General features: G+C 43.1%; 1 protein-coding gene across 1 annotated transcript; it reads right to left on the bottom strand.

The window, feature by feature from the left end:
• Positions 1 to 40,694: 40,694 nt before the first annotated feature.
• Positions 40,695 to 57,907, bottom strand: LOC115088686 (olfactory receptor 2A12-like). Its single transcript, XM_029596941.1, has 3 exons — positions 57,589 to 57,907; positions 56,666 to 57,115; positions 40,695 to 41,683 (listed from the first exon to the last, which is right to left on the bottom strand). Exons 1-3 carry the CDS (start codon positions 57,905 to 57,907, stop codon positions 40,695 to 40,697), a joined length of 1,758 nt encoding a protein of 585 aa, XP_029452801.1.
• Between the last annotated feature and the right edge of the window lie 7,676 nt (positions 57,908 to 65,583).

The following is a 65,583-nucleotide window of genomic DNA, read 5'->3' on the forward strand; positions in this document are numbered from 1 at the left end:
AGCAGGAAGCCTGTGAGAGAATCAGATGGACCATTAGATGCTAAATAGGGAGGACAAGGCCATAACAGAAAGACTAAATTAATTCTGTACTTTTGTCTTTTCTGAGGAAGACATAAGGGAGATATTCATGCTAAAAAAATGATATTTAAAGGAGATGATTCAGAGGAACTGAAACAAATCTCATGGAACTTGTAAGATGTCAGAAGGCAAAATAACAACAACAGAGTAGCAAATCACCTGGACTAGATAGCATACATCCCAGAGTGCTGAAAGAACTGAAAAATGAAATTGCAGATCTACTATTAGTAATTTGTTAACTCGTTAAAACTTGACTATGGTACCTGAAGAATTGGAGGATGGTCAACATAACTCCAGTATTTAAAAGGGGTTCCAGGGGTGATCCAGGAAACCTCAGAACAATGAATCTGATGTCAGTGACAGGCAAACTGGTAGAAACTATTATAAAGAAGAAAATTGGTGAACATAAAGGGGCAGATTTTTAATCTTACGCTCACGGGATACATTTGTGCGTGCTACCCGGCGCACACAAATGTACACCTGATTTTATAACATGTGCACACTGCTGCGTGCATGTTATAAAATCCGGGGTCGGTGCGCACAAGGGGGTGCACACTTGTGCACTTTGCGTGTGCCGATTCCTAGGGGAGGCCCGATGGCTTTCCCCGTTCCCTCCGAGGCCTCGGAGGAAACTTTCTTTTTGCTCCCCCCTCCCTTCCTCTCCCTTCCCTATCTAACCCACCCCCCTGCCCTACCTAAATCCTCCCCCTACTTTTATTGCAGGAGTTACGCCTGCCTCTTGCATAACTTGCATGTGCTGGCTGGCTGCCAGCGCACCAACCCCGGGCACAGCCGCTGTGCCAGAGGACTCAGGACCACCCCTGGATGGCCGCCCCACCCCTTTTTCAAAGCCCCGGGGTTTGTGCGCGCCGCTGAGCCTATACAAAATAGGCTCGGCACGTGCAGGGGTAACCCTTTGAAAATCTACCCCATAGATATTAATAGTTTAATGAGACAAAGCCAACATGGATTTAGCCAAGGGAAATCTTGCCTCACTAATCTTCTACATTTTATTCAAGGTGTGAATAAATATGCATAAAGTTCAGCCAATTGATATAGTGTATCTGCATTTTCAGAAAGTTTTAGATAAAGTACCTCATGAGAGACTGGATTAATTTAAAAATCACGGGATTGGAGGCAATTTCATATTGTGGACTGGGAACTGGCTAAAGGATAGAAAGCAGAGAGAAGGTCTAAATGGTCAGTTTTCTTAATGGAGAAAGGTTAATAATGGAGTGCACCAGAGATCTGTCCTGGGATCACTGCTTTTTAATATATTTATAAATAATCTGGAAATGGGAACAGCAAGTGAAGTGATCAGATCTGCAGATGACAAAAGTATTCAAAGTTGTTATATTTGCAAGATGACCATACAAAGCTGGGAGGCTTGGGTATGCAAATAGAAGATGAAATTTAATATGGACAAGTGCAAAGTGATGCACTCTAGGGACGAGCTACCCTAATTCTGTCTACATAATACCATGCTCCACATTTGGAGTCAGCACTCAGGAAAAGGATTTAGGCACCATTGGGGATAATGTGTTGAAATCCTCTGTTCAGTGTGTGGTGGCCAAGAAAGAAAATGTAATGCTTGAAATTATTAGGAAAGGAATGAAGAATAAAACAAATATCCACAGATCTATCCAGGGATGTTTATAACCTGCACAACCCACAGTTCTAGGTGGGCTACAGCAATACATTCACAATTTACCTATTTGGGTCCACAAGCAAACATTACAATCATCAACAGAACTTAAAAAAAAATCAAACACTAAGGGGGTAATTTTCAAAAGGAGGTATGTGCGTAAATGTAATTACTATTGTAACAATTTTCAAAAGCCATTTACTAGAGTAAAGTGCACTTAAGTGAGTAAATCCTATGGAGAATTCAATGGCATATACTGAAGCAATTTTCCAAAGCCCACTTAACTCGAGTTAAGTGCACTTAAGTGAGTAAATCCTATGGAGAATTCAATGGCATATACTGTAGCAATTTTCCAAAGCCCACTTAGTCGAGTTAAGTGCATTTACTCGAGTAAAATCCAGTTTTACATACATGAATGCTTTTTAAAATCAGGCTCTTTGTTGGTCAGCTAATTTGTAGTTGTTCTTTCAATTCCTCAGGTTCACCAATCAAACCCCAATGCCTGACTAATAAAAAAAAACACTTTACTTACTTTCTACAATGCAGATGTCAGCTCTCAGCAATTCTGGTTGGACGAGTGACCACAAATGTTCTTGCTCTGTTTCAGATAGTCACAATAAATTGAACTAAAGGAACATCCAGTAAGTTATTCCCAGCTGATCTTAGCATACGCATAGGTCTATTCAATCTTTAGCACCAAATGCAAATTGTGGCCTCTGCATTCAGTGCTTTGTAAATCAAGGTCAGATCTTACATTTTATGCACTATTGCATGGGAAGCCGTGACGGGTTCACGGAATCGGTGACACATGATCATTAGGGGTCTATGTACCAAACGTTTCATATTTGTAATAATACTCCATTCCAAACAGAACTTGTCCTAGTTTATTAAATATTTATTCTCAAAGTAGAATTAATATATATATGAAACTAAATCCCATCACCAAATTTCAGACGCTAGTTTGTTTATACTGATCCATGTACTCATTAAATGGTCAGCAAATCATTATATACTTATCTCATTGCACATGAAGAGATATTAACTTTCCTGCCATATCTCAAACTCTATCTATCTATGTAAAGCCCCTACTCTATCTATCTATGTAAAGCCATCTATGTTCTATGTAAAGCCCCTACTCTTTTTGGGCATTCCAAAGTTGTATGTAAACCGGAGTGATTTGTAGTTCCTACAAGAACTTCGGTCTATAAAAATTAAAAATAAATAAATAAAATATCTCAAGTTCTATTATGGCCATATCTCAAACTCTATCTATAAGCTCCATTCTGTCATAGTGGAGCCCATGTTTCCAAAGTTTTCACTGGTCTGGATTATAGTTTAGATGTACCTTGCTGTACTGTACCTTGTTTAATGTCCTTGATATATTGATTAATCAAGACGATTCATTGTTCTTTCACTGCTGAGGGGTAGTGCAAAATAGAGCTGACTGAACAAATGAAATGTTATTTCACACACATCTCTATATAAGAAGATCATTAATTGTAATTAACATATTAGCTGCTCTGGGCATTATTAAAGGGTGTTAATTTTCTACTTATCAGATGTGGCCAATAAATTACAATGGATCTTGTTTAGAAGAGTGTTGAAGAAGTGGATAGAAGTCTCCAGTGAATAACTGATATATCTCTAATTCATTGGTTTTGATTCTGTGTAATGGGAAAACAAAAACTTAGCATATCCCTAAAACAAAGGATATAACTTAGGGTGAGCTTGACCTAGCATTGGTCATCCATACGCATGAAACCACAGCAAACTAGTTCCATAGAAAATGTATTGTACGTCTTGTAACTCATTGTCATTAGCACCAAAGTACAGACATGTCAAAGTTCAAAAGTTTTCTAGAGTACAATCTTCTTTTTATTCTCATATGTTTCTATAAATAAATGAAGTAAAAGAAAATCTTAGGCAGGACAATGTACATTAGTTGTGTTGGTCAAGTAAGGTAGTGGGCAAAAGGAAACTAAGAAGTAAGATGGGAGAATTAGAATGTATAGCAGTGAATGATGACATAGACTTAATTGGCATCTCAGAGACATGGTGGAAAGAGGATAACCAATGGGACAGTGCTATACCGGGGTACAAATTATATCGCAATGACAGAGAGGAGCAGTCGGGAGGAGGTGTGGCGCTTTATGTCCGGGATGGCATAGAGTCCAACAGGATAAACATCCTGCATGAGACTAAATACAAAATTGAATCTTTATGGGTAGAAATCCCTTGTGTGTCAGGGAAGACTACAGTGATAGGGGTATACTACCGTCCACCTGGTCAAGATGGTGACATGGACAGTGAAATGCTAAGAGAAATTAGGGAAGCTAACCAAATTGGTAGTGCAGTAATAATGGGAGACTTCAATTACTCCAATATAGACTGGGTAAATGTATCATCGGGTCACACTAGAGAGATAACGTTCCTGGATGGAATAAATGATAGCTTTATGGAGCAATTGGTTCAGGAACCGACGAGAGAGGGAGCAATTTTAGATCTAATTCTCAGTGGAGCACAGGACTTGGTGAGAGAGGTAACGGTGGTGGGGCCGCTTGACAATAGTGATCATAATATGATCAAATTTGATTTAATGACTGGAAAAGGAACAGTGTGCAAATCCAAGGCTCTCGTGCCAAACTTTCAAAAGGGAAACTTGATAAAATGAGAAAAATTGTTAGAAAAAAACTGAAAGGAGCAGCTACAAAAGTAAAAAATGTCCAAGAGGTCATTGTTAAAAAATACCATTCTAGAAGCACAGTCCAGATGTATTCCACACATTAAGAAAGGTGGAAAGAAGGCAAAACAATTACCGGCATGGTTAAAAGGGGAGGTGAAAGAAGCTATTTTAGCCAAAAGATCTTCATTCAAAAATTGGAAGAAGGATCCAACAGAAGAAAATAGGATAAAGCATAAACATTGGCAAGTTAAATGTAAGACATTGATAAGACAGGCTAAGAGAGAATTTGAAAAGAAGTTGGCTGTAGAGGCAAAAACTCACAGTAAAAACGTTTTTAAATATATCCGAAGCAGAAAGCCTGTGAGGGAGTCAGTTGGACCGTTAGATGATCGAGGGGTTAAAGGGGCACTTAGAGAAGATAAGGCCATTGCGGAAAGATTAAATGATTTCTTTGCTTCGGTGTTTACTGAAGAGGATGTTGGGGAGGTACCCGTAATGGAGAAGGTTTTCATGGGTAATGATTCAGATGGACTGAATCAAATCACGGTGAACCTAGAAGATGTGGTAGGCCTGATTGACAAACTGAAGAGTAGTAAATCACCTGGACCGGATGGTATACACCCCAGAGTTCTGAAGGAACTAAAAAATGAAATTTCAGACCTATTAGTAAAAATTTGTAACTTATCATTAAAATCATCCATTGTACCTGAAGACTGGAGGATAGCAAATGTAACCCCAATATTTAAAAAGGGCTCCAGGGGAGATCCGGGAAACTACAGACCGGTTAGCCTGACTCAGTGCCAGGAAAAATAGTGGAAAGTGTTCTAAACGTCAAAATCACAGAACATATAGAAAGACATGGTTTAATGGAACAAAGTCAGCATGGCTTTACCCAGGGCAAGTCTTGCCTCACAAATCTGCTTCACTTTTTTGAAGGAGTTAATAAACATGTGGATAAAGGTGAACTGGTAGATATAGTATACTTGGATTTTCAGAAGGCGTTTGACAAAGTTCCTCATGAGAGGCTTCTAGGAAAAGTAAAAAGTCATGGGATAGGTGGCGATGTCCTTTCGTGGATTGCAAACTGGCTAAAAGACAGGAAACAGAGAGTAGGATTGAATGGGCAATTTTCTCAGTGGAAGGGAGTGGACAGTGGAGTGCCTCAGGGATCTGTATTGGGACCCTTACTGTTCAATATATTTATAAATGATCTGGAAAGAAATACGACGAGTGAGATAATCAAATTTGCAGATGACACAAAATTGTTCAGAGTAGTTAAATCACAAGCAGATTGTGATAAATTGCAGGAAGACCTTGTGAGACTGGAAAATTTGGCATCCAAATGGCAGATGAAATTTAATGTGGATAAGTGCAAGATGATGCATATAGGGAAAAATAACCCATGCTATAATTACACAATGTTGGGTTCCATATTAGGTGCTACAACCCAAGAAAGAGATCTAGGTGTCATAGTGGATAACACATTGAAATCGTCGGTGCAGTGTGCTGCGGCAGTCAAAAAAGCAAACAGAATGTTGGGAATTATTAGAAAAGGAATGATGAATAAAACGGAAAATGTCATAACGCCTCTGTATCGCTCCATGGTGAGACCGCACCTTGAATACTGTGTACAATTCTGGTCGCCGCATCTCAAAAAAGATATAATTGCGATGGAGAAGGTACAGAGAAGGGCTACCAAAATGATAAGGGGAATGGAACAACTCCCCTATGAGGAAAGACTAAAGAGGTTAGGACTTTTCAGCTTGGAGAAGAGACGACTGAGGGGGAATATGATAGAGGTGTTTAAAATCATGCGAGGTCTAGAACGGGTAGATGTGAATCGGTTATTTACTCTTTCGGATAGTAGAAAGACTAGGGGGCACTCCATGAAGTTAGCATGGGGCACATTTAAAACTAATCGGAGAAAGTTCTTTTTTACTCAATGCACAATTAAACTCTGGAATTTGTTGCCAGAGAATGTGGTTCGTGCAGTTAGTATAGCTGTGTTTAAAAAAGGATTGGATAAGTTCTTGGAGGAGAAGTCCATTACCTGCTATTAATTAAGTTGATTTAGAAAATAGCCACTGCTATTACTAGCAACGGTAACATGGAATAGACTTAGTTTTTGGGTACTTGCCAGGTTCTTATGGCCTGGATTGGCCACTGTTGGAAACAGGATGCTGGGCTTGATGGACCCTTGGTCTGACCCAGTATGGCATGTTCTTATGTTCTTAACTCCTTGCAGCCTAGACACAGAAATTATTTTCCAGTGACCATCATATAGCACAGGGTCCAAGATATTTGCCAGGTAACCCTTAGAGCAAGAGGCTTCTATATGCTAAACTGTAATCATCAGTCGCTTAGAAATATATAAACATGAGATTCATATAAAAAGATGAAGTACTTAGATAGGACTCCTCTGTGTTGGATGCCACTTGTTGTTGAAATAAGAAGGCAGTATGTTTATGCCAGATTTAAATGTCCCTTATCAGTTATTCATTGTGCCTGCTGTTGAATCGCCCGACTCTGCAGGGTTTCGGAGCCTTCTTCTTCTTCAGGGGTCCAGCCAGATTTTTTAAAGAAAACTTTGAGTGTGCCATATACTTCAGTATATTGTGCACAACATTACTGCATGCAGCTTAATTACTGTATGATGGATGAATAAGAGACTTTAAACACAGTCCATAGTCCAATTTGATAGGTGCAATTGATTAGTAAAATGAAGTCCAGTTGACAAAAGCGGGTTAAAACGCTTACCTGGATTTTATAAATGATCAGCGCTGCTATGCTGTGCTTCCAGTGCGATAACTTTGATAGCGTCTGACAAGGAGCGGTGCATGCTCTGTCATTTTATCTTTGAAAAACCAGCGAAACAGCGGGGTGCCTGGATCCCAGAAACTACCGATTTTATTTGAACTAGTGGAACTCAAGTATTGTAGTTGCACTATGTAATGAAGCAAGCCAGGTGAATTTATCATGCAGTCACCGGGCTCTGCTGTATTAATTCATGTTCTTTATAAAATGAAACTCGAGGAGGTGAGGACCCTTGGGATACCTAAAATGTGGAAAGCGAGGTAAAGTTTATAGTGTCAATGTCTGCCATTCAATCTTATCATTTAAGCCAGCAGGCTCCACTGTTTGTAATTTATATATCCAATAATTTTTGCTAAGATTTAAAACAGGGCACATTAATGCATATACTACGTAATCTGAGTTACAATTGGTACTATATTTTTGCATGACTGTATATCCTGTGATGGGATCTTTCCATGATGTTCCTACTATTGTAGAGCTGCAAAAATCACATTTCTTGCATGATGTGTGACTACCTTCAATTCTAAGGGGCTGGGGTGTGTCTGTTATTGCTGCTCTTACTATAGGTTGCTTGATGTTGGAACCCCTGGACTATGAGAACATGGGTAAAGCACTACAAATTTGATGAATCTGAAGGACATGCCAATTGTGCTGAATAATTTTTTTCAATTCTTTTGGTGAAATTTGTGTGTTTCAATACACAAACTAAACTAGGGCTCCTCGATCAGTTCTTGTTCGTCATCATAGAAAATACTGAGATCACACAGAAGAAATTAAGGCAGATATTATAGCACATAGAAGCCTCTTGCTCTAAGGGTTACCTGGTAAATATCTTGGACCCTGTGCTATATGATGGTCACTGGAAAATAATCTTTATGATTTGTCCCATAATCCACTGCTGGACTACTCAATCCGATTATATTTTTGTAGTGTTATTTTTCTCACAGAAAAAGGTTTGATTTATTTTGTATGGATGCCCAGCTATGTCAGCTTTATTCGACCTTGTATACACTCTTCCAGAAAAGGAAATATCTTTTCATTCTTCTTTTCCAGTCAGTAGCACACTTCAAATAGTTAGGGCTGAAGAATTAAAAACCACCTTATCATCCTGGTTTTAACACTTTTTGTAGAATCTGATTGTTGCTTTGACATCCTTATTTACAGTTCTATGTACCAAACTTGCACTATTTTTGGAGGTTATCTTGGGTAACCAAGGGCATATATGGTAAATTGGACTTTATTGCCCCTTTAGTAAAAGCATTACAATACATGCAGAATGTGGGTGAACTCTAAAGCAACCAAAAGAAGGTGCATAAACAATGCCAAATAATAACACTCATAAAAAAAAAAAAGGCACAGTCAAAAAATGTTACAATTCCTCTTGCGGAGCCTCTCACCTTTCCGCCTTCATCTTTCCCACGCGGCCCGGTGGCCGCTGACATCCGCCTGTCTTTCCCATGGCATGGAGCTGACCCCGGACCTTTTCAAGTGGCAGAAGGCCGCCTTTCTTCTTCGGCACGGCGGGGCCATGTTGACGTTCCAGAGCGACAGGGCTGCTGATGTCATTGCTCTGCGGAGGCCGCAGTCCCTGGCTTCTCTTGCGGCTTGGAGCCGTCCTCACTCCTTCTCCTTGGCAGCATGGAGCCGCCTCCTCCGTCGGGGCCTATTCCTCAGCCAAGCCCTGCTCAGCGGCAGCATGGCCGCTCTCCATGGTCCTGCACTTCCTGTTCCTGTCTTCTTAGGTGTGGGGCTGTGCCTTCTTCAGTAATTTAAAGGGCCTGCGGCTGGATATGTCCCAGACCTCAGCTGGACTCCTCCTTGGGCATCTCCTAATCTTCAGCCCTATTTAAGAGCCCTGTCTGCATTCAGTCTTGGCCTTCGCAAGAGGTTAGTCATCCCAAGGACTTCTCGTCTTTGCTCCTGCCTGGCTTCCTTGTTCTTCGTGGGATCCCTCGTTGTTGTATGTTCCTGGTCTCTTCTGGATATCCTTCATCTCGTCCTGATGTTTCTTGATCCAGTCCTGAAGTTTTGTGATCCAGTCCTGATGTCCTTGATGTTCCGTGATCCAGCTTTGATGTCCTGAACCCTTGGTTCCTCATCGTCACATCTCCTGGCATGCCATGTTGTGCTCCATCACCTTGTGGCACAAGACTGCCTTTTCATCTGCAGCACAAGCCTCCGGAGGGTCTTGGTCCTGTTTTTAATCTCCCTGCCTGAAGCCAAGTTCCGTCTTGGTCCTGATCCTGAAGTTCCTTGTAGCCAAGTCCCCTCTTGGTCTCTTGTCCTGAATCTTGTTCCGGCCTTTAGATGTTCTTGTGGCTGCTCTGTCCATGTGTCAGATGCTACTTGAGCCTGCACTGCTTCAGCGTGGTCCATGACCAGCCATGGGAGGCTGTGTAGGGTGCACCCCGGTGCAGACCTCTACAGTATCTGGGACATGTTCCTTGCATTTGCTTCTCTTCTGTTATGATAATGTGTGTTTTGTGAATCCTTGGGTGCTGTGGAGATGACCATGCCCACAGGGAGGAGCCCTGTGAGGAGCCACATCACTGGGCTAGACTCATGCACACAAAACACAGGATAAATCTTTTATTAAACAGCTTGAGATCTCCACCAGAGGTGGCAGTAGTGAGGCAGTCTGTAGTTGTAGTCTTTGGGAGCTCGGCAGAGGGAGCCCTTCTCTCCTAGATGACGTCAGGAGGTTCCGCAGCAGGTCTCCCAGCGAGGAGATACTGTGGATGAGATAGACTGAGAGTTAGAGTACTCACTAGGTGTTAGCTGTTGATATGTGATTCCACCAGGTATGTAGTTAAAGGTATAGGCACCAAGGCAGGGAGAGCAGGCCCTCGAGGAGTGAGTACCTGTACCCTGAAAGGAACCTAAAATAAAGCAGAGGTCCCCAGAGGAGTGGGTACCCAGGTTAGCATATACCCCGAAGGGCAGAGAGAGAGAGCTTCCTGCGGCAGCACGGAAGCAGAAGAGTAGTGTAGACAGGAATGGATTTAAGTCCTTGCTAACTCGGGGAGCTAGCAAATTGATGAAGGTAATATACCCGGACAGCGTGACGTCAGCATGAGGGAACGCCTTTGAGGTTCACGCCAATGGTGGTACAAAGACGTGGGTTGCGTGCGTGCGTGCACCCTAGTAGGTACCTGGGAGGAGCAATGGTGGAAGGCTGCACCATAGTCGTTCTGGGGATGCCACAGAGGTCAGCTGGAAGACGCGGTGGTAGCCATCTTGCCCAGATAAGTGGGAGGAGCCGAGAATAAGGTGAGGGAAGCAGGACGAAGCCGTCGAAGACCGATTGACGCAACATCTTCTCATCTGGAGTCTTCTCACATCTAGCGTGGTCCATGACCAGTCCCATGGGTGGGCTGTGTAGGGTGCACTGCGTCACAGCCTCAACCTAGTACTTGACTTTGATCCTGAGCTTCCATGCTCCACATTCCAAGTACCTCATGTGAGTCTCCACGTTCCAAGTTCCTCGTCTGAGTCTCCACGTCCCAAGTTCCTTGTCTTCATGTTCCAAATTCTTCGTCTGGCTTTGTCTCCTGTCCTGCCTGCCACCTTTGCCATTCCCAGCGGCAGATCCGAAAGGGCTTGGTGCGGTCGGAGGACCACTCAGAAATCAACCTTGCATGGTTGGCCTCACGGAGGTCTTGCAGGTCGGCAGGGGTCTGGGCTTCCATCTCTACCCAGATGGGGATTCGTCTCACCAGCCTAGGCGCTTCTATGGAGCTCCTCTCCTGGATCACCAAGGTCCAAGGGCACATTTTCCCATTCCCACGCAACAGCTGCTCGTGGCCTCCCACACGTAACACCTTGCCAAAGCCTGTGGGGTAGATTTTCAGAGCCCTGCTCGCCTAAATCCGCCCAAAACCGGGCGGATTTACGCGAGCAGGGCCCTGCGCGCCGGTGAGCCTATTTTACATAGGCTCACCGGCGCGCGCACAACCCCGGGACTCGCGTAAGTCCCGGGGTTTTCGGAGTGGGCGTGTCGGGAGGCGTGTCGGGGGGCGGGGCCGGATTGCGCGGCGTTTCGGGGGCGTGCCGGCAGCGTTTTGGGGGCGGGTACGGGGGCGTGGCTACGCCCCGGGGCGGTCCGGGGGCGTGGCCTCGCCCTCCGTACCCGCCCCCAGGTCGCGGCCCGGCGCGCAGGGGTCCCGCTCGCGCGCGGGGATTTACGCCTCCCTCTGGGAGGCGTAAATCCCCCGACAAAGGTAGGATCGGGGTTTAGACAGGGCCGGGCGGGTGGGTTAGGTAGGGGAAGGGAGGGGAAGGTGAGGGGAGGGCAAAGGAAAGTTCCCTTCTAGGCCGCTCCGATTTCGGAGCGGCCTAGGAGGGAACGGGGGTAGGCTGCGCGGCTCGGCGCGCGCAGGCTATACGAAATCGATAGCCTTGCGCGCGCCGATCCAGGATTTTAGCCGATACGCGCGACTATGCGCGTATCTACTAAAATCCAGCGTACTTTTGTTTGCGCCTGGAGCGCAAACAAAAGTAGGCTGTTCGCGCTCGTTTGAAAATCTACCCCTGTGTGCGCAACAAAAAAGAACTTTAAAATTATCAATATGGTGTATCAGCAGGCCGTGATGCATGCGGTATAGAATACCCACTGCTGGACTACTCAATCATTTAACCCCAAACCATCACAATAATAGAATTTTTTTAGGAATTTTTCCCAGCAAATAAAATTGTCATTACATTCCCACATGCCTAACATCAGCCGATGTTTCAAACATGATTGCGTCAGGGGCTAAACATAGAAACAATACTCATCTGTTAGACTCCATTTTTTGAGACTGGCCAGTCCAACCGACAGATGAGTGTTGTTTCTATGGGAGTGAGACTCCATTTTTTGAGACCAGCTGGTCCGTCTGACAGATATGTTGCTGCTGCACTTCTGAATATACCGGTTACATTAGCCAGATAAGTGTATATGGCAACTTTTCTAGCCATTCAGCAACTGAATATGATCACTTCAGTCAGTGGTATTGTATCAGTCATTGTCAGTAGTATACACACTCATTCACTTCATTCAAATTAATAAAGATTATAACATTCCTATCATTAAAATCCCAGTAGGCAGGCACTGCATCTGATAAATAAAATCTCATCATATCTAGGAAAGGTAGAGGTTGAGGTAAGCCCACTGTTGGTAGAGGATTCTGCAAAACAACAGTGAGACCCCGAACATAAATAAAAAGTGATTTTTTTTCAAATAAAAAATGTCAGGGGAACATCTCAAGTCAGAAGTGTTATGAACTCTGCCCGCGGGTTTTCCCATGAGCAGGCTAACTTACCACACTGTCTTTTCTTCGCCAACGTAGCAGGACGCCGCCGTCGGCTTGCCCACGGGGCCCGGAGGCCGCCCTGCATTGTCCTGGCTTCTGTGGCCGGAGCCGCGGCCTTCTTCGGGGCTGGGACCGCCCCCGACACTGACATCTTCTTCGCGGCTGGAGGCCGCAAAAGCCCCGGGCTAGAGTAGTGGCTGGAGCCGCCCCAGGGCCTCCTGCAGCAGCTGGAGCCGCTGCCGATGTCAGGCCTGCGTCCCAGGCCAGCCCTGCCTCTTCTGACGTCGTGCGTCGGTGCAGGCCGATGTCCGCGGTCCTGCACAGCTTCCTGCTCTGTCCTAGGCACGCGGCCGCGTCTTCCTTCAATATTTAAAGGGCCAGACACAGGAAGTGTCTTGGCCCCACCTTGGTGACTGTTTCCTGCCTCAGCCCTATAAAGGGCTGCTCCGTCAGTTGTCCATGGCCTTGCATCGTGATGACTTCCATCTGGAGGCTCCTGCCTGCCAGAGTTGTAAGGTCCTCTGTTTTCGTGGAGTTCCTCATCTTGTCCGCCTTCTTCACGTCTTCGTCTTGGTGTCTTGCCTGAGGTCCCTGTCCACGTCCAGATGTCTCGTTATGGTTTCCTCGTCCTAATGTTCCTGCCTTCCTGGATGTCCTGTCCCGTGTCTTCGTCTGATGCTCCTGAGCCTTCATGTCCTGTCTGGCTGTGTTTACGGAGGATGTCGTGCCCGGGAACGGCGCAGCCTGCAGGAGGGATTTGTCCCTGCGCTCTGGAGCCGTCATGCCTGCCAGCCTATGTGGCGTTCCGAGTGACTTATGGCTCCGTTGTTGAAGCTCTGCCTAGGTTGGACTCGTTCCTGTGCTATCCCGCTCCCCTCGTGGCCCGTGACCAGCCTCTTGGGGCTGTGTAGGGTGTGTAATGGGACAGGGTGGTCCACAACTCAGTCCTGCGGATGGCCTGAGTAGGGCGCCTTGAGAGACAGTGCCAATGTCCATGCCTTGTGTTGCCTATGTGGATGTCAAGTGTCTTGTCATGGATGCCGTTGCATCAGCCATGTGTCTTCGCCAAGGATGCCGTTGCATCAGCCATGTGTCTTCATCCATGGATGCTGTTGCATCAACACCGAGTCTTCGTCTAGATGCCGTCGCATCACTCTTTGTCATGTCTTCGTGCCAAGGCCGTCTGCCCTCAACCTCAGGCCAGGCCTGCTGCTCCATGCTGCTCGCAGCAAGCCCGAAAGGGCCCGGAATGGTCGGAGGACCATTCACCTTCCAACATCCTTGGATGTTGGCCATGGGAGCTTGCCGGCCTGGCCGAGGGCAAGATTGCTCAGCCATGCGGAGCCAGCGTCAACCCTTGGCTCGGTCCGGAAGGTCTGGGTCGGGCCGAGGCCCATGGGCACACAAAAAACACCCGTTTGCAACAAGAAGAAATTGAAATTTGAAGAGGATGTGCCACCACATCTCTTCTAGACCTTGCTGTGTCAGAGGAGAGGAAAAGGGTAGGCACTAGCACTGGTAGCAAGGCGCCACCAGTGCCACTGGAGATAGAAATGCAAGCCCTAAAAGTTAAAACACCATAAGCACAATCCCTTAGCTGAAGAGGCACTTTACAGAAGCTTCTTCTGAATCTGAGGCAGACAAATCTCCCTTTAAAAGAATTCCAGAAGCAGAGCTGGGAGAGCTGTTAGCTAAAGACCTTGGCTTTTGAGGATTAATCAGTAGTGTCTTAGCCTCCACTTCAGTGATGGAGGTGAGGAGGCAGGAGGTAATATTGGTGAGGGAGAGCAGGCAACAGTGCAGGAAAAGAGGATGAGTAAAGCCCCTACCACTGTTTCTCAGGGTTCATCTGCCTCTACTTAACTTTCATGCAAGCATCAATATCCACCCCCAAGAATGGAAACAGAGGCAAGGGATCACAAAAGACATGTGATCTGGAGGCACTTTCAAGCAAGGGATAAGCCGTGCTTTGCTCTGTGTAATTATTGTGCCGACATCAGCCAAGGTCAACAACTGGGCCATTAAATCAATTCTGGGATGGGGCATGTTATGTAGGTAGACCCTTGGACTGGAGGAAATGATGCTACCTGTGGGGAAAAGCCCCACAGATCTCCCACTGTCAGTAGGCAAGGCTGGTGGAAAGCAGAGGCCCAACTGGAGCTTCACCAATACCATCTCACATTCCCCTTTGGATGAGCTCTCGGCTGCCGGGGCTGGCTAGACTTAGGTGGAGCCTCTGTGGAGATCAAAGTCCAGGTAGAAGAAGCATAGCAGGCAGCATGCTGAAGGTTCAGAGGCAGGCAGCGAGGCTTGTGGTCAGATTCAGGCAACAGTTGTGGCGGGTGGTGAAACTCATTGTCAATGTCCAGGCAAAGGTCGAGATAGGTGGAAAGAAATGAAGGTCAAAATCCAGTCTGAAGTCAAAGTCTAAATCAGTCCAAAGGAGCAAGGGAGGAAGAAGAGGAACACAGAAAGCAGGAAGGACCACAGGAACTCAGGAACTCTGGAATGCAGGAACTGGAAATGCAAGTCTCAGAAGAGAGACCTATTGCCAAGGCAATGGCTGTAGGCAGGGATCAGTCTTAAGTAGTCCCTGGGTGGTGATGTCATCCAGGAGGGCTGCTGGTCTTTTCCCGCTCTGGGCACTTTAAATAAGTAGAGAGGCACGTGCATGCGCCTAGGGCGCTGGGTGCAGGAGGAAGTTGTCGACAGCGTTCCCCCACCCCAGAGAGGGATAGCAGCACCGCTGATGGCATCCAGTGCCACATGGATATGCAGTGGTTCAGCAGAGATGGTGGCACTCAGGGTCATGAAGACAAGGGGCAGCGCTTGCATCAGCTCCCTGACCACACAAGGGAGCCTGGGGTTGGTTCGGCCGCAGCATTGTGGCGACGTGTGAGGAAGGCCACCCTCAGGGCTCTGCAAGTGGCAGACACAACAGGGCATAACCTGAAGCAGCATTCCCATTCAATATTAAGCTGGGGATGGTAGTAGCATTAGTTAGGAGAGATCTTCTTCAATCCACAGAACACTGTTTCAAAAGGACAAGTGCTCCTTAGGCTGCTCCCAGGCCTTGGATCTTTCCACAAGTCAGGTGGCAGGATAGCAGCAGCAGTCCCCCACTACGTCGAAAGCAAGAGCTCACAATGGAGAAAATGGGGTGATATTCTGTCACACTGTCATAGGGAAAGTGGCAGACAGCATCCAAAGTGATGTCCAGAAGCACTGGCAAAATGATTGCTTTAGATGAACTCCCTGTAACGGAGAACATAGATTTCCAGCGTTTACATCAGATGCTAGCGCCAAACTATAAAGTGCCCTCCAGGCCCACATTTAGTAGAAAGATCATAGCCAGTCTGCCCAATGCAGTTGGCACATCTGGGTGTTGTTGGCCAAGGCATAGGGAAGCAGTGTGCATTTCACTAGTGACATCTGGACAGCTACAAATGCTTCACACTTTTTCCTCTTTCTAACTGTACACTGGGGGAAACTGGCTGAGGCAAGGGCAGACAGCAGCTCCACAGGGGACGGATTATCAGGCTGCAGACATGGGCTTTTCTACACGCCCACCTAGTACATGAGTCCCATACCTTGGCCAATATTTAAGCAATCATCAGAGAGATGCCCGAGGGCTGTCAGCTGCACTAGAGGGCCAGAAGTCGAAATGCTGGATTCTTCATGAACAACAATGGTGCAAATTTGTTAAAGGCAATAACTGACGGGGGAAATCAGGGTGTCCAATGCTTTGCTCATACTCTGCACTTAGTTGTAAAGGATGTCCTGGGGCTGGGGTCCAAGGAACCAGAGAATATCTACCTGCATGACATAAAAGACAAGTGTAGGAGAATAGCTGGGCATTTCACAGAAGTGTGAAGTTGGGGCAGCTTATCCACAAAAAGCAAGATAATTTAAAGATGCCTCACAATTGTATCATTCAAGATGTGGACACCCATTGGAATTCTACCTACATGATGCTGCAGAAGCTAATGGAGCAGGAGGCACCCTTTGATGAGCTGTCTCAGCAATTGGATATAGTTGAGCAGTATCCCCTAGGGCATCATGATTGGGTAGTGTGATAATAAAATTTATTAGGGCATTCTGTTTAGTGGAAATGTACCAGAAGGGTTCCAGGAGGCACTGCTCGGTCTTGAAGCTGTCTCACACTTAGATACAAAGAGATACATGTGTCTTTTCTGTTATTTTTAGGCAACACAATAAAGAGTTATAAAATCAAGGTTAGTTAGTTTCCCAGGACTCTTTGGAATGTCAGATGTAAGCAAATGTTTCTTTTCACCTTGTGACCTTAAATCAAAGGAGTGTTGTTTTAATTACTAGGGCAAAACTGCATTTAAGGCTAACCAATTGAATATCTAATCAAGTCAGTCTCTCAGACTTAGGAGCTGACCTCCTTATATGCATAAGAAATAAAGGCTCGTGATTATGAGAAATACACTGTCTCTGTTGTCCTTTGGTAAACTTTTTTCATAACAGATGGTGCATTGTTCCGGGAATCAAAGAAGGGAGTGCTGGTTGTGGCCTGCAACAGGACAGCACAGCCCGAGAAGCCCTTCTCTCGATTCGAATGGAATACAGGACACAGGATCCCTGAAGGTATTTTTAATTTTTTTTCTCTTTGATGTTTTTGTGCTGTACCATTTGTATTGCACTAACATTGATACCTTTAAGGGAAATGTGCTTACTCATTGTTTTTGCACTATTATAAAGAGACTTGTGTGTTCTTATGAATAACAAAGCGTTCAGCATTACAAGGTACCTGACATAGTCGGCAGCTTAAAGACAGGGCACAAGGCTCCAGGAAAAGCCGGCAGCTTAAATACAGGGTGCTGGGCTCCTGGGAAAAATACCAGACCTGGTGAAATACAGGGAGGTGAAATACCTGGATATACAGTCTAAGGTAAATAGGCTGAGACAGTCTAGATGGACCAAAATCAGGGAGACAAATTCTCTGGGAAAGTCTAGGACTGGGATACAGGGAAACGAATTCCCTGGGAATATAGCCTAGGAAAAGACTAGGATAAGTATGGGAAGTGCACCCCTGCTTATGATATAAAACAGAAAATGAAAGAAAAGGATACAAAAAGAGAGTGTCTATAATTGGGAGGAAAAAATGGGAGATTTACCCAGCAAACAAATAACAGAACCACCATTAAAAACCCCTGCCCCGAAGATGGCAGCATAGCATGTGGCAGGGAACGCTCAAGCTGAAACTTTTGTAACTGTTACTTGAAAATACGGTGATATGCCTGCGAAGAGAAAAGGTAAAGTGAAGATTTACCCCTCCAAATCCTTACCACCATTCATTCAGCTTGATATTGAACGTTTCCTGTCTGCTCCAGAAGTACAGGGAGCCGATGAGCCCGGTGGGAATCCCGGTAAAAGAGAGCTGGGAGTTCCCTTGGAGGAAGCGTCCCTGAGCCCTGATCAGCGGCAACCCCCAGCTCAGCGCAACCCCGGAGGCAAACCTACTCAGTCGCTCTCCGATGACGCGGTAGAGTTGACAGAGCATGAGGGGGGATTCGCCTCGGAGGAAGAGAGCGCGGAGAACTCTCGAAACGCCATGGAAGAATCAGATCCCAGCGTTAGAGGAGAGGAGACTGGACTGCAGAGCACCGGAGGAGATGGGAGAGAGGTGGCGTCTGCAAATGAAAATCGTGCCCAGAGGACATCTAATGCTGGGGGTGAGTCAACGGTCATTCCAACTAGACCGGAGACTATATGGGAGGTAATGGTGAGACTCGGGGCTTCCTTGAACAGATTAGAAAAGAAAATGGACTCAGTAGCCCACAATTCACAGCAGAGAACAGATGAAATTCAGGAAACACTAACACAAATTTTGAATAAGGTCGGCATGGCAGAAAATAAGATTAAAGCTATACAGGACTTAAATGGGACAATTCTCAGAGATCAAATATCCTGTTTAAGACGACTGGAAGCCATTGAAAATAGCTCAAAATATCTCAATATAAGGATTCTAAATTTTCCTAAAATAGTGGGAGAAATCCCCTTTACTACATTAAAAAGATTTCTCATCGAAGCTCTCTTTTTTTGCCTGAGAATATGCCATCTATAAACAGCTGTTACTTCGTGAATAAGAGAGCTTCGCTAAGAGAAACAAATCAAATAAATGTTCCAGCAAATTTGACAAGTTTTTTGGAAAATTCTAACATGGATGTTATAGAGAGGGGTACCTTCTTAGCATCCTTTATCTATAAACAGGATGTGAATTCCATTATGAAATCCTATTTTAGGAAGTTTCCTTTGACTTATTATGACCAGCTGGTGAAGTTATTTCCTGATGTGGCTCAGGCCACCCAAATCAGGAGAAAAGAATTTCTTACGTTTCGACAGAAAGTTATAGAATTAGGTTATTCATTTGTCTTACGTTACCCATGTAAATGTATCCTAAAAAGAGGCACTGAAGTATTTATTTTTTTCCAGCTTGTTCAGTTAAAAAAATTCGTGGAAGCCAGACAACCTACCACTTCTTCCCCAATAACTGCAAATGAGTAGAGGGCCGAAATTAGAAATGCTGGAGGATAAGCTATGTTAATGCCCTATTTTGAATGCAAAGTTATCTTTTTGAATTCTCTTCTAAGTTTTCACTTGCCTCCTACTTTTAAGTTTCTATATAAAACGCTTGTGTTAAAGTTTAATTAATAACACATAACATAATATTTATTTATTTATTTATTTATTTAAAAGTTTTTTATATACCGCCGCTCATCAAAGATATCACGTCGGTGTACAATGAACAGGAACTTACGCCGGAGCGTTATACATTTAACAGGGTTAAATAAACATTATACATATAACAAAAGTAAGAATATATATATTTAAACATAAAACATGATGATGTTTAAAATTGGATTTATGTAGTGTGTTATATTATGATACACTTATGTAATTGCATCATATGTCATTAATATGAGTTTTTCTGGATTTGTAAAATGAAAACCTAATAAATAAATAAGTTAAAAAAAAAACCCTGCCCATTATATGTGGAAAAATTATGGACCAGAATCAGTCCGATATATGTTTGAATGGCATCATGCCACTAAGGGGGTATTTCCAGCTGAAGGTACCTGTAGAAAAGTTATGGCAGTTAACAGAATTTCTGCTATGGTAGATTGGTTTGAAAGATTTCTTTTTGGCCAAATGCACTATTTCTTTTGATTTACGTTGGGGACGCCCATTGTAGACTATTCTACTTAAGGAGAACTTATTAAGAGTGATTATGAATTATTTGTCTGTATACTTGTTAATAAATGTGTACTGGAAAAAACTATACAAGGAGGTTTAATAACAGTGCCAGTTAGCCTATGGTTTAAAGCCCTTGCCCTGTTTGCAAGGCTGAGGGATTATTAGAGGAACATAAACAAGGAAAAGTGTTGGGAAAGTGTGGCTTGCAATCTTTTATTTTTTTATTTATGTCTGATTTCTGCTGTAATATAATGCATTACAATTGTTATGGCAGTTTCAGCACTTGAAAGGGTACTGGGAGCTGGAGAGTTAACTGGGTTAGCAGGTAAAGAGAAGGTGGAAAGGTAAAGCTCCAGGTGATTCATATGCATAGTAGGGACAGTGGGGGAGAACTGGTTTACTTGATTTAGTTTTGTTTGAAAGATATAAGCAGACTGATGAGGAATTAAAGTTGTGGGGAAAGGTTACAGTAAGTGATTTAATTTAGTAGATTCCTTCAGAAAGTTTGGTTTCACCAGCTCTCTCTGGCTGGCTAACATTGAATTTGGTTAGAAGTTAATAAGCTATTGAGTTTGTAAACAATAAACTTAAAAGATTTTACAGCAGACATAGGAGATATTGCATTTTGTATTGAATGCACCTAGTTTGGCTCTTGTTGCTTTGTTATGAGATTGATTTATGGGTATATCATAGATCTGAAGAGTGGGCAGCGGCTGCTTCTTAGCATGACAATATAAACCCCATGATTTATTTCTCTGGTACATTTGGGTTTTCAAATTGTGAATTAGGGATTGTAACATGTGCAGAAGCTATCTGTAAATTGCAAGCACATGTACTAGGGATTTTAATTGTTTTACATATTTCCCATGAAGTTAGAATACTTTTAGGGGATGCCCACATCTCCTTTACCACTATGAGACTTGGTAAATATTTGGCCATATTATTGACTTCTATAGTATCCCATTAGACAATTACAATTAATTCCAAATTTAATTTCTTCAGGTCCTTCTAGAGGGAGCATACCCAATTCCCCATATGGAATAACTGGGATGCCCCTACCTGATAAGGTTGTTATATCTAATGAACCCCTAGCAGAAGGAGATTTTTGGTTTACAGATGGGTCCTGTACAAAATCAAACCCAGGATCTGCTGCTGTTCAGTATAATTCTGCAGACCAAGTGCTTAGATAAATATATGTATATTTTCATATATTAATAAACACTTAAGAAAATGGAATAGTAAAGGCTTTGTTTCAGCTACTGAAGAACCTCTCTTACATTTGCAGACTTTGCAGCACAAGAGATTACTAAACAAGCTTGTCAATTAGCAACTAAGGAATGTATACAAACTAGAGCACAAAGGAAAGCAGGATTACAAACAGTGCGGCAGCTGCATGAAATTATAGGGAACTGGAAAGCTGCAGGCTGTACCTTTAGCAAGAAGGCAGGCTGGGTAAACCCAAATGGTACTCTCTGTTATGTTTTAAAGGTTTTAGATTTGATATTATATGAGTTTCACTGGCCTATGCACAACCCATGAACTAGCATGTGGGTTCCAAACTTACAGACACCTTTTTCTTTGTGACCAGGGCTGGAAAATAAACTATGGTTAGAAATGTTTCTTAATATTTGTCATTATAGTGATTTGTATATGAAAGAAAAAAGTAAAGGAGCTGAAGATTTAATAAACTCCCAACTAAGTTAGCATTAGAAGAATAAACTATGGCGTGGTAATGTAGTGTCTAGAGTTAATCACACAAAAATGAGGATTCAGAATTAACCATGACTTACAACATTTATAGTTTATAGTCCCATGCATTCTACCTCACCTGACAGTTATCCCAGAAAGTTAAGACACTTTAGTTTGTTAATGTTCTTTTTGTATTGTCTCACACAGTTTTGCCTAGGCCATATTGAAGTAGAGATGTGTTTCCTGCATTCATTAGGTCTTAAAGTATTAAAAGGTAAACTTCAAATGTGTCAATTATAAATAAAATATTACATTTTGTTCACAGTTTTAAATAATTCAAAGACTCAGGTAATCACATTGGAATGCATGACAAAGTATGAACTCCTTTTACAATCAAGGAATATTATCTTTCATCACTGTTCTGCTCTCACACCTGCTACTTTGTTACCTGAAATAATTGATTTAGATATTCCAGACCATGATTGTGCAGTACTGATGGAGAATGAATTACAGCACCGGGAAGGCTTAAAAGATATCCCTCTTTCTAATGCTGATGCAGTTTATTTTGTAGATAGCTCTGCTCTCCATAATGATACAGGCTACCTGTAGGTTGGATATGCTGTATGTACCCAGTGGGAAGTGTTGGAAGCTGGACCTCTCACTCATGCATGATCAGCACAGACAGCAAAATTGATAGCCCTCACTCAGGCTTGTTTTAGAGGAAAGGGATTATGTCTCACTTATGGGGCATTATGGAAAATGAGAGGATTTTTTAACAGCAAATAGAGAAATGATTAAGAATGGGTCCTTTGTTAAAGCTTTGCTAGAATGTATCTTGTTGCCTCTTGAGCTGGCAGTAGTTAAATGCGCAGGGCATAGCAAGGAAGCTTCAACTGTAGCCAAAGGGAATAACTTGGCAGATCAGACAGCCAAGCATACTAGGGATGTGAATCGTTTTAGGACGATTAAAATTATCGTCCGATAATTTTAATATCGTCTTAAACCGTTATGGAACACAATACAATAGAGATTCTAACGATTTATCGTTATAAATCATTAGAATCGTGAGCCGGCACACTAAAACCCCCTAAAACCCACCCCCGACCCTTTAAATTAAATCCCCCACCGTCCCGAACCCCCCCCCAAATGACTTAAATAACCTGCGAGTCCAGCGGCGGTCCGGAACGGCAGCGGTCCGGAACGGGCTCCTGCTCCTGAATCTTGTTGTCTTCAGCCGGCGCCATTTTCCAAAATGGCGCCGAAAAATGGCGGCGGCCATAGACGAACACGATTGGACGGCAGGAGGTCCTTCCGGACCCCCGCTGGACTTTTGGCAAGTCTCGTGGGGGTCAGGAGGCCCCCCACAAGCTGGCCAAAAGTTCCTGGAGGTCCAGCGGGGGTCAGGGAGCGATTTCCCGCCGCGAATCCTTTTCGTACGGAAAATGGCGCCGGCAGGAGATCGACTGCAGGAGGTCGTTCAGAACCCTCGCTGAACGACCTCCTGCAGTCGATCTCCTGCCGGCGCCATTTTCCGTACGAAAACGATTCGCGGCGGGAAATCGCTCCCTGACCCCCGCTGGACCTCCAGGAACTTTTGGCCAGCTTGTGGGGGGCCTCCTGACCCCCACAAGACTTGCCAAAAGTCCAGCGGGGGTCCGGAAGGACCTCCTGCCGTCCAATCGTGTTCGTCTATGGCCACCGCCATTTTTCGGCGCCATTTTGGAAAATGGCGCCGGCTGAAGACAACAAGATTCAGGAGCAGGAGCCCGTTCCGGACCGCTGCCGTTCCGGACCGCCGCTGGACCCGCAGGTTATTTAAGTCATTTGGGGGGGGTTCGGGAGGGTGGGGGATTTAATTTAAAGGGTCGGGGGTGGGTTTTAGGGGGTTTTAATGTGCCGGTTTTGCGATTTTACGATTTTTCACGATTTTTCACGATTTTTCACGATATTTTACCCCCCCAAACGGCAACAATACGATTCCCTCCCCCTCCCAGCCGAAATCGATCGTTAAGACGATCGAGGACACGATTCACATCTCTAAAGCATACAGCTCTGACCAAAAATACTGCCGGAATTGCAGGATGCCCTTTGCTAAAACACATAGAGAAAACAAAGACTTTAATATTAAAAATTTGATTCAGTGGCAGGTGCAAGATAAGGATTATTGGAAGTTGTGGGCAAAAAGAGGGGCCACTATCCAAAATCAGGAACAAGATCAAATATGATTTGGCCCAAATGACGAAGTAGTGGCCCCCCCGACATATACTGCCCCATATTTTATTTTCTCTTCATCAGGCAACTCATGCAGCTCCTGCAGCATTGGTGGTTATGTTCTTTCACTACTGGTGGAGGATGGTTTTAGCAGTCATGGCTCTGGCTATTACCATATGTTCTCAGTGTATGCAATGTAATTTGTACAAGGCCTCCAAGGGTTTGATCATCACTCCTGCACACCTAAAGTGCCCTCTGGGCCCTTTCTTGCAAATCCAGGTTGATTTTATCAAATTACCCCTATGTCAAAATTTCAAGTATGCACTAACAATGATTTGCAGCTTCTCAGGATGGGGAGAAGCTTTTCCAGTAATAAAGGCAGATGCAATCTCTGTAGCTAAGATTTTACTGAAATAATTTATTCCAAGATATGGAATCCCAGAATCAATTGATAGTGATCAGGGGACACACTTTGTGAATGACATAGTTATGTCATTAAGTAAGGTGTTAGGCATCTCTTTCACGTTCCACACCCCTTACAGACCTCAAGCCTCTGCCCTTATAGAGAATTTCAATGGCAGGCTAAAAATTAAGCTGGACATTATCATGGCTGCAACACACTTAACGTGGCTATGAACTCTCCCTTTAGCTCTAATGGCCCTGGGGGCATCACCCCATTCCAAGAGAGGGCTTACCCTATTTTAGATAGTCACTGGCTGACCAATGGCTATTGGTCTAATACCAAAACCCTCCACCACCCTCATATTTTCCCAGGAGGTATATCTTAATCATTATTTGTTTATATTGCAGAAAGTTTTGGCTTCACACTGGCAGAAAGTACAAGCATCTTTTCCTCCAGTGTACCCTGCATCCACTGAGAGTGTGCAACCAGGTGATTTTGTTCTTCTAAAGATTTTCCAACAGAAGAACTCCTTGGCTCCCAGGTGGAGGGGACCCTATCAGGTACTTTTAACCTCACATTCTGCAGTAAAATTAGAAGGACACCCTACCTGGGTATACCTTTCTCACTGTAAAAAGGCTTACAGTACTACAACAGCAGGAAGCTCCGGGACACAGAACTCTCTCACGAGGCTACTGGAACAGACATGATCCTGCTTTTGCTTCTCTGGGCAAACTACGATGACAGTCACCTACAAAAGGCGTTACTATTGTGTGGTGAAATATCATCTGTCTGCACGATGGAGCTTTGTGCATGAATGTTTTGACCATGAACTAAACATGACTGTTCACCTGTATAAGATTTACAACAAGGTGGTGGCTCTCCCCGGGGCACATCCTTCTTACTGCAGGGACTATAAGCATAAATGCCCCAGATACCCCCCCATGCTTTAACAGGACTCTACCTCATTGTGACCGCAGCAAGAGCAGCCAGTCCATGCGATTCACCAGCTGTGCCCTATGGAGGCTGAGAAAAGGATTCAGGGAACCTGCTCTACTGTTTATGAACACAACCTCAGGTGTACTGGGAACTATACACATGATGAGTACACCCCTTCTCCCATGTTTCTGCTTGCCAAGGCTTATATTGAGGCACAAGGCTGCTCTGTGCTGGGCCTTCCTGTTGTAACTGGAAGGGAACATATAAAAAATCTACTTCACCACCTCTGTGGTAAAAGTGAATGACAGCAGACTATCAGTCTATGATACCTCAGGACTGAGGTTCTTTGCACCGTGTGGAGCAGTAAAGACTATTTCCTTTAATATTACTGCTCAGTTTTCCTTTGGATACATTATACCATTGTTTTCTTTCAACAAACATCGTCAGAACTGATTTGCCCATAAGAGAAGGTGCAGGTCACTATTCGATTTCCAGTTGTACCGTGATCCTTGCATCATATTTTGAGGACTGTTTTTCCTGGTTTAAGAGTTTTTGAACTTGAAAGTGCTTTAAAACATCTTTCAGCCACTGTGGAAGTCACAATAAATGAGACAATGAAGATTATGGGACTAATGCAACTAGAGATCAAGTCTCTTAAAGAAGTAGTTTTAGATAATCCCCCCCCCCACTTAATTTGTTATTTTCACCTCAGTTAATGTTATCTGTAAAGCTCCATTGCTTCCCCCTTTTTTGTAGCACGGTTGTAAATTTATGTTCTATGTAAGCTGATGTGAAGTTACTAAACAAATGTCGGTATATAAAAACTGCAAATAAATAAATAAATAAATAAATAATCATATGGTGCTAGACATGTTGCTTGCTGACAAAGGAGGAGTTTGTCAATTTATTAATTCTTCTTGTTGTTCCTATATTAATAAAGATGGTAGTATTAGAAATCACATGCAAGCTATAGATATTTTACTGTCACACCTTTCTCATTTTAGAATGTATCCTCAGATGAGGAATTTAATAGGTTATGCACTATGAGTGAAAATATAGTAAATATTTAAGACAAGCATTGCCCCCTGGACCAAAAGGAGGGACTGTGATAATAAAATTTATAGGGATGTGCATTCGTTTCATTCGTTTAATTTGTTTCATATGTTTCCCATTATATGCCAATTAGATGTGCAATTGTTTCATGTTTCATACATTTTATATTACATGTATGTATAGGAAACGTATGAAATGTATGAAACGAATGCACATCCCTAAAAATTTATTAGGGCCATCTGTTTAGTGGAAATGTACCAAAAGGGTTCCAGGAGGCACTGCTTGGTCTTGAAGCTGTCTCACACTTAGATACAAAAAGATACATGTGTCTTTTCTTTTATTTTTAGGCAACACAATAAAGAGTTATAAAATCAAGGTTAGTTAGTTTCCCAGGACTCTTTGGAATGTCAGATGTAAGCAAATGTTTCTTTTCACCTTGTGACCTTAAATCAAAGGAGTGTTGTTTTAATTACTAGGGCAAAACTGCATTTAAGGCTAACCAATTGAATATCTAATCAAGTCAGTCTCTCAGACTTAGGAGCTGACTTCCTTATATGCATAAGAAATAAAGGCTCGTGATTATGAGAAATACACTGTCTCTGTTGTCCTTTGGTAAACTTTTTTCATAACAGTAGTCATGAGCCAGATGGTGAAAATCCTGAAGCCCATTAAGGAAGCAACAGAGCAGCTGAGTGCCAGAAGCACCACCTTGGGTGATGTCATCCCCATAATAAACATCTTTTTAGAAAAGCTGGACGACTTTTAACAGGAAGAGGAAATGAGAGCTGAGGTGCTGCATTGTCTGGAATCCTAGAAAAGCAGCTGATAGAGAAAAAAGGACCTCTCAACTGAAACCTCACATACATGCTCACTACTTTATGTGAACCTCATTAAAAAGGGAGACTCGCCCTGCAAGCAAACAATCTGACACATATGAAGAGCATGCTGACAGAGACGATCTGTGACCTAGAGTGCCAGAGGCTGAGGCAGAGGAGAGATGTAGCACTATTATTGGGCAGGTCAGACCAGAGCAGGACCCTGTCATCAATACCCAGCATTCCCTCCTCCACTATAAAATGTCAGAGCCATGTTGCCCAGAAAGAATCCTTACTTCTGTCCCAGGCAATCGCGAAAGTAGCTAGGAAGAAAGTTACACGGCTGAGCCAAACAAAGAAAATGATAGGACAAATATTTGTGACACACTATCTGGCAGAGACCATTGAGGATATGGGCACAGATGAGTTGGCATATTGTGCCCACAAGTACAGCATTTTTATTTTCTCCATGCTAAGCATTTAGAGGAGATTCCTCATCAGTACACAACCTGTCTGAGAGGCTCTGCCTCCCCTTTTGTAAAGAAGTTTTTAGTAGATTTTTGGATTAGTTCTTTTGTGTTCTGGAGAACACCTTGTGCTTTGGAAAGGAGCAACCCCTCCAGTCCTGAAAGCAGGGGCTTGTGACCTGTGAGCAACCCTAGAGGAAGCATGACCAGTGACAGCATTACCCAGCATGAGATATTTTGGATAGAGACATTAGGATTTTTCCCCTTTTTGTTAGTGCCAACCAAGCCCTGCCATGCTTTCTATTAAAGACTGCTTTTCCTACTTTCATGATACTGTTGGAATTGCCTAGACCTGCACTTTCTGGGAGGCAGAATCCCCTCTCTAGGAGTACAAGAGGGATCTGCATACTTTTCTCACCCAGCCAAGAGGAGGTTGCAGAAACCACCACAAGAATCCTGTTTTGATTTAATTTACACTATCAATTGGGAAAGAAGTATTTTTCTGCCCCCTTCCTTTTGAACACATAGCCATATATATCAACACAGATGCCCCCGCCATAATCTTGGGAGACTTCAACCTTCACGTTGATACGACTCCCCACTCTTCCAATTGCGAAACGTTTCTTTCCACGCTTAGTTATATGGGATTCAAACAATTCACTAATGGTCCTACTCACAAAGCAGGACACACTTTGGACCAAATCTTCTTAAATGAAGGCCTCCCCATTCCTCCACACCAACATGCTCACCGGTCCCATGGTCCGATCACAGGATAATCACCACAGTCTTGAAAATCAACCAGCCTACTCCACATTCTCCACATAAAACCACAGTCCAATTCAGGAAACTGTGCAACACGGACAACCTCAGCTCCCACCTTTCCAAAGAATTAGACCATCTGGACCTGTCAAATTGAGACACAGCTACCTCCTCCTGGTTCAATATCACTAATAAAGTAGCTGACTTAACTTGCCCACTAACCACTAAAGTTCTACACTCTAACCCAGACAACAAAAAACCTTGGTACACCCCAGATCTGAAAACTCTCAAGCAAGAACTAAGAAGCAGTGAACACATCTGGCAAAAAAAATCCTTCCTCAACGAATCAGGCTGCGTATAAATCCCTCATGCACCGTTACAGGATCTCTATCCTCCGAACAAAGAGAGATTTTTTCGCACAGAAAATCCATCACTTCATCTTCGACTCCAAAGCATTGTTTTCATACGTCTCATCCCTCACCAAACCGTCTCCCCCAACTATTCCAGACAACCAAGCAGCTAGCAAAGCCTCAGAGCTCGCCTTTTACTTTGAGAAAAAAATCACCAATCTGTTATCCCCGCTAATCACCATCAAGGGACAACCTCCTCCCCCTTATTCCACCTCTCTACAACAAAACACAAGCCTCGAAGCTTTTGAGCCCACTTCATCCCTAGAGATAGAAACTATGCTCAAGAAGCTCAAACCTGCATCTCACCCTTCAGACTCGATTCCTTCAAACCTACTCATCTCCATCCCAAAAACCATCGCCAAGCCTATTGTGGAAATCATTAACTCCTCTTTAACACAAGGGCTAATCCCAGACACCCTAAAACTTGCCATTCTCAAACCTCTATTGAAAAAACCCAATCTGTCACCTGCTGATCCGGCCAACTTCCGCCCCATAGCTAACCTACCATTCATCTCTAAACTCTTGGAAAAAATCGTTAATAAGCAACTTTCTGAATATCTGGATGAAAACAAAATCCTAGCCCCAGCTCAGTTCGGTTTCCACAAGTCTCTAAATACAGAAGCCCTCTTAATTTCACTCTCAGACACCATACTCTTGAATTTGGAAAAAAAAACAACCTTGTCTTCTCGCTCTCCTTGACTTATCAGCCGCCTTCAACACGGTGAACCATTCAATTCTTGTGGATCGGCTAGCTGACATAGGCATCAAGGGTACCACACTTAGTTGGGTAAAGTCATTCCTAAGCAACAGGTTCTACAAGGTCAAAATCAACAACAAAGAATCCCACCCGGTTAGCTTCACCTTGGGAGTCCCCCAAGGCTCTTCTCTCTCCCCAACCCTCTTCAATATTTACCTCCTCCCGCTCTGCCAGCTCCTTACAAATCTAAAGTTAACTTACTACATATACGCCAATGATGTGCAAATACTCATCCCGATCATGGATTCTCTCCCCAAAACCCTCTGCTTCTGGAATAACTGCCTTCAATCTATCAACCACCTTCTCACAAACCTCAACTTAGTCCTTAACACCAATAAGACAGAAGTACTCCTCATTTCCCAGGATGACAACATGTAGTATCCAACAATCACCTCACCGTTCAACCAAACCTCTCCCCCCATGTGAGAAACCTTGGAGTCATCATGGACAACCAACTTAACCTAAAGAAATGTGTTAATAACACCACAAAAGATTGCTTTTTCAAATTACAAGTCCTAAAAAGGCTGAGACCCCTCCTACACTTCCAAGATTACCGCACAGTTCATCAATCCATCATCTTTTCAAAAATTGACTACTGCAACTCGCGTCTTCTCGGTCTCCCAACAAACACCATCAAACCCCTGCAAATATTGCAGAATGCTACAGCTAGGATTCTGACCAGGACCAACAAAAGAGAGCACATTACTCCTATCCTGTGGAGCCTTCATTGGCTTCCAATCAAATTTAGAATTCAGTACAAAGTCCTAATGACTCTACACAAAGCCATGCTCAATTTCACTCCGCTTGATCTAAATATCCCTCTCCGTCCCCACAAACCCTCTAGACCGGTTAGATCTGCTTATAGAGACACTCTCTACGCCCCCCCCTGCCAAATCCTCTTTAAGGAAACGAGCACTTTCCACAGCTGGCCCTCCGCAATGGAATGCTCTCCCACCAGATCTTCAGCAAGAACGATGCCCGACAACCTTAAAAAAAAGACTCAAAACCTGGCTATTCTGTCAAGCTTTTCCTTAATTCAGAGGATCCATCCATCTCTCCCTCTAATAACTGGACTAGTTTTTAGTTAGCTTTTCTTTCTCTGAACAAGACATAACTTCGTAGGCAAGTTATACATCTTTCTACTTGCCATGTTAACAAATTTGTCTTCATCCTTTGGCCTATTGTCTCCACCTTTATCTCATCACCCGGGATGTTTACCCATTGGTCCATTCTCACCCAGTTTCATTTGTTTTGTTCCTTCTAGACTCCTTTATTATCATAGTTAGCTTTGAACCCATTTTATGTATCCTGGATATGTGATACTGTGCATTTCTAGTTTCTTGTTATCTTGAAGAGCTTAGTATTTATTTGTAACCCTTGGATCCCAGTTACATGTATCCCTTGTTTGATGTAATGCATTCGTTTGCTTTTATCGTTTCACTGTAAACCGATGTGATTTGTAATTTTGCACATGAATGTCGTTATATAAAAGTTCCAAATAAATAAATAAATAAGATCTGCTTCCAGAGTAGACCTTTTCCCCAGAAAGATTCACATTTGTGTTGCTCTCCGCTGGCTGGGAGCGCTAGGGATGGTGATGTGTGCCCCTTGCGGTAAGACAGACCTCTTCTAGGGTTGAAGCTGACCAGGCCCCTGCCGACCTGCATGCCTGGATGAGGCCAACCACACAAGGTTGGTCTCTGAGTGGTCCTCCTACTACTTCCAGCCCTTTTGGACCTGCTGCAGGGAGCAGCACAGGCAGCAGGCTGGACAAGAGACGAGGGTGGACAAGGGCTGAAGCTTGAAGGCTGAGACGAAGGCTTCAGGACTCAGGAGAAGGGCACAAGGCACTGACATCCAGAAAAGCGAGCAGATGGAAGCTCCGGTCAGAGAAGGCATCTGAGACTAGAGTAGGTGGAGTCTCAAGGCAACATCACAGACAAGGGCTGATGCAAAGACATCACAGATGAGGGCAAGAAGCTGGGAATGTAGACATTGGCACTGTCTCTCAGGGCGCCCTACACAGCCCACCTTCACGGGTGGACCCAATGGGCTGGTCACGGACCACCCTGTCCCACTGCGCGCCCTACACAGCCTAAAGAAACTGGTCACGGACCACGCAGAGAGCGGGACGAGCGCAGGAAAGGAAGCCATCTGGCAGAGGCTCCAGTGACAGGAAACAGGAACAGAACAGAACGGATTTACCCTCAGGGTGGCCACCTGGAGGACTAGAAGAGCTGGAACATTGCAGGAACAGACATCAGGAAGATCAGGAACATAAGGACCTCTAGCAATCAAGGACATCAGGCCTTCAGGAACATCCGGAGGGCAGAGACGGAGGACGTCAGGAACATCAGGACATCAGAGACCGGAATCAGGAATAGCAGAGGCAAAACAAAGAGGGATCCCTTGGAATACTGGAACACCAAGCAAGAGCAGGAACATGGAGTCCGAGGGGAAGGAGAAGCTCCCCATACGACTAGCTCAGACAACTGGCTCATTGCGGAGGCAAAGCTGACTGGAAGTTGAAGTCCTTTTATAGGGCTGAAGACAGGCAACTCCCTGGGAGGAGTTTGGATGGACCACACCTAGCTGGCTCTATAACTGAGGAGAAGTGCTGCGGGCCAGCCCCTAAGGAGAAGGGCGTGGCCCAAACCAGGAAGTCCATGCAGATCCAAGCAAGCCTCAGGCAGGCCCCAAGGACATCAAGGCCTCCCAGGCCCAGGAGCAAATCCTGGATGGTTCGTAGGCGAGACCCCGGCTTTGTAGCGGCCTCCAGGAAGAGGTAAGGAGCCTCCCGTAGCACCGCTACAGGAGGATTCATAACAATTTGAGAGAAGAAGGAAGGTCTTCTGGAGACCCCCAATCGGAGTTCCCTTCCTGGAATGCAGGATCACAGACAGGCTGGAATTCAGGACTTGTGTCATGGACCTCAGGTACTGTGGGCACCAGGGACTTTACCCACAGCTAGCACACCCTGGCCACGTTGGGATACTCACTCTTCCAAAATGGAGGGAACTGATATCACAACTCTCCACACCGAGGGCAACTTACACAGGAGAAGAACTGTAAACCTCCTGTACTCTAAACTTTCTACCAAACCTGGATATAAATGGACTTTAATTTTTCTACAAAATAATCAAAACTCAAAAAGTGTAAGAATGTATTCATATAAATAACGATCTCACTCACAATCCGAGGATAAACCAAAATTTTTAAATAAATGTTTGAATGACAATCATAAGGCTCTGGATAGGCACTCATAAATCTGTGCATCAACCTACATAAGCATATCAATGTTAAAATCAAACTGCCTAATTTGTTCCTAACAATCAGGTTTAACTTACACACCTAGTTTATTTTAAATTGTTACCGACTATGAAGGCACACAAGTAATTTGTAATCTATACCACCCATATTTCTCTTTATCATGCCCTTCTTTAAACCATTGTGATGGTATTTAACTTAACGACGGTATAGAAAAAATTTTAAATAAATAAATAAAATAAAATAAATATCAATATGCTGACATTTATAATCATCAGTCATTCAGTCCTTATTCAGCATTGGTGTGTGTGTGAATTTCACATTTTATGAGACTTTTTTATATTGAATTTAAAACTATATAGTTCATTTAGAAATGCACTTATCTGAGTGCTGAATAGCAGCTGGGAATAAGGCCCCATTCAGGGAACTTTCATATGTTTGAAATTCATGTTGCTTTAAAAAAATGTTCTTCTGTGCCTGACATTGCAATGTTTCGGAAGGAGAAACTGGTTTCCTTCTTCAGCGGTTACACAGATCTCACAACTGATTGGTCTGAGAATCCAGGTTTTCTAAAGAAGAAATCAGCCACATCATGTCTCAGAAAACATATATTCAGTATATTCTCTCAAAGCATGTCCTCCTCATCAGCAGGTACATTGGGAAAGAGAGATGTAAAAATGCCACTAAACATTATCGGAAGATTTTTAACAGAGAGAAATCACAGTCCTTCTACCAGCGTAATGTCGAAGTCCAGGGTGCTAGGGTAACATTACTGTGCCTTATAATTATACAGTCTCTTAAACATGACATGAAAATATGGAGCTTACTTATTAATCACATATCTGCAGGAAACCATAGAACAGCGTTGGTGCTCTCATGATGGCAGAATTTAAATGTCCTGACGCTAGTCAGCAGATATACATCACCATTTTTAAATAAAAAGAGCATGAAAAGGCAGCTGTCAATAACTTACTAGAGCAGTGAACATCAAAAATAAAAAATAACATATGACCTATTAATAAAGGTGCTACTGGAACCCAAAGAGAAGGACCACAATGGGTAAGCCTTGTCAGGTGTGTATAATTTGACCTGTATGTTTTTCAGTCACTTAAGCATAAAGCTACATGAACTGTAACTCGTAATAAACAAATCATAACTATATAATGGTATTTCTCTCTCATAAGGGACTAAATTACATTTTGCATGATCTAAAGCAAATGAAAAACGTAAGTACTGAATCTTAAATATGTGCTAGAAAAATAAAATAAATGAGTTTTTAAATAAAATTGGCATAAAAGAAAGAATAGTGTTCTGTAAAGAGTGTTGCAACTGTCGCTGCCCGACGTCTCCACTACGCCCACCTTACCTCTTTGGCGACTCCCTCTTTGCCTGTTGGAGGTTTGGCTGCCACGACGTCATCGTGCCATTCTCCTCCGGCGTCCCCGGACCAGCTGGACGCCGCACTCCGCCGTGTTTCCCAGCAGCCGAAGGGTGCGCGCGCGGCGTGGCCACGACTCAAGTACCAGCAGTGGCATGAACCTCAGGGGCGTCCCCCTGAGGTGATGTCATCTCCACCAGATATTTAAGGTCTCTGAAATCGCTAACTAATCGAGTTAGCAAGGACTAGGTTACTTCAGGGTTTCCTTGCTACTCTGCCTCCTCAGACTTACCAGGGGTACCCGCTCCTCGGGGGCCTCGCTTTCTCTTTGCTTTTCAGGTCGCAGTCTGGAACCGGTACTTGCTTCTCGAGGGCCCACGTACTCGGACTTGCTACTGAATACTACTTCTGCCAGGAAGTCATCGCTGCCTACTACACCAGTGAGTTACCATCTCTCTCTTAGAGAGTTCCCTGGAACCAAGTACTCGCTCCTTAAGGGCCTTATCCTTTCCAAATCCTGGGTTGCTTCTATGAGACTATTGTGTGAGTGTTACCATCAAGGACCTGCTCCTGATCTCTGCATAACCTGCATACTCACTATATTCAGTTTCTCTACAGCTCAGTTATCCAGGATCGCTGTTCCAGTAGTGACTACCGCCCAGCCGGGCATTCCAGCTCACTACTGCCACCTCTGGTGGTTCCATATACTGTCTAATAACAGAACTAGTGTGTGTCTGTCTCCATATTCTGAGCTTGACCGGTGGTCCCTCTCGGGATCTTCCACCGGCCCAAGGATCCACTGGCCCAAGGATCCACCCACAACTACCTCGTACACTAACAAAGAGTTAGCAATAGTCCTGAAATGTAGTACAGGTGAAGACAAAATATGCACCATAGACAGTCTCTTGGGTCTCTGTGCTTGCATCAGGACCTGTGGAAAAACAGTTTCATTCTGTTGACAAACAGGTAAGGAAACCCACACAGTGGGCCTTATTTTCTAAGGCTATCGCACGCTTGTGCTACCAGCGCAAGCATGTGATAGCAAAGGTAGCACACGCCTGCGCTACCTACATCGGGGCAGAGTCATCCCCAGAAAAGGAGGAGTTGGGGTGTCACCGGGGCCGAATCTGTGAGGACGGCGTGGGAAGCGAAAAGTTAAGGAGCCTTTTTGCTGCCTATTTCGCAATGAATAACTATACCTTTTATGGTGTAGTTATTCGGTGCGATGCCAGCAGCGATTGCACCACAGTGGTGCGATCGCTGCTGGCTAGTGCAGGACCCCCCCCCCCCCCCCCCATCCCCTGTTACTACCAGATTTTCTGTGAACTTAGAAAATCCAGCCCAGTGTGTCCCATTCTCTTTCAGCAATAACTCCTTCCTAATGGAATGAGGGATAAAAACACAGGGTAAGAAATCCAAACTTTAACTATCTAAGTATTTGCACATCCTGCATTTCATTCTGCAATATACAAATTTCTTCACTAAATAAAACAGTAGTCTATAATATTTCACTGCATATATAGCAGGGATAGAAAATACAAAGAAATTAATGAATACAATTGCTCATATGACATTCCACTGTGGAAGGAGAAAGTGCTTGGCTAATTTAGGTCAGAAGAATGCAGTTTTTCTCCCATTTCTTGTAGCAGGATCTCAGAAGTAGATTCATTCATTTTAGATAAACAGACTAATAGGCACATCTGCCTGATACAGAAATGAAAAAGAAGAGTGTAAACAAAATATACATCATATTCAGGAAAAATGGATAAGACAATCGTTATTTCTATCTCTATTTTCTGATCAAAGCCATTCACATTCTTCAGGACAATACTGATCTGGCTCATATCCAAGTAGTTACCCAGCATTTAAAGAAACCAAACATTATATCTAGTGGGGAGTGCTCAATAAGGGCTAACAGTTGTATGGCTATAATACTATTACTATGGAATTTCTTAATGGCTTCTTAATGAAGGAAATAAATCTGTGTCATGTACAGTTTGTGCAATAACTCAATGAGAAACATTAAAGGCAAGGGGGGGGGGGGGCATATTTCTCTCCCTGCCACTTTGACAAATTGCAGATCTGGAAATGCATAGGAAATTTGCTGCTATAAAAATCAACTCTCTGTCAATCTTATAACTTTTAAACAGAAAATCCAGTTCTTTAGTGCCATAGAAATGAATCTTTTTCTCTGCAGCTGTGTAGGAAAGACACATTCAGTCTTGCATATCCCCCACTTCCCCTCCTCCTCATTACCTTAGTTCTCCTTATCAGCAAACTCAATTAACTCTTTAGCTTCCTGTGTCCTTTCAGGTTTTAAAATTTCAGTACTGGTAATTGCCTCTGTAGCAACTGAATCATTAATATCATCATTAGAGGTATTTTCTTGTCCCTTTGTGACCAGATTCTGAATTTCTGCATAATGTGAATGCACATAAACACTGAGCACTGATTCCATGATCCAAAACTGAATCCTTCAGGATTTAGAAACAGAGCAGTTCTTCAACTCGGTGCTGTAAATCAGTTTTACCCTTCTGAAGTGTATACTGATAGTCAGACAGTTATCAACAGAGCATTAGACATGCCCACAAACAGTTCCTGATATCTACTGACCTACATCAGGAGAGGCAGGTAACTATTTCAGAGGTCAAGTTGGAGTCCTGTCAAGTTGGAGTCCTGTCAAGTTGGTCAAGTTGGTCAAGTTGGAGTCCTGTCCCAGCCATATAGTCACTATCACATCACTGTTTCTATTTGGCTCAGTAAGTATGCTACTGCATTACATTTTTCATGGCTGGTCCATCCAGACACACTATCAGAAACCTGGTCAGTGGGAGTACTACTAAACTTACACATGAGCCCAGCGTTAACATCAAGAAGGACATATATTCTTTTGTCATTCTCTGGCATTTAGTCACTGAATGGCAATAACTAGAAGGCAAACAACCACTATCAAAGGATACCTTATTTACTTAAAAATGATTTTAACTATTAACACTCAATAAAATGATGCAATGATGTCATATTCTGTGCGTAGATGCCAAATGTAAGTGGAGGCCTGAATGGTGGTATTTTCATCATAAAACACACAAACACAGATTTATAAAAGCAAAAAATCAGTTTACTAAATATGGTAAAAAAAAAAATGGTGAAATTCAGCAAAGACAAGCAGCATCCTAGCAAACATTTCATAGATCAATAAAATTAAATAGCATTTCAAGAATAAAGATAGGAATAAAGAATGATTTTGAACAAAGATACCACCCTCACACATCTCCCTTTTTTGTGAGTCAATATATCTGTGAAGAAATTGAGGGACAACAGGCCTGGAGAAAAGACCATGGGATGGCTAATGGTGCTTTCCCTCTAGCAGTTCAAAGGACACTGCAATTGCTATTTCCTCATGTTCTTATTTTCTGGCTCTAGTTCAGGTTTTGCACAGCCAGTTGGTCTAATAATAACTTATAACTTCAATAAAATGTATGCCTCAGCTGTGGTTGGTTAGGTATCCTGGTACTCCATAGCTCCAAATAGTTCAAACACTGATCCTTATCAGACAGGAAAACAGATGTTCCTTGTTCTTATCTTAGCTTGTTACTACTAGGCAGACTAAGGAAAAGAAAGAGCCATCATGCTGTAGTACCATGCCTAATGATTCTATACTAAGCTATGCACTATATATTGATCCACATTCATTCATTTATTGATTGGTGATTGTTTGTTCCATTATTATTATTCCCACCTGTATATACAAAAGTCTTCTGGTCCACTAATTAACTTCCAACAGTTGTTAAGGAAAGCAGACTGACAATGAAATGGAAGGTACTAGACTGAAGTATTTTACTAAATCAGCAAATCACTGATCTGTGTATCTTACTTCTACTATGTGTAAACGTTTTCAAACTGCATTTGAGTCTTTCTTTGAAGGAAGAGTCAGTGCTTTTGCTGTTTGTGAGCTCTGTATTGTTCCATACGCCACAGAGTTCTGAATCAACATAGTGCATTTGTTTAACATTAGGAACATTCCATTCTAACCCTTTTGGCTGCTGTGTTCATTTGCACAGATTTTTTATTTTTATTTAATTTAACAGCTCACTGTCACTGTCACTGCCATTGACAAAGGAAGGTTTGTATTTTCAAGTCTCCTCTCCTATTCAGGGGAAAGGCTGTGACTACTGGCTGCAGTGATTTGATTTTGGACTTGTTGCAGTGAACAATCAGCAGCTAGTGCTAGTAACTAGTCTAGATGTGCCTCAGTGCCCAAGATAGAGAGGCTTTTTTTCACTCTCTCTGACTGTCTAGGTCTGTGCACCAGAGTCAGTGCATCTAGAAAGAGAGCAGGCTGTCACCAGTCACACGTACAGACAGCCACTTTGTGGATTAATTTTGTTGCTGCCATACTAGTGTACGGCCATACACATGCGCATATTAGATCATTATTCATCATCTTGTGCTTTGTGTGTGTGCATGTAATGTACTAGATTGAAGAGGAAAATACTAAAATAGTACTGTAGTGCATTTTCTCTGTGTGTTGTTCAACTATACACATAGAGCTATCACTTTAGTCAGAATCACCAGAGTCACACACATTAACTTAATTGAAAATAAAGATTAAAAAATATTTTGCCCATCATTTAAATTCCAGTAAGCAGACACTGCACCTGATAAAATCCCATCATGTCAAAGGTAATAGAGGCCATGGTAAGCCCAGAGTTAGTAGCAGAATTTTTTTTAATAAGGCAACAGTGAGTCCTCCATCCAAAATAAAGAGGAATATTTTTCAAATGTAAAATATCAGCAGGAGAGGCAGCCATGTCAAGCCATAAGAAATTGAAATTTGGGGAGGATATGCCAGCACCAGCTATGTGTCAGCCAGACCCTGTTGAATCAGAGGAGAGGGAAAGGGCAGGCACTAGTAGTAGCCATAGGCACAACCACCTGTGCTTTTGGAAGTAGAAGTGCAAGTGGTAAAACCTAAAGCAGCAGCAGTGCAATCCATTAGTGTAGCAGATGTTGTAAAAGCTGTTTTGTCATCCTCTTCTTCTGAATCAGAGTTAGAAGAATCTCCTTTAAAAGGATATACTGAATCAAGATGGGAGAGGTGTTAGCTGAAGATGGTTTATTAGGAGGATTAGTCAGTACTGTGTTAACCTCCACTTAAGTGATTGAGGGAAGAGAGAGAGACAGGAGATGATGTTGATGAGGGAGAGCATGCCATGCTGACAGTGTAGGATGAGTGAATCCTCTGCCACACTTTCTCAGGGTCCATCGCATCATCCATTCCCGAGGATGCAGACAAAGGCAAGGGATCACGAAAGAAATCTGTGATCTGGCGGCATTTTCAAATCATGGAGGACCCGCACTTTGCTCATTGTAACTATTGTGCAAAGGAGATCAGCTGAAGGAAGAAAGTGGGCTGTTTAAGTAATGCTGGGATGCGCCATCACGTGAAGAAGCAGCATCTCCTTCAATATGCAGTTGGGACTGGTAGTAGCAGTACTCAGGGGGCCCCTTCTGCAAGCCAGAGGACACTATTTGAAAAGGGGATGAGTGTTCCTCAAGCTGCTTCCAAGCATTTGGCTCTTTCTACTAAGGTGGAAGACCAGAACCAAAAACTAATAAGAGAAAATATTTTTTATTTTTACTCAATTCATAATTAAGCTCTTGAATTCATTGCCAGAGGATGTAGTAAAAGTTGTTAGTGTAGCTGAATTTAAAAATGGTTTGGACAAGTTACTGGGGGAAAAGGCCATAAACGATTATTAAGGTGGAGTTGCAGAAATCCAGTGCTTATTTCTGGGATAAGCAGCATTAAACCTATCTACGCTTTGGAACCTACCACATAGTTGTGACCTTGATTGTACACTGTTAGAAACAGGATAACAGACCTTTGGTCTGACCCATTTGGAAAATCTTATGTTTTTATGTAGATGTTTACTCATTTTTGTATGCACATTTTTGGAGTGTTAAATTCCTTGCTCAAGGAGGAATAAGGATATGCACACAACTGCACATTAACATACATTTGTATGCAAAATATTGACTTTTTAAATGAGATCGTAGAAAAGATTTCCTTCTGATAGCACTTCCATGCAGAAGTTGCTCTGTACTTTGGACCACTGGACAAATACTCCAGTATCAGCTAAACTTTTCAGCAAGTCATTTGCAGTGATCTGTGATTTCTGTTTTACAGATATGACCAGTTTTGGGGCCGTTCTATCAAAGATTTCTCTTGGGCTTCCAGATCTTGCCTTTACTTCTATTCACATAAAGATTCATTGAAACATACAATTTGACCAGGTGTGTCTATTATCTAAATTATCAATATTTTGTTTTGCCTGCTTTTGTTTATGTCAGAAAGGGGTGGGGTTGGAGGCAGAATAGGTTAGGAAGATAAAAAACCATACATACATTGCACTTGCTTTAAAGCACCTTCCCCTTAAGTCCTTCGTGTTTTTCTCTGATATAAAATCCCTGAAATTGTAAAGTCCTATTGTTTCTGTCTCCTTGGTCAAACTCTGAGATCTCTCTTTATTTAACTGACACCAGCACCCCACCACCACCCATTGTAATGCAACTCACAACAAGCTAGTTTATACGGTAACATCATGTCTAGCTCATTCTTTATTATGTAAAACCAATGAAAGTCCATTATTTCTTAATTGATCTGATGAATGGAGCATAGGTCACCAAAGGAAGTTGAAAACATATTGTTTATGCAATAAAAATATATCACCTACAAAATATTTGCTGATTTTTATTTCTACTTATGCAAGTCAACTAATATGGCAACCATATTGAAAGGTATAGTAAGTAAATACTATTTGTACAATGATCCTTTGCAAGCTACTAGAATATATTTCTCTATTGCTTTCTTCAGGGAGCTTTTAACTTCCTTGTTCCTCAGGCTATATATCATGGGGTTAAGCACGGGAATCACAATGGAATATATGGTGGACACCATGCTGTCCATTTTGTGTGTGGAACTGGATGCAGGTCTCAGATACATGAAGATCAGAGCTCCATAGTACAAGGCAACAACAGTGATATGGGAAGCACAGGTAGAAAAGGCTTTGCGCCTCCCCTCAGCTGAAGGGATCCTCAGAATGGCTGCAGTGATGTAGACATAGGAGATAAGAATAAGTATCAAGCAGCAAATCCCAAAAAAAATAGCAGAGGCAGACCTCAGGATTTTATTTAGATAGGGGTCACTGCAAGAGAGTTTGACCAATGGTTGGATTTCACAGTACATTCGGTCTATCCCATTGGGTCCACAATAAGGTAAAAGAGTCACAGGGAATGTTTGCAGCACAGAGTTCAGAACACCACAGAACCAGCACATGGCTGCCAAACCTAGGCATACTTGCTTGTTCATAATGAGCATGTAGCGCAAAGGGACACAGATTGCAACGTATCGGTCATAGGCCATCACTGTAAGCATGAGGCACTCTGTGGTTGCACACAAGGTAAAAAGATACGTTTGGGCAAAACACGCAGATGAAGAGATAGTGTTTGAGTTCATCCGAAGGCTCGCCAGTATGTTTGGCATGGTGATAGATGTGTAGCTCATTTCCAGGATAGATAAGTTGCTGAGGAAGAAGTACATGGGGGTTTGGAGGCGAGAGTCCATGGCAATAGCAGTAATGATAAGAGAATTACCCAGCAAGGTCATCAGGTAAAGAGTGAGGAACAATACAAAGAATTCAGCCCGCAGCTGTGGGTACGTGGACAAGCCTAGGAGCAGGAACTCATTCACCCTAGTTTCATTCAGCATTGCCTGAGAGTAGAGGACAACAAAGCAACCAGGAGCTGGAGAAAGAATTGCAGAGAATATTAGATTTAAAGGCTAAGAAAGTATCCTTAATACAGAATAAGACATCTCAGGAGGAAGGGAAAGAAGGCAAGACAATATGGGGTGCGTAGGGTGGGGGTTATCTAGATTTAAGGAGTAAGCCCATGAATTTCCAACTGTGTTATTTATGTGACTTTTAAGGGTATAATTGCTTTTATGTCTTTTTTTGCCTGGAGTCAACTTCTTCAGTTTCTTGCAAACATGGAATTGTAAAATATAGCAAAACTGGAAAATGTTGGCAATTTTCAACTTTTTTTTTAAACTTTTCATTAAATTATATTAAATGCATGTTAGAGTTAAATATTTATGTCTTTCTATGTTATTGTGCCTCTTACTTGGCCCTGATTAATTCTACATTGTGGGGCCTATGCATTAAAGCTTTCTATGCATGCTAAGGCCATTTAATGTGTACAAACACATTATGCTATGTACAGAGGTCCTAGTGCACATTCACCTGAACTAGACCTTAGCATATACATTCTAAAATTATCTGCATGTACATGCACGTCAGATGAAATGAGGCTGTAGCTGGTGTGCACCTAATAGCATTGCATGTTCTTCTCTGTGAGCTATTTAGCACCGTTTCTAAGTCCTAAAAATTAATACCTAACTAGGCTAGATGCTAATTTTTTAACTTACATTTTTTATTAAGAGCTCAGTTAACAGAATGCATCTGATGAAGGAGATGGGACTGTTGAAGCAAGAGGTGTTGGGTGTGTGGAGTAGAGAACAGGGGAGAACTGGAGGAGATTTAGGGAACAAGATAGAGAGAGTAGGTAGCAAACATGGAGAGACACTAACATATAATTGAACATTTCAAAAACAAAATTGCATATCTATATAGACAAAGATTCACCAGTGATAACTATTTCGCAAATATTTTTGAACCATTGCAAATAAAGGCTCATCCCACAAGCTTCAATTGAGCACCAGGACTGAGCTGCAATATTGCATTCATTGCATGGGTTCTATGTCTTGCATAGTCTCAGGTAGTATGAGTAATAATCTGCAAGACAGGTGCTGCAGTGGAGCCAAGGCTGCAGCAATTGAGCCATCGTTACCTCACAAAATGCACTGAGTAAGAACTAGGAGGGATGCCTATAAGGCAGTCTCTTCCCACTCAAGCTTTGAGGCCTTTTGGTCTCTGTTTGTGAGGCTGTTGCTGCAATGAATGGAGTGGAAGCCACAGAAGCTTGTGTGGGATCGGGCGCATTGGGTGGAATTATCAGCTGCTGTTACAGGGTGATAGCTATCGGAATTGCTCTGTTTAATTTGTTTAGAGACAAGTCTTCCGAAGCTTTAGTATGAGCAGCTAGCAACGTGCTGTTGCTACCCCAATACAATAGGTTTCTTGTAGAGGGGAGATGAGCAAATGCTGGTGGTGCCCTTCAGACTCAGAGTTGGGAAATATTCTTTCCTGGTATCAATAGGATGGATGTGCTCGACCAGCTAAGGCACTTGCTCTTGCCAAACCTTCTCATCCTTGGAAAAGATCTGATTTGTGGGCTTTTGGTCTATTTTCTAGGGATGTGCATTTATTTAATAACAAATGGTAATTCAAACCATTTTGGCTTCTTTTGTTAAATCTGAAATGAATCAAAAATACCCCTGACCCCCCCACCAAAACACACACACAAAATCTAATTTTCATTTGGTTTGGAAAATAGCATGCACTGTTCTCTGACATGAATGAGAACAAAGGTAATCAAAAAACCCCAAACCCCAGAAAATGAAATACAGGCCAAAACATCTCAAAAAGAAAGAAACAAGCCAAAATGAAAATCATGGCTTTGCGCATCCCTTGTTTTTTTCTCTTCTGAACGTTTCTTTAGTGTTTTACCTTGTCTTCTAGGGTCCAGAAGCTCTCTTGTTTCTGCCTTCAGCACTGACAACCATCCCTATGTACCAGACTTACTTATATACGAGCGCTCCACAAAGGGGTTGAGCTAAGATGAAAGAACTCCACATGTTTAGTTTATCAAGTACACACAATTTTTATAGCAGCTTCATGCTATTTGACACACAAAACAGTACTAATGCACAGATGCTAGAGTTTTATGGGTTAGCATGAATACTAATACATGAATGCTCTGAGGGTGCAAGATAAAATTTAGTGCATAGGCTAAGTGGCATTTTAGCATTAATGCAAAAAAAATTGTCAGTATTAGTTTTAGTGTATATGACCCTAAAATTAGTAATATGCAAATTTCTTCAATCTACAAGCTAGGTTTTTAAACCTGCATTGGATCACAAATCTGTTTAAAAGAAGTAGGGCTGTTATTGGAAAAATCAGCTGAGCCAAGGAAGTCTAGCAGCTGACTCCAGCAAAATCGCTATGGCTCAACAGATTTCCAGGAATCTGCTGATGACCTCTGTGGATTTGCCAGAAATTCAATGCAGAAAACCTAACAGATTATTTCTATTGATCTTGGACAAATCTGTAATTTTTTTCAAAGTTGAACCAGGCTGCAATCTTTCGTGTTCAATTTTGAATTGAACAGTTTCACACATTGCTCTTTATTATATTTTAAACTTAATCCTGCATTATACAAGCAAGAATTCATATTACAGGCTACATTACTTAAGAGACGAAATCACAATTAAATATTCCAGAACTCTACCAAAGTAATCCTTTGTGTTTTTTCATTCTTTTCTCCCTGAACTCAAATAAGTTATTAAGTAATTATCCCCTTACAAATCTTTACTCACCACCGTTCCTCTTTTTTCTCTCTCCCAGTTATCTTACCCCTGTTTTTTTGTAATTGCTTCCCCTTGCAGCAGTTTAGTTCTACTGTTTTATGCACCCCTTGTTTCTATGTAAACCAGCATGATGTGACTTGTTCATGAATGCCGGTATATAAAAAACCTGAATAAATAAAAAAAATAACTCTGAAGTTCTCAGTATTCTTAATTAGAACATTCAGGAAAGATACAACTCAAAAAAAGAATAAAAAAGGGTAATTAAATGCATGACCTATTATGCTCCAAGACATTTAAATTGTAAGTCCTGATATAATTGGGGCACTCAAAAAGTAATTCATGCCCAAAACAAGCAGACAAGCTTCAAACAAGTTTATACTACTAGTGCATCAAAAAGAACACCAGGGTTTAAGATGCTACAGAACAGGCTACTAGCAGTATCATACATCAATACTTATGCAGTTTGAGATCAACTAACTCATCTGGCTGCTTTTAAAAATATACTTATATTTGTAAAAGAAATCAATTGATCCCAGTCATAAAAATGATACACTTCCTTGGTTCCATGAATACTGCATCTGCAGTGACACCTCAATTCAAATTATTTTCCAATTTCTGGGGTGGATTTATCAAAATGCGGTAAGTACCACATGCGTTAGCAAACGGGGTGTGTTTTATGCTAATATAGCATTTATCGCAATTTGCGCTAATTACCTGTGCGAAGAGCTAAGTTAGTGCAAATTACGATACCATTTCAGATTCTGCAATGTTCTCTCAACCTAGCTATCAAGCTAGGTTGAGAGAACATTGCCCAAATCTCATCTTGCAGTGAGTTTCCTCACTCCGAAGGCCAGCAAATCTTCACAAGAGACCACTGTTCTGTTCATAGGTATCACGTAGAATGTCAAAGTGGCCCCTAACCCCCTACACCCTCTTACCTAAACCTCACCTCGAGTTACTAGGTGGGCCTACCATAGGGATACAAATACCTACCTATGGGCCATGATATTATGTCCAATATCTCTCTCTCTCTCTCTCTCTCTCTCTCTCTCTCTCTCTCTCTCTCTCTCTCTCTCTCTCTCTCTCTCTCTCTCTCTGAAATCAGACTTACAGGAGACATCACAGCAGCTATTGCACAGCCTAATACAATCAAATGAGGTGTAGTTAAAATTGTTGTTTTGGCTGTGTGATAGCTCTTCACAGACAGGCTAACCCAGCCCACTCTCCACTCCTATTTTCAGAATTTGCATCGCACCATACGATATGGTGCGATCGCATGTGGTAAGGGCCTATCGCATGCAAAAACGCCTTATCGCATTTTGAAAAATGTCCCCCTCTGTTTGCTCTTAATGCAAAAATGAATCCTGGAAGTATTGGGTGGCTCTAATTACATCTGAAGATGCATGAATTATTAAATTTAGAAATGGCATGTTTCCTCTCCTTGATTAAAGCAAGTGCTCTGTCTAAATTTAGCAGGCTCTAGCACAAAGGAAACTAGTACTATCATCATCATCATCATTTGTATAGTACATACCAGACATATGCAGTAGAGATGTGAATCGTGTGCCAGATCGTCTTAACGATCAGATTCGGCTTGGGGGGGGGGAAATCTGATCGTTAAGATATGTGAATTGGAATCGTTTCCAATTCCAATTCACATCGCTAATTTTTTTTTTTAGGGAGGCCCGCGCCTCTAAAAAAAAACAACCCACCCGACCCTTTAAATCGACCCCACCCTCCAGACCCCCCCAAAACCTTTTAAAATTACCTGGTGGTCCAGGCGGGCCTCGGGGAGAGATCCAGGGGGGCCTCTATACTCTATAATAGGGGCTGATGAGTAAAGATGGCCGGCGCCATCTTTAAAGATGGCGCCGGCCATCCAGTGCTCCTACCATGTGACAGGGGCCGGCCAATGGCACGGATACCCTGTCACATGGTAAGGGCAAAGGGGCATCGGCGCCATTTTTTTTTAGAACAGCTGATGCCTGGGAACGGGAAATCTCTCCCCGAGGCCCCCCTGGATCTCTCCCCGAGGCCCCCCTGGACCACCAGGTAATTTTAAAAGGTTTTGGGGGGGGGGGGGTCGGGAGGGTGGGGTTGATTTAAAGGGTCGGCTGGGTTGGGTTTTTTTAGCGGCGCGGGCCTCCCTAAAAAAAAAATTAGCGATGTGAATTGGAATCGGAAACGATTCCAATTCACATATCTTAACGATCAGATTCCCCCCCCCCCCCAGCCGAATCTGATCGTTAAGACGATCTGGCACACGATTCACATCTCTACTGCATATGTCTGGTATGTACTATACAAATGATGATGATGATGATGATAGTACTAGTTTCCTTTGTGCTAGAGACTGCTAAATTTAGACAGAGCACTTGCTTTAATCAAGGAGAGGAAACATGCCGTTTCTAAATTTAATAATTCATGCATCATCAGATGTAATTAGGGCCACCCAATACTGCCAGGATTCATTTTTGCATTAAGAGCAAACAGAGGGGGTCATTTTTCAAAATGCGATAAGGCGTTTTTGCATGCGATAGGCCCTTACCACATGCGATCGCACCATATCGTATGGTGCGATGCAAATTCTGAAAATAGGAGTGGAGAGTGGGCTGGGTTAGCCTGTCTGTGAAGAGCTATCACACAGCCAAAACAACAATTTTAACTACACCTCATTTGATTGTATTAGGCTGCTGTGATGTCTCCTGTAAGTCTGATTTCAGAGAGAGAGAGAGAGAGAGAGAGAGAGAGAGAGAGAGAGAGGAGAGAGAGAGAGAGAGAGAGAGAGAGAGAGAGAGAGAGAGAGAGAGAGAGAGAGAGAGAGATTGGACATAATATCATGGTCCATAGGTAGGTATTTGTATCCCTATGGTAGGCCCACCTAGTAACTCGAGGTGGGGTTTAGGTAAGAGGGTGTAGGGGGTTAGAGGCCACTTTGACATTCTATGTGATGCCTATGAACAGAACAGTGGTCTCTTGTGAAGATTTGCTGGCCTTTGGAGTGAGGAAACTCTCCAAGATGAGATTTGGGCAATGTTCTCTCAACCTAGCTTGATAGCTAGGTTGAGAGAACATTGCAGAATCTGAAATGGTATCGCAATTTGCACTAACTTAGCTCTTCGCACAGGTAATTAGCGCAAATTGCGATAAATGCTATATTAGCATAAAACACACCCCTTTTGCTATCGCATGTGGTACTTACCGCATTTTGATAAATCCACCCCAGAAATTGGAAAATAATTTGAATTGAGGTGTCACTGCAGATGCAGTATTCATGGAACCAAGGAAGTGTATCATTTTTATGACTGGGATCAATTGATTTCTTTTACAAATATAAGTATATTTTTAAAAGCAGCCAGATGAGTTAGTTGATCTCAAACTGCATAAGTATTGATGTATGATACTGCTAGTAGCCTGTTCTGTAGCATCTTAAACCCTGGTGTTCTTTTTGATGCACTAGTAGTATAAACTTTTTTGAAGCTTGTCTGCTTGTTTTGGGCATGAATTACTTTTTGAGTGCCCCAATTATATCAGGACTTACAATTTAATTGTCTTGGAGCATAATAGGTCATGCATTTAATTATTTAAAGGCTTTTATATACCGGAGTTCATGCACTAGTGCATACCACTTCGGTTTACACAGAACAAGGATCAGAAAATTACATCAAACAGATTGAACAATTAAACAAATATACAATTACATCCAACAACTGGGTATAAATAACATGGCTAACTTAGTAGGAACTTAGAGTTTGAGGTAAAGGAGAGAAATAGTACCAAGTGGTAACAGAACAATGTTAATAGCTAAATAATAAATATAAATAGTAAATACAAATTCTTATAATAAATACAGGTGCTTACAGATTACAGTCTTCATGAAAAGTTTACGTCTACAGAACAGGGTTAAGTAAATAAGAACTGGCGGTTATTTCTTTAGGAGTGAAGACTTCAAAAACTGAGGTTACATCTGGCTTAAGAGGTATTGGTGTAGCATGCTCAAATATTTAATGATTTGGAATTGTGAGACCAAGGATAAAAATTAGGAGTTGTTTGATATGATTACAAAAGCGAGAATGATTCAAGTTCTGGGATGTGGTTCTGAGCTAAACCTTTAAGTGTAGGCTTTTGTAAAGAGCCACGTCTTGAGTTTCTTTTTGAATGTTCGAGTACACGTTTCGAGGCGAATGTCCGTGGGGAGGGCATTCCAATGAAGGGGGCTGGCAGTCGAGAATGCACGTTTCTTGAGTGAGGACTTGGCTGAAGGTACGTGTAAGGTGCCTAAGTATCTGTTTCTGATTGGTCTTGAAGACTCGTGTAGGCGAAGTGGAAGGCTTAGATCTAGCGACGTTTGTGAATGGATGTTCTTGTGTGTTATAGTTAGCACTTTGAAAATGATTCTGGATCTGATGGGGAGCCAGTGTAAGTGTTTTAGTATGGGTGTTATGTGTTCACTTCTGCTGGTGTTAGTAAGAATCCTTGCGGCGGAGTTCTGCAACATTTGCAGAGGTTTTGTGGTAATGGTTGGAAGGTCAATAAGCAGAGAGTTGCAGTAATCGATTTTGGAAAATAGTATTGTTTGGAGGACTGTTCTGAAGTCCTGAAAATGTAGGAGAGGTTTCAGCTTTTTCAGAATATGTAGTTTATAATAGCATTCTTTCGTTAGCATTAATTACCCTTTTTTATTCTTTTTTTGAGTTGTATCTTTCCTGAATGTTCTAATTAAGAATACTGAGAACTTCAGAGTTATTTTTTTTATTTATTTAGGTTTTTTATATACCGGCATTCATGAACAAGTCACATCATGCTGGTTTACATAGAAACAAGGGGTACATAAAACAGTAGAACTAAACTGGTGCAAGGGGAAGCAGTTACAAAAAAACAGGGGTAAGATAACTGGGAGAGAGAAAAAAGAGGAACGGTGGTGAGTAAAGATTTGTAAGGGGATAATTACTTAATAACTTATTTGAGTTCAGGGAGAAAAGAATGAAAAAACACAAAGGATTACTTTGGTAGAGTTCTGGAATATTTAATTGTGATTTCGTCTCTTAAGTAATGTGGCCTGTAATATGAATTCTTGCTTGTATAATGCAAGATTAAGTTTAAAATATAATAAAGAGCAATGTGTGAAACAGTTCAATTCAAAATTGAACACGAAAGATTGCAGCCTGGTTCAGCTTTGAAACAAATTACAGATTTGCCCAAGATCAATAGAAATAATCTGTTAGGTTTTCTGCATTGAATTTCTGGCAAATCCACAGAGGTCATCAGCAGATTCCTGGAAATCTGTTGAGCCATAGCGATTTTGCTGGAGTCAGCTGCTAGATTTCCTTGGCTCAGCTGATTTTTCCAATAACAGCCCTACTTCTTTTAAACAGATTTGTGATCCAATGCAGGTTTAAAAACCTAGCTTGTAAACCTGGATTGAAGACATTTTAAAATTACCTGGTGGTCCAGGGGGGCCTCGGGGAGAGATCCAGGGGGGCCTCATGGAGAGATCCAGGGGGGCCTCGGTGAGAGATTTCCCATTCCCAGGCATCAGCTGTTCTAAAAAAGAATGGCGCCGATGCCCCTTTGTCCTTACCAACTGACAGGGTATCCGTGCCATTGGCTGGCCCCTGTCACATGGTAGGAGCACTGGATGGCCGGCGCCATCTTTAAAGATGCGCCGGCCATCTTTACTCATCAGCCTGTTTGAGACAGGTATGGAATGTCCTCCATAATTCTGTCTGATACACAGAGAATTTCACTCGCCCATTTAGAGCCCAGATTGATAAATATGTTGCTTGAGAAGGAAGAATTGAGGTTTCTGGTATTAAAAGCAATGTCAAAGACATGAGTTTTTAGACTGCTTTTTAATCAGGTAAGAGAGGGAATCTAGAGCATGTGTTCAGGAGCCTATTCCAAGCATTTGGTGTGGCAAGGTAGAAGACATGGAGACAAGATATGGTGATGGGGGAAAGGGCCCAGATAGGAGCTGCATACCTTGGAAAGGCAATGTCCTTTCGTGGATTGCAAACTGGCTAAAAGACAGGAAACAGAGAGTAGGATTAAATGGGCAATTTTCTCAGTGGAAGGGAGTGGACAGTGGAGTGCCTCAGGGATCTGTTTTGGGACCCTTACTTTTCAATATATTTATAAATGATCTGGAAAGAAATACGACGAGTGAGATAATCAAATTTGCAGATGACACAAAATTGTTCAGAGTAGTTAAATCACAGGCAGATTGTGATGAATTGCAGGAAGACCTTGTGAGACTGGAAATTTGGGCATCCAAATGGCAGATGAAATTTAATGTGCATAAGTGCAAGGTGATGCATATAGGGAAAAATAACCCATGCTATAATTACACAATGTTGGGTTCCATATTAGGTGCTACAACCCAAGAAAGAGATCTAGGTGTCATAGTGGATAAGACATTGAAATCGTCAGTACAGTGTGCTGCGGCAGTCAAAAAAGCAAACAGAATGTTGGGAATTATTAGAAAGGGAATGGTGAATAAAACAGAAAATGTTATAATGCCTCTGTATCGCTCCATGGTGAGACTGCACCTTGAATACTGTGAACAATTCTGGTCGCCGCATCTCAAAAAAGATATAATTGCGATGGAGAAGGTACAGAGAAGGGCTACCAAAATGATAAGGGGAATGGAACAACTCCCCTATGAGGAAAGATTAAAGAGGTTAAGACTTTTCAGCTTGGAGAAGAGACAACTGAGGGGGGATATGATAGAGGTGTTTAAAATCATGAGAGGTCTAGAACGGGTAGATGTGAATCGGTTATTTACTCTTTCGGATAGTAGAAAGACTAGGGGGCACTCCATGAAGTTAGCATGGGGCACATTTAAAACTAATCGGAGAAAGTTCTTTTTTACTCAACGCACAATTAAACTCTGGAATTTGTTGCCAGAGGATGTGGTTAGTGCAGTTAGTATAGCTGGGTTTAAAAAAGGATTGGATAAGTTCTTGGAGGAGAAGTCCATTACCTGCTATTAAGTTCACTTAAAGAATAGCCACTGCCATTAGCAATGGTTACATGGAATAGACTTAGTTTTTGGGTACTTGCCAGGTTCTTATGGCCTGGATTGGCCACTGTTGGAAACAGGATGCTGGGCTTGATGGACCCTTGGTCTGACCCAGTATGGCATTTTCTTATGTTCTTACCTAATGAAAAAAGATTTGTGAAAAAGAGCGTATACGGAAATAAGAGAGGAGAAGGAATGAGGAGCTACAGAGTGAACTGAATACACTTCTAGGCAATCATAACATGTCTGAATTTTATGTAGAAGCAGACAGTGATTTCAGAAGAGGAGTTACATGATCATGATACTGTTGAAAGTAAATAAATCTTGCTGCTGAATGTTTTTCAGACTTCAGTGGTAAAATCGTGGGATGAAGGTTGCAGTAGTCAAATTGAGAGATAAGGAGAGAGTGGCTAAGGGTTCTGGCAGTACCGTAATAAAGTTGCTTTACTTCATGATACCAAATTATGTATCACTGCCTGCTCACATTTATCAGTATTATCAGTATTGTTTAGATTATTAGGCCAAAATGTTGAACTCTATAATTAATTGAATCTATTATATCCATTTGCAATATTTTTCCTTTATCAAAATCTTTTATAGGTAGATACACAGTTCTTAAAGTAAGGGCTGAATGCCCTTGCAGTATCATTAAAACTATTCAAAATTATATTTTGGAGCCTTGCTGGTGGCTCAGTGGCATGGCTATACACTGACATATGATTATAGGGTTCCTGAAGGAGGCTGAGGACTGTCGCTCAAAAACTGAACTAGAGGAGATGTGAGAGGGTACAAAAGAGAGGAAAAAATCCCTGGGTAGTTGTGAATGAAGGTTCTTGGCACTAGATTTCAGCTCGGACAACAGAGAGGAGGAGGAAGTTACCCAACCCCTTACCCCCCCCCCCCCCAAAAAAAAAAACCACCCCAAAACAACACACATTATAAATAGATTTAATCCAGATATATTATCCAGAAGAGGTATTTCATGAACCTCAGACCTTTTGCCTTAAATTGATTCTCTAATGATCTTCAGTAAGAATCATTATCTTAGACAAGTGTTGAAGATAAAGTGTATTGGTCATGCTAGAACTTTTACTACACTTCCTCATCACTTCTTTAGTGCTGTACAAATACACATAAAAGACAGTCCCTGCTCTGTAGAGCTTAAAATATAATCAAGTCAAATGCACTAGACAACTGATTCAGCTCATCTTGCATTATCAGACTGAATTTACCCGGGTATTTACACTTTGCTGAACAAAGTGAATGTCTTCCCACAAGAGCAGCGTGCAGTCTAACCGTCATTTGCCACAATGTCTCTAGATGTCCCAAACGGACTGTAGGTGAATTTGTAGACATTACTAATGCATAGCTATTACCATGAAGGGAAGAGGGAAGGGTGTGAAAGAATACTACCCTCAGTGCAGCCAATTAAAAACAATGGCAGTAAATTCATACAGAATAATTTATGACATGAATTTCAGATTTACTGGAAATAGTTTCTCTTTTTGTTAGCTCAAAGAACAATGAACTTAACTGGCAGTGGAAAATAAGCTATGTGCAAAAAGAAATGTGCCATTTTTATTAAATATATCATATTGTAATTATGGTGATGCTTTGAAAATAAACTTCCTTATTTGTGTTAACACTCCAAACAAAGCAAAAATGATCCTAGTTTATTATCTATTTATAGTCAAAGTGCACAAATAATTATACAAAATCCAATCCTACCAGTACATTTCAGATACCAGTTTCTTTACACTGATCTATGTACTCAAAAACTGATCGGTATGTCACTATATACTTATCTCATTGCGTGTGTAAGATACCTATCAACTTTTCTTTCATGGCCTTTTCTCAAGCTGAATGTACACCACTCAGTCTCAGTGGAATCCATGTACCCGAAAACTCTCACTGCGCCAGATTCTGGTTTAAATATACCTTGCTGTATTGTACCTTGTTTAATGTCCTGGATGTCCTTGATTACTGAAGATGATTCATTGTTCTTTCACTAATAAGAGGTAGTGTAATAAGGTCAGAGCTGACTGAAAGAATGAAATGTTGGTCCTCAATAAAGAATTCATATCTCAATAAATAACAAAATCATTAATTGTCCTGGGTATTACTAAGAGGGTGTTGGCTTCCTGATCATCTGCATGGCCAATAAGTTGCAATGGGCCTTGTTAAGAAGAGTATTGAATAATAGAGGAAAAACATGGATAAGTGTCTCCAGTGACTAATTGATTTGATATGTCTGATTCACTGGAGTTCATTCTGTGCAACAAGATTAAAGAAACTCAGCAATCAGAATAACCCTAAAATATAGCTTATAAAATGGGGTAACCTTGACCCAGCATTCATCAACCATACTCATGAAACTATGGCATCTTAATTCTATAGAGAATTGAATCATATGCCGTGTAACTCCCTGCCTTTAGTATCAGCATTCAGACATGCCAGTGTTAATTGAACAGTTTGCAAAAAGACTCAGGACGCTGGGGTAGATTTTATAAATGTACGCACGGGCGTACATTTGTTCGTGCACCAGGCGCAAACAAGTCGGCGCGTGCAAGGGGGTGCATATTTGTGCAACCTGCGCGTGGCGAGCCCAGCGCCGCTGCCTGTTCCTTCCGAGGCCGCTCTGAAATCGGAGCGGCCTCGGAGGGAATTTTCCTTCCATCTCCCCTCACCTTCCCCTCCCTTCCCCTACCTAACCCACCCCCCCACCCCGGCCCTATGTAACCCCCCCCTACCTTTGTTGGCAGATTTACGCCTGCGGAAAGCAGGCGTAAATCTGCGCGCGCCAGCGGGCTGCTGGCACGCCATCACCCGACCCGGGGGCTGGTCCAGAGGCCTCAACCACGCCCCCGGGCCGGCGCCACGCCCCCAGGCCCGCCCCCGAAATGCCGCGTTACTCGCGGCCCGCCCCCAAAACGCCACGTCACTCGCGGCATGCCCCCCCAACACGCCCCCGACACGCCCCTCCATGCAAGCCCCGGGACTTACGCGCGTCCCAGGGCTTGCGCGCGCCACCGAGCCTATGCAAAATAGGCTCAGCGCGCGCAGGGGGGGTTTGGGGTAGGTTTTCGGGGGGTACGCGCATACCCCTTTGAAAATCTACCCCAAAATATGTTAACTCCTTGCATCCTGGTGGTGGTGGGTACAAGTAAAATATGTTAACTCCTTGCATCCTGCAGCAAAAAGAAAAAATAACTAATAATTGTTCTACAGAAACAGCAGAGTCCACAGGGATTCAAAATAAGGCATGAACTTTGCAGAAATTATTTATGAGAGACTAATGAAGGATGCAGGAGACACAACTATATCAAGGAACAATTTATATACAGTGGTATTCAGCTGTTGTGCAAATGAGCAAAAAGTTAAAATGCAAATGTATACACTCTCAGGAAAGAAAATGTGTTTTTTAGTTCTCCCATTCCAGTCAGTAGTACACTTCAAAGAAGTAGGGCTGGAAAATACATCCCTGGGCAGTTGTGAATGAAAATGCATGGCACTAGATTTCAGCTCTGGATCCAAGTGAGCTGTGAAGACAAAGGAGGAAGATGAAATTACATAACACCCCCCCCCCCCCCCCCCCCAAAAAAAAAGTATTTTAAGAACATTTAATCCAGCTGTATTATCCAGAAAAGGTAAGCTAATGAACCTCAGAGTTTCTGCCTTAAATTGTTTCCAAAAGTTCTCTAATGATCTGCAAAATTATTTCAAACAGGTGTTGAAGATGAAGTGTGTCAGTCATGCTCCAACCACTACTACACTGTACAAATTCACATGAGGCAGCCCCTGCTCTAGAGAACTTAAAACCTAATCAAGACAAAAATACTAGAGAAATGGGTCAGCTCATCTTGCATTATCAGACTGAATTTACCCAAGTATGTATACCTTGAAGAACAAAGTGAAGAGCAGTGTGCAATCTAACCATCATTTGCCACAATGTCTCTAGATGTCCCAAACGGACTGTAGGTGAATTTGTAGACATTATTAATGCATAATAGGGGTGTGCATTTGTTTCTAACGTATTTCTCATCCGCAACGTATAGGGCCCTATTTGTTGTATTCGTGGGGAAGCGAAACGTATCGCGATTCCCCATGAATACACTGAATCCGCCGAATTATTTGGCCGCCTAAAGGACCCAATTTAAACAAACCCCCCACCCTCCTGACACCCCCCCCCCCAAGACTTACCAAAACTCCCTGGTGGTCCAGCGGGAGCCATCCCCTGCACTCACACCCTTGCTGCTGGTTTCAAAATGGTGCCGATAGCCTTTGACCTACTATGTCACAGGGGCTACCGGTGCCATTGGTCAGCCCCTGTCACATGGCCATCGGCGCCATCTTGTGGTCCTATCATGTGACAGGGGCTGACCAATGGCACCGGTAGCCCCTGTGACATAGTAAGGGCAAAAGCTATCGGCGCCATTTTGATTACTGGCAGTCAACGGCCCGAGTGCAGGAGATTGCTCCCGGACCCCCGCTGGACCACCAGGGACTTTTGGCTCATCTTGGGGGACCCTCCTGACCTCCACAAGACTTGCCAAAAGTCCAGCGGAGGTCCGGGAGCGACCTCTTGCACGCCGGCCGTCGGATGCCAGGATTCAAAATGGCGCCGATAGCCTTTGCCCTTACTATGTCACAGGGGCTACCGGTGCCAGTCTGGTGCATAGATAAACTTACAGGTGAGTACAGTATCATGCCACTTAATGGTACATGGAGTAGTATATTGCATAACATTTGAAGTTCCCGTAAGCCCAGTAATAGTCTGTGTTTCTGACGTTAGGGACATGCTAGATGGTAAATGCCTTAGAACTAAGACAGCTGCACCTGTATGAATCAAAAAGTCAACATATGTAGCGCCATTTAACAAACGTCTGGCGTATATTTCATGTTTATGAATGGGGACATGGATATCAGCTACTAACAATGGCATGTGTACCTCAGCAAAATCTAACTGGGCCTGGCGTCATTGTGGAGGTGGGGCAAACTGGCTCCGACTTCCACTATTGTTCCAAACATTGGGATTGAATTGATGCACAGGTCTACGTATCCCCCCTCTTGAGGGAAATCTACCTCTTGTATATCCTTTCTGGTATGTGGGGGCATTGCCAGGGTAGTGCAATCGCGGGCGAAGTGACCCATTTGCCCACACTGAAAACACTGGAGACTCAGCAAGCGACGTTGCGAGGTTGGCCAATCAGGGGCATACCTTCCTTCCTCACGTTCCCAAATTCCCCTATCTCTTTCCCAATCCCAGGGTCCAGATTGAGGATCTCTATCCATTGGGTGTCCTTGTCCTCTAAATCCCCCCCTTTGAGTATGGCTAGACCCAGAAGACTGATAAAAAAGCTCGGGTCTTCACTTTCTCTAGTATTCTGCTCACTTACTTTTTGGCCTTCAAACCCTCTAAGCTGCAGCACACAGACCTTAGCTTGTGCCTTCACTAATTCCTCCTGTGGCTTCTCCCTTGCTTCCTCAAACTTGTGCACATGGTGTAAAATATGACTATTCATTTGTGCCCAATGCATGTCTGCTAGTCCCACCAATGAGGTGAGAGTGTTACGTAATTTATCAGGGAGTGTCTGTATGAACATGTGACAGAAAACAGGAAGCGAATTAGGATCACTATAAAGAGCTCCCATCTCCTGATTAAACATGTCTTGGAAAGAATGTAAATGGGAATCAAAAGCAGTAGCCTTAGGATTCCAACGGGCTGCGGACAGGCATGCATAATCTCTCTGCTTAGGGTATATGTGTCGAAGTGCTGTCCATATGTCAAGGCGATGTGAATTAAAAGCATCTCCATCATAAATATGTGTCTGCATTACTTCCTGGCGATTGGCCTGTGCCCACACAGCTGTTTGTTCCAACCCAGGAGTTTGGGCAAATAAAGCTTTTATATCCCCTATTACTAATTGCATTCCCATAGTAAGTTTCTCTAAAGCTATAATCCAACTGTCTGCACCTCGAGAGAGGGGCGGCAAGCTGGAAAGAATTGTGCGTAAGTCAATGAATGTCCAGGGGACATACACAAGACGTGGCACACCCTCAGTTGTAGTTTTTGTCACAACTGGCAAAGCATACACTGTATCCTTTTCTGTTCTAGAAGCAGTATGGGTGGCATATGCTTACCTTCATATTTTTCCCACACGGACAAACCTTTGGACATATAATCCATCTGTGCCGAGGACCAAGAGAGGTCCGGGATATCTCTAATGGCACTCCGAGCAGTATTCATATCACTTGTGGTCAAAGAGCCCACAAGAGGATAAACTCTCATCTGTGGACTTAAAGCGAGAGTCCATCCATGCAAGGTGTCTAGCCACCTGGTAACATAAAAATAAGAATGTTCCATATCTGCTACATATTCAGCTGGTATACTTTCCCCTAGCTTAGTACTCTCAACATCAGTAACAACATATGCTCCCTCTGTGACCTCCTTGGAAGCCATAGTCCAATGTGGGGCGATACGTACATGACGGTGAGACATCAGGTCAGACAGCTCTTTTTGAAGTGTGGACAAGGGAGGTGTCAGAGTAGGGGGGTAGGGAGTAGGGGGACTAGCGCGGGGCATGGACAAGGGAGGTGTCAGAGTAGGGGGTAGGGAGTAGGGGGACCACCGTGGGGTGTAAGGGCAATGCCTGTGGGGGACTTGGAGGCCATTGGGGTGTCAAAGGAATGTGGAGGAAGTGATGGTGATGGTGAATCGGGAACACGAACCTGAACCAGCAGGAGGTGTTCCCGATTCACCCAAAGAAAGCCTAGGTTCCTCCTTTGAGGTAATATCCTCTCCAATGGAAACACAGTGTAAAGTTCCTTCAACCTTAACAGTCCCAGACATCGGCATATTAATAGGAGCTGTGGGATTCGATTGGGGTCCCTCCTCCAGGGGTGCAGTGGGGACCAAATGTGAAAACCCCATTGGCAGTAACAGTTTCCTCTAAAGATGATGGCTGTATACTCTGCAATAAACACCGTCGAGCATACTGAGGTTCAGTAACAACGGTGTATGGGGGTGATGATTGATTAGACTCTAATTCCTTTTCCAAATATTCAGGAGTCATTTACAAACCAACTATGAACTTGCACGTGATCAGATAATCTCTTAAGGGACTTGGCATTTGATTTATTATATCTGTCCTCTATAAAAGTCATCAACTGCAAAAGCATTGATGGATCAAAGGAGCCATCTACTGGCCACAAGAAAGAAGTGTCCTCCTTAGCCCAAGCCACGCATTTAGAATGGCAAAGTCTAATCATCTTCTCATCTGGCTTGTGCAAAGAAATGACACATTCCAACGGACTTGTAGAATTAATCCTGACAGCAGGCTTGAAACCTCCTATCTTTCTAGACCAGAATGTAGACATTAGAACAATTTACCAATGAGTAAACAAAATAATTTAACAATGACTCCCTTATGAGAAGGAGTTGTATTATTTTTTTTTCCTCTTACCTTGACGAATTTTCACACCAAGTTGTACTCCTGGTGCTTTAACTCCGTTGCAGGGAACGGTGACGTTCAGGCTTTAAACAACGAGACCGAGACAGCCTGCTTGAACAAAAACAAAAAAAGTGAAACTACCCAAACAACATACCTTCAATAGCAGTTTCCTCCCCTTTTGAGAAAACCATTAACACGTAAACTCTGTCAGCCTTCTTCCAGATGACAGTCCCAAGCAGATGTTCCAATCCAGATGCCGGTAACCTCCCGTCTGGTCCGGGACCCCAGCCCGAAGAGCTGCGAAAAGGTCAATGATCTGGTCTGATCAGGCAGGAGAGTCAAATTACAGCTGCAGATGACAATCTCAATCAGCCATCCTCTGCTGCCAATAATGTTGATTCTAAAGAAATGCTGCAGATGTTAAGAAACCTGAGACTTTTATTTAAAGAGAGACAGAAACAAAGACAGAAAAGGAGGGGGAGGAACAAATTGTTTTGTTCCCTGGAGTAGCACAAGTTCACATCAATCGCGTAGACAGCTGGCTACTCACTCATCCAGCAATATTCATGACTTTATATATTCCACATACTGACCAATCAGAGAACAGGCAGGGTCCTCTGTATTCTTAATCTAAAACTAGTATTCAGGTATACAAAGATCAAAATTGTAGAGCATATAGAAAGACATGGTTTAATGGAACACAGTCAACATGGATTTACCCAAGGGAAATCTTGCCTAACAAATCTGCTTCATTTTTCTGAAGGGGTTAATAAACATGTGGATAAAGGTGAACCGGTAGATGTAATATATTTGGATTTACAGAAGTCCCTCATGAGAGGCTTCTAAGAAAACTAAAAAGTCATGGAATAGGAGGCAATGTCCTTTCATGGATTACAAACTGGTTAAAAGACAGGAAACAGAGAGTAAGATTAAATGGTCAATCTTTTCAGTGGAAAATGGTAAACAATGGAGTGCCTCAGGGACCTGTACTTGGACCGGTGCTTTTCAATATATATATAAATGATCTGGAAAGGAATACGACAAGTGAGGTAATCAAAATTGCGGGTGATACAAAATTATTCAGAGTAGTTAAATCACAAGCGGATTGTGATGCATTACAGGAGGACCTTGCAAGACTGGAAGATTGGGCATCCAAATGGCAGATGAAATTTAATGTGGACAAGTGCAAGGTGTTGCATATAGGGAAAAATAACCCTTGCTGTAGTTACACGATGTTAAGTTCCATATTAGGAGCTACTACCCAGGAAAAAGATCTAGGCATCATAGTGGATAATACTTTAAAATTGTCAGCTCAGTGTGCTGCAGCAGTCAAAAAAGCAAACAGAATGTTAGGAATTATTAGGAAGGGAATGGTTAATAAAACATAAAATGTCATAATGCCTCTATATCACTCCATGGTGAGACCACACCTTGAATTCGGCATACAATTCTAGTCGCCACATCTCAGAAAAGATATAGTTGCGATGGAGAAGGTACAGAGAAGGGCAACCAAAATGATAAAGGGGATGGAACAGCTCTCCTATGAGGAAAGGCTGAAGAGGTTAGGGCTGTTCAGCTTGAAGAAGAGATGGCTGAGGGGGGATATGCTAGAGGTCTTTAAGATCATGAGAGGTCTTGAATGAGTAGATGTGAATCGGTTATTTACACTTTCGAATAATAGAAGGACTAGGGGGCATTCCATGAAGTTAGCAAGTAGTACATTTAAGACTAGTCGTAGAAAATTCTTTTTCACTCAACGCACAATAAAGCTCTGGAATTTGTTGCCAGAAGATGTAGTTAGTGCAGTTAGTGTAGCAGGGTTCAAAAAAGTCCATTAACGGCTATTAATCAAGTTTACTTAGGGAATAGCCACTGCTATTAATTGCATCAGTAGCATGGAATCTTCTTAGTGTTTGGGTACTTGCCAGGTTCTTGTGGTCTGGTTTGGCCTCTGTTGGAAACAGGATGCTGGGCTTGATGGACCCTTGGTCTGACCCAGCATGGCAATTTCTTATGTTCTTATGTTTTTATGTGATGGAAAAACAATCACGCTAGCTCTGGAGCAGATGGCAGGCCCGGTAGAGGTACAAAATGGGCTATTTTAGAAAAGCAGTGTATGGTGACCCATATTACGGTGTGACCCTTAGAATGTGGCAGATCCACAATGAAATCTGTAGACAGGTGAATCCATGGTTCTTCAGGTGCTGGAAGTGGTTGAAGAAAACCCCAAAGTCGCCCGACCGGGTGTTTCTGCTGTGCACAAACATTACAGGATTCGGCATACGCTTTCACGTTGGAGACCAAGGTAGTCCACCAGAAGCACTGTTGGAGCAGTGCCACGGTTTGTGCTCGTCCTGGGTGACCGGCAAATTTGGAATCGTGTGCCCAGCGGACTACTCTTTCTCAGAGTTCTCAGTGCACTACCATTTTTCCAGTGGGAACTGGATGAGTGGCAAACAAAGAAATACAAGCTGGGTTAATGATGTGGGTTGGTTCTTCCGGAATGTCTTCAGGCTCAAAAGACCGTGATAAGGCATCCGCTCGGAGGTTCTTGTCAGCTGGGCGATAGCGGAGCTCAAAATCAAATCTAGACAAGAACAAAGCCTATCGGGCTTGACGGGCGTTGAGACCGTGTGCTTGACTCAAGTGTTCCAGATTTTTATGATCAGTGAACACCGTAAATTTATATTGTGCACCCTCTAGCCACAGGCGCCACCCTTCGAGAGCCAACTTTATGGCGAGCAGTTCGCGGTCCCCGATGCTTTAATTTTGCTCTGCCGATGAGAATTTGTGGGAGTAAAAGGAACAAGAAACTACAGCACCAGAGGCGGTGCGTTGACTTAGGATGGTCCCAGCCCCAATGGCAGAGGCGTCAACTTCGACTAGAAATGGATGAGTCGGATCTGGGTGATGTAAACAGGATCCCTTCTGGAAGACTTCTTTCAAATGATGGAAGGCGGCATTGGCTTCAGGTGGCCAATTTCATGTATTTTGGCCTTTATGGGTCAAGGCTGTCAGAGGAAAAGCCAGTGTTGAATAGTGTGGGATGAAGTGACGATAGTAGTTGAGAAATCCTAAGAAGCACTGGAGTGCTTTGAGTCCCACTGACTGTGGCCAATCTCGGATTTCCTTTAATTTAGCGGGGTCCATGGAGAAGCCTTGTTGGGAGATTATACAACCAAGGAAAGTCAGGCTGGACTTTTCGAACAGACATTTGTCCAATTTTGCCTGATGATCTAGGGTGCACGCATGTGCGCGCTCCCATTGATGCACCAGCAAGGGCGCGAACCTCAGGGGCGTTCCCCGAGATGATGTCATCTACTTCCAATATAAAGGTCTCAGTATTTGCTAACGAATTGAATTAGCAAGGATTGATTGTGGGGATTCATTTGGACCCACTTCTCTCTACGCTACTCTGCCTCCTCGGACTTACTAGGGGGCCTCGCTCTCTTTTCTTTATTTTAGATTGCCAATAGGAACTGGTACTCGCTCCTCCAGGGCCCATGTTCCTGAACACTCTGAAGATTCTATACTGCCTGGAAGCTATCGCAGATACAGACATTGTGAGTTACTATCGCTCTCTCAGAGCTTTCCCTGTAACCAGATACTCTCTCCTCGAGGGCCTAACCCTTTCCAGCTACTGAGCTTCATTAAGACCTTATGTGAGTTTTATCATCCATTTCTGGCTATGTACACCGCATGCCCTATCTGCTCACTATCTATAGTTTCTCTACAGCTCAGCAACCCTGGGATCACTGTTCCAGTACCTGAGGGACTTCAGCCCTGGCGGACATATCAGCTCACTACTCCCACCTCTGGTGGTTCTACTAACCTGTCTAATAAAAACATTATCTGTGTCTGTCTCCATATCCAAGCCTAGCCGGTGGTCCCTCTCAGGATATCCTCCTGTGGACCAGTCATCTGCAATCAGCCCCAGGACCCACCTATCTACATTCCTCTACAGCTGAGTGCCCTCTCCAAGCACTCCTCTGGTAACAGACTGCTACTCCTTTTTCACCAGGAGTCTTCAGCTACAGATGCATTACAGATTGTTAGCTCTGCAGTCTAACTTCTATCAGATTGTTATCTACCCCCTCTACAGGAGCTGAGCATATCAGATTGCTAACTCTCCTTTCTCAGGAGCAGTTACATACAGATTGCTAACTCTGCCCATGGAGCATAACAGTTGCTATCTCCTCCTTCACAGGAGACGTATTCATTACAGATTGCTAACTCCTCCTCCAACAGGAGTATCCAGCAACAGATCTACAACTGAATTTCAACAGATTGCTAACTCCAGTGGATCTGGCTTTAAATTGGAGAAGCAGAACTCCTGGGAATCCAGCTTAAGGTATGGGATGTCAGTAACCCATGGACCCAGCACACCTCTCCGCCTTGCAGGCTATACTGGGCCTGGCTCAACGCATCTCAGAACAGCAAGAAACTTTGGAGAAACTTACTGCTGCATTCCATCAGCTTCACACACAGAATATACAAGGCACAGCTTCTACACAAGAAGGTCAGTTACAGAAGGTAACTTTAAAGACTGCTGTTCCACTGGCTGCTCCTATTCGCTTCTCCGGAGAACTCCAGAAGATGTGGGGCTTTTTGAACCAGTGCAGCATGCATTTCACCTTACAACCTTCATTGTTTCCCACGGGCCTCTCTAAAACCGCTTACATCCTGTCTTATTTGGATGGGAAAGCCTTGTCATGGGCATCTACCTTGTGGGAACACAAGGACCCTATTTTGCAGGACATAGAAGGATTTATGGACTTGTTTAAATCCGTTTTTGATGACCCTGCTCATATGTCTGTTGCCGGGGTTGCTTTAGTAGATTTGAAGCAAGGCAACAGATCATTGGCTGAATTTGCCATAGAATTTAAGACTCTTGCAGCGGAACCTCACTGGGACCCCAGATGTCTCAAGACTCTCTTCTGCAGACGCCTGGACACCCACTTGAAAGACGAGCTGGCTGCTCGCCAGACATCTGACTCGCTGGAAGAATTGATAGCCTTAGCTACTCGGACTGATTGTCGGCTCTGAGACAAGGTGAAGGAACTCTGGCCTAAGGTGTTAACTGGGTTGAAACAGGCCAGTGCCCCTGCACTTTGGATGGGTCCAGAAATTCCTGTTGTTGATAAAGAATAACCGATGTAACCTGATCACTTGACTTCAAAGGAGAGAAGATTTCAGAAGAAACGTGGCCTGTGCATGTACTGTTGTCAGTTCGGCCATGATGTATCTGCATGCCCCATTCGTCCAGGAAACGGACGGGCCTAAGTCCCGTGGGAGGACTGTTCTTGGGCCATACTGCGTTATCACCTCCGCTCTCTTGTTCAGTCTCTGTGACCTCTGAACCAGCTACGGTTCGGACCCCTGCCCTGGTGGACTCAGGGGCAGGAGGCAACCTTATTCTCAGACGTCTTGTCGAAGACCTGAGGAGTCCCTTCGTCAAATTGGAAGATCGATTATTGCATCACAACTTGAAGTGGGCTTTGGACGTTCCTTTACATCGCCACTTCTCTTGAGGATCTTAACGACGTCCACAGCAGTTTGTAAAATATGTCTGCTGATATCCATAGTGGTTGCTATGTTTGCCATAGCTAGATGGCGCTCTACATCTTTACTGTCTTCACAGACTATAATATTCATAGCGGTTGCTATGTTCGCCGTGGCTAGATGGCACTCTACATCTCATTGTCTTCGCAGACTTTAACTTAGAGATATCTGCTATGATTGTTCACTCGGAAGTCATGGCTAAAGTACTACAGCACAATTAGTTCTGAGGAAGGTATCTCTAGCTACCAGCCTGATTGATTTGCTGGTGCTGCCATCAAGATCCGAAGAAGATATTTCTAGCTACCAGCCGGATTGATTTGCTGGTGCTGCCACCATCTCTCTCTTCCAGCAATTCTATGGAAGAGTTATCCAGAAGTGGGTTTTGGACGTATACCAACTTTGTCACTTCTGTTGAAATTCATTGAAGTCCATAGCAGCTAAGCCATTGCTGCTGAGACAACATCTCATCCAGTTACGTTACTGAAGAAGTACCCTTAGAAGTGGGGTTGGACGTATACAATGTTGCCACTTTTGCTGAAGGTTCAGTGACATCTTAGCAGCTGAACTATTGCTGTGGAATTCAACACTTTATCCAGTTACTTGACTGAAGAAATTACCCTTAGTAGTGGGATTGGACGTACACTGACGTCATAGCAGCTGAGCTATTGCTGCTGAATTCTACATCTCATTCCGTTGCTTACTGAAGAGTTACCTTTAGAAATGGGGTTGGACGTTCCCTAACGTCGCCACTTCCACTGAAGAGTCAGTGACATTATAGCAGCTAAGCCATTGCTGCTGAATTCAACACTTCATCCAGTTATTACTGAAGAAGTTACCTTAGAAGTGGGGTTGGACATACCCTAACATAGCCACTTCCGTTGAAGTCTCAGTGGCATCTATAGCAGTTAGCTATTGCTGCTAAATTCTACCATCTCTCATCCAGCATCTTCTACTGGAGAGTCATCTTTAGAAGTGGATTTTGGACATTTCTTCAACATCTCCACTTCCACTGAATTCTTCAGTGACGTCCACAGCAGCTCTACCCATTGTTGCTGATATCATCAATACACTATGAAAGATTCTTCCAAATCTCAAGATCTATCTGTCACCATTGCAGGAGACG

The sequence above is a fragment of the Rhinatrema bivittatum genome, chromosome 3 (genome assembly GCF_901001135.1).
Source record: "Rhinatrema bivittatum chromosome 3, aRhiBiv1.1, whole genome shotgun sequence".
NCBI classification, from domain to species: Eukaryota; Metazoa; Chordata; class Amphibia; order Gymnophiona; family Rhinatrematidae; genus Rhinatrema; species Rhinatrema bivittatum.

Excerpts from the sequence above, each read along its gene's own strand:
- LOC115088686 (XM_029596941.1), bottom strand. The coding sequence starts at position 57,907 with ATGGCTTCCAAGGAGGTCACAGAGGGAGCATATGTTGTTACTGATGTT. Across the intron at positions 57,116-57,588 it reads CGTGTGGGAAAAATATGAAG|ACATGTTTAATCAGGAGATG; the intron begins GTAAGCATATGC and ends ATTCTTTCCAAG. Across the intron at positions 41,684-56,665 it reads TGGGAACGTGAGGAAGGAAG|CTCCTGGTTGCTTTGTTGTC; the intron begins GTATGCCCCTGA and ends TTCTTTCTCCAG.